The sequence below is a fragment of the Melampsora larici-populina genome (assembly GCF_000204055.1).
Source record: "Melampsora larici-populina 98AG31 unplaced genomic scaffold MELLAscaffold_75, whole genome shotgun sequence".
Lineage (NCBI taxonomy): Eukaryota > Fungi > Basidiomycota > Pucciniomycetes > Pucciniales > Melampsoraceae > Melampsora > Melampsora laricis-populina.
The window spans coordinates 274,118-344,967 of record NW_006768839.1 but is presented as its reverse complement, the minus strand read 5'-3'; the positions used below and the strand labels follow the sequence as shown (position 1 = coordinate 344,967).

Genomic DNA, 70,850 nt, shown 5'->3' with positions numbered 1-70,850 from the left:
GTCTTCCACTCATACGTACACCAGTGGTCATGTCAACTAAGGTACAACCCACGATTGAATGCGGATTGGGGGCTGTCAGATGGTGAAGGTCTCGAAAGAATATGGTCCGCTCTGTCATCCTTGGTTGGCCCTTTGCGGTACTGTCCAAAGCTTCACAGGCTTGTTGCTTTATACCTGCGTGCAACTCATCACAATGAGGCTCGTAGATTTGCATCCGGTTTGTCAAACGTTTTTTGATTCCAAAATACACAGTATATTCTAAATGACAGTAAATGACATTATGTGTAGTTCAATGGTTATTGAAACACTTGTCATCAAGCCGTCAACTATATTATGAAAGCAACCAAAAGTTGAATCACTTGAAGACCAATCCTGCTTACTCTGACCAATATTTTGAGACCCAATGGAACAGACAGCGGGAGTCGCAGTTGCAGGTGATGGTTCACAATAATTTGCAAAGTTTGGAGGAAAAAGTGAATAAGCTGACCAGCCTGAAAGAAAGCCACCACGAGTCCAAGTTGAGCATACTTTTGATATATTTTTTATGTTTGCAAGGATATTTGATAGTAAACCTTGTTTTGGATGATATAGGGAAGAACTCAAGTTTTTGCGGTCTAAGCACAGAAGAGATAGGACTACACTTGAAAATGATAAGATCAGTAACCTGCCGGTAAGATTGAGAATACTACAGGGTGAGATTGATCAATTGGTTGGAAACCTAGGAGGAGACCATTACAGGGATATGCCGTCTTCTAGTAAGTTTCTTTTGCTGATGATTTAAGTATCACTCCAATATGAATCCTAAAATATTGTATAGCCCCAAAAGGCGCCAAACTTATCCGGATCCGAGTGGCAAAGTCAACATTGTATGGTGCCAAAGTGGATTTGTTGGAAATGCAAAAGCTCAGTGATCGCAGAGAAGGTGCGTAGATAGCTTTCACATCATTTCAATTATTTTAGTTACATTGCTGATATTAGAACCATATGAAGGAACCCGTCTTCAACAAAAAACAAAGCGGGATTTGAGAGTCAAGCAAGCAGCTCTGAAAAAGAAACACAATACATTCCACAAACTGGTTACGGAATTTAATGAAGTATTCCTGTCTCCACATCCTATTAATTGCCCTCCTTTTGACGACATCAAAGCACTTCCAGTCTTTGATCCTTTCTGGGATATGGGTGACTTAACCCATCCAACAGAAGCCTGGGCTGTGGATCAAAAGACTAAAGAGGGCATTGTGGCATATTGTGATAAGATCCATGCTTTTGATGAGCTGCGTCGTGTAGGGCGTGAGTGCAGGCAGTCAATAAAGTGGGCATTGGACATGGACACAAAGATCCAGTTGCTTGAGACTAGGATAGGAGGTGAGTGGTTGATAAGTTAATGTTTCAATTGAATGACGAAGCTGATAATTTGTGTGTCAGATGAGGATCCAGATGATGATTTGAGTAAATGGATGGTAGAATTAGTGGGATCTACCAAGGCAAGACCTGCAGATTGAGCGAATGAGAGTAGAAATATCTTATGTGGTATTGTGGGCCATTTGTGTCAGAATTTCTCTTGCCTATGGATGTCGTGGAACTGTGGGATGCCTCAGCTCCTGGGAGGTACTGCTGAATATAGTCAGATGACGGAACAAGAAGAAGCCTTGTTGACAACAAGTTGGGCAGGATTAGTTGAGAGAAGTAGGTTGATGTGGAAAGCAAGTTCCCCTGCGGAGATTGTAGAGGCCACGCCTATGGATGAGGGAGAATTGGCTGAGCAACATCTGGCCAACCTTGATGAATATCTTGATGAAGACAACGGTGGAGGGGATGTTTTGGAAGAGGTTAACAACAGTGAAGATGTTGCCTCAGATGACGGTATTGACCTGGATTAAGGTGTTATTAGTTTATTAATATAAGTCACTTCATGTGAATCTTGATCCATAGCTGAATACTTGCCACTTTGAGAGGTGTTGTATTTCCTGCTGTGAAGCTGCTCTACTGTGTTTTGAGGCTTCCCGCACTGCTGTGAAGCTCCTTCAATCTGATGTGAAGCTGCTCTAAAGTATTTTGAGGCTCCCCGCACTGCTGCGAAGCTGCTCTACAGTATTTTGAGGCTTTGCGCACTGCTGTGAAGCTCCTTCAATCTGATGTGAAGCTGCTCTACAGTATTTTGAGGCTTCCCGCACTGCTGTGAAGCTCCTTCAATCTGATGTGAAGCTGCTCTACAGTATTTTGAGGCTCCCCGCACTGCTGTGAAGCACTTGTAATCTGTGAAGCTGCTCTGCAGTGTTTTGAGGCTTCCCGCACTGCTGTGAAGCACTTGTAATCTGATGTGAAGCTGCTCTACAGTGTTTTGAGGCTTCCCGTACTGCTGTGAGGGCCCTATCAGAGCGCTCTGAGAGTCACACAGAGCGCTCTGACAAAACCTTGTGTGAATAAGGATGGATAAGATGAAAAAGTAAAATCCTTCTTTGATGGGACATGCATTAAAACATTAGAAATGTTATTTACACTTGAAAAAAGTTCAATTTGAGTTGTTTCAATGTCACAAATTATTCAGCTCAGTGCATCTGATGTGCTCTGGGCTGTGCACTCGATTCAGAGTTGATGGTGTGTGCCACTCTTCCTTTGACTTCGTAGTCGCTTGTTACAGGAGGCGCGGGTGCATCTGCTTCAGCTTGCAATACATTGACATCTTTTTCATTATCTTAATGAGTATCAATCATGCAGACATTCTGTTGATGTTGATTTTGTTGATTTTCTCCTTCACTGTCTGAACTTGAATCTCCTGAAAGTTGTCCTCCTTGAAAGTCAAACTCATCATTCATGTTATCACTTTCTTCAGTGTCTTCTTCAATCACATCTATTTTCTTATCTTTGCATCCTCTCCACTGATGTTTTGGATCTTTACTTCCGCAGTTTGGGCATGCTCTAGAAGGTTTCCTTTGTGATGTACTTGGTTGAACTCTTGTACTACAGGGTCCTTGCATTTTATCATCTTTCAAGGTAGCTCTATTGTCAATAAATGGTCTCCTTGGTCTATTCAAGTATCTTTTCTTTGTGATGATGGTCGTATTTTCAAAAATATCTTTGAATACCATCAGAAACATGTCCCACTTGTACAATGTAGAGAGTTGACTTTTGATTGCATTTCTAGCGTCACCATCCACTTTATTCAAGATTTTATTTACTATTCTGTCTTCAGAGGAGTCTGGATCAAAAGCTGAAATTCTCTTCTTTTGCTTCAAAGACCAAGCTGTGGGATCTGTGTGTATATTAGCATCAAATTTGTTGTTCATAAATAAATCTTCCATGTTATTTTTCCAAACATTGTCACCAAATCTCTTATGAATTTCTTCTTTCCACTCATCCCACGTCATGGCGCCCTTAGTTTTACGTTTATCCATGTACCATGGTCCTGCTGTGCCTATAAAAGCTGTAGCTAAATGGCTTACAACAACCAGAGGGTCCATTTTTAGGGTGATGATCAAATCATCGCACCAGTCAATGTAATCATTTGGATTATTATATTCACTGTCTCCGCTAAATTTTTTCCAATCTCTACCTGTTGGCCACAGTTTGGTCAATGCTTTAGTCAAGTTATCTTCTCTAGCAGATTCTGTTACACCTGTTTGAGCAGTATCTTCTCTCATGAATGATCTTTCACAAGGTGGAAGTGTCTCATCTCTTACAACTGTTCTTTCACGAGGTGGGAGTGTCTCATCTCTTACAATTGTTCTTTCACGAGGTGGAAGTGTCTCATCTCTTACAATTGTTCTTTCACGAGTTGTTGGGCTCTGAGAATCTCTATTCCACGGTAAGGGTTCTACATAGCTGACTGCTCTTTCTCGCGGATCTGTTGTGCTTTGTCTAAATCTGGCGTCTCCTCTAAGTGATGGATCAACTCCTTGATTGTCCTCAGGACGTAAATTGAAGGTTCTGTTGACTGCACTCAAATTTTTTTGGTGTGCTGGTATTGGACTACCATTATTGTTATTTATTCTACGCTGAAATTCTTGTATAATTGTCAGCCTTGCAGTATTTGCATTATCATCCATCTCCAATAATTTTCTCTGTATCTCATTGTTCTTGTCTAATAACTTGTTGTTAAAAATCTCCTGGTTTTTAAACGTTTGATCTGTGAAAGTTTTGAATTGCATTTCTTGTTTGAGCAATAATTCTTTCTGTAATTGCTCATAATTATCGTTTATGTTTTCTTGTAGAGCATGGTATGATTTCATCATACCACTTTCAAATTTTTGTTGTTGCTGATTTAAATTTTCACGGATTTTGTTCATGTTTGTGTCTTCTCTCATTTCACCAATTGTAGAGGTCACATGTTGTTCATGCTTCCCAAATTTGTCAAGGAGCTCTTCAATTTTATTATACAGATATTTAATTGGTAATTTCATTTGTTTATCTACTTTAGCATCTAGATTTTTTAGTGCAATTCTCATTTCAGCTAAATCACCTATTATTGCGTCACTTGTCTCCCTGATGCTTACTTTATCTTGATTTCTCTCCTGCAACAATTTATTTATTGTCTCATGAAAATTCTTATCATAACTGTTGAGTTTGGATGTCAATTTCTTTTCATTTTCTGATATACGTGTAGCAATTTGACTAGCTAAATTTGTCATTTGTTTCACCATATTTTGTTCAGAAGGTTTACGTGTTGGTTCATCAATTATTTTGTTCAATGTACCTCTAATCTGTAATACAAGAGCTTGAGTTTTGTTTAGACTATACATTGGTGTAACATTTTCAGTTTGTATTTCTGTTTCTCCTTGTTTAGCGTTGTCACTTGTATTTGATGTTGATGCACTAGTTTCTTTATTGTTACTAGAAGGTGCTTGTTCTTTTCCTTTGCCTTTGTTTTTAGATTGACTCTTTATTTGAATTTTTTCTTTTTCTTTTTCAGACTCAATCAGTTCTTCTTTTATTTCTGATAACTTACTCACAAAATCACTATAGAGTTGTTGATAATAATCTTGTTTGTTGACTTTATCAAGGATCTTTTTGACTTCTATAATTTCTCCTCTCAACTCAGTAAATTTATTCATTGTATCATCATAGGATGACTTATGTATTTGGCAGTTTACTTGGAATTCTCTCAATCTCATTTGCTCACTATGCTCACATTGATTCTTTAATAGGGTCAAGTTGGGTTGTAAACGTTCAACACATTGATAAATTGCATAAGATTTTCTTTGTATCAGTTCATCTAAATCCAAATCATGATGTGAAAGCGCAATAGAGGAAGAAGAAATTTTTGAAGAGGGATTTGAAACTAAATTTGACTGGTTGAACAGTCCTTGATTGTTTACCTGTTCCAGTTCATCTTCTTCTATCTTTAAGGAATCAATAGAAGGAGACAAGTAGTTGGAGGGATCATTATCTAAAGGTGGTCCAGTGAAAGGTGTCTCAGTAAATAATACTGAAGGGTGATGATGAAAAGAAGAACTAGGAGGGGGCAGGATACTTACTGTTCCCTCTCTTTTCCCTTCCCTTTCGAGTCTGGATCGCGGTTGTCCTTCTTCATCTTTTTGACCACCAAAATCATGTCCAGAAGGTTGGAGGCATTCTCTGCCATCTCCTTGATGTCCTCGTCGTGAGCTCGCTTGCGACATTGGCTGGAAGGTCCTGGTCTTGGAGAATTGAACGGTTCCATGGTCCAAGGGTTCAAGTGGTACAGGTTGTAGCCCGCCACTTCCTCCACTCTTGATCGGTGGCGACGACCTCCCAAGAACTCTTTGAGTTCTCTGTGGGCTTCCTTGGCTGCACCCAGAATTTGTCAAAAATTCGAATTGTTGTTCGCTATTCTGGCCTCATCGAAGTTGCGTTTGAGGTTGATGATAGCTTGACGTAATCGGGCTTCTTCCATCTCTCTGGTTTGTTGGTACGATGGTTGAACTGGAGGAGGTGGAGGTAGGTTGGGGTTGTTGCTTGCCCCTGGAGTTGGTTGGTGTTGACGGTGTACCGGGCAAGGGGTGTGGGGGGTACTGAGGTTGGTGGTTGTAGGCTGGAACCGGCGCTGGCGGGTATTGAGCTACTGGGGCTGCCAGATGGGCCGGATACTGGGGTTGGTAATAATACCCTGCCTGTTGCTGCTGGGTCTTCAAGTAACAAATTGATTGTTTCTTTATTAGCTTCTCTTTCTTTGGTCAGATTTTCTATCAGTATTGGGTCAGGCTTACCTGATGCGGGTAGTGGTTCCCATAATTCCACTGTTGACCTCCGTGTTGTCCTGGAGCTCGGTTCGGCGGATCGTTTGGATTTGCCTGTCCCTCGTGTGCTGGTGGAGCTTGCCCTTCTGGGTGGTTGGGAGCTTCTGGCAGACATATTGTGGAGTTTTTTTAGAGAGTAAGGAGAAATAATAATAAGAGAAGAAGAGAGAGAAAAACAATTCAATGAAGATGATAATACCAAAAAAAATTGTTATTCGTCAGTGATGATTATACTAGCTCTTGTTTAATATCACAGTTCTACTTACAATGATTGTTTGTCCCTTGAACTGGTTGATGTGCTTGAGTAACGTCCCCTCAATCAATTGGTTGCTGATTCTCTGGCTCAATTTGCCCTTGGTGTTGACTACTAGGACGATTGTTGTTGTTATCTAACAACGATAATGTGCAATTCCCAGATAGTCAAGAGAAAGATACAATGTTTTATATGTAAGTATTGTGTTAAAAAAATGTATATAGTAGAGTTGAAGAGGAGAAAAGAAAAAAAAAATACCTCTGTACTGGTTGACTAAATTATCTGGTGGGTGCCCTTCGGTTCAAAGTGGTTCTTGTGCTGTATCGTCCGAACAAACCGAGTCGATGTCTATGTTTGCTAGAGGATCTTCTTGGACAGGCGTAGCAACAGTGGAATTGATAACGATTGGCTCCTGAGTGACGTTGCCGTAAGCGTCTTTGAAGTCAAGAATGGACCCGTCTATTGCAGGTGTTGACTGATGAGATCTGTTACCACCTACAGCTTGCTGACCAGACTGGTCGTTTGCTGGGGTTCCGTGGTTGGCAAGATCGAGTGAGTTGAAAATGTGCGGAAAAGACACTAAAAAAATTCAAATATAAGGATGTTGAGTGGAAGCAATCAGGAGAGAAAAGAATAATTTCAAAACAAGGTGTTAGTTCCTTTCTCTAAAGTAAATATGTAGATAGGTGAGTTATGAGTAATACTTTTTATATAAAAAACTGATTTGATAGTTTGAAAGAGGTTTTGAAGATTGATGGAGTAATGTAAGTAAGGATAACAGGTTCTTTCGATGGGAATCAACTTGTCTGAGTTGTTAGAAGTACTTACTAATCAGTTGTGGTCTTGTTCGTCACCCTGTTTGCTAAAAACTGAGATCGTCTGATCTTTCTTTTGCGGTTGTAAGTTGGAGTAGAACAATCTTTTGAATTTGGAAGTAGGATTCTTTGGTTGATATTTCTGTACTGGACTTAATTTTCGGAAGATAGAAAAAAAAATGTAGTAAGACTGATATTACGATGAGAATAATAACAATTGATAAAAGAAAACTAATAAGAGAACTGTGGCTTGTATCGATGAGTACAAGTACTTACTTCTATATATTTGATTTGTTTGGTGTGGCTTATCCGATCGGACAAGAAATCGATTTCCGATTTTGAGTCTAGCTCCCCGTTATTCCTTTACTGTGATCTGATTTCTGAGTGTTTGTCCACTGCGATATCCTGAATTGATTGTTCCTTTTGTTTGTGATGTGTTGTGTTTTGAAAAGAACTTTTGTATTTCCAATGTTGATTTTCAAAACTCGAAATCTCGTATATGTAAATATTTGACCCGTTTGATGTTGTAATATCAGTTTCGGGTTGTTTTGATTTAAAGAATACTCAAAAATGATTTCAGTGTATTACTCAAGGATAAAAAACTAAACAAAACAACAATCACAACTAAAAAGATAAAAAAAAATGAGGTTCCTTCCTTTCTCTCTCTTTTTTTTTGAACAATTTTGTAAATTGGTTGAGAAAGTGTTTGATATGGATTGGTCAAAAGAGAGTGGTGTGATGACCAATCACAATGCTTAATGTATTGATGATTGTTTTTATTTAGTATGTTATGCTTGAGAATTTTGTATTAAGGGTGTGCAATGACTGTTGTTAGTTGAGTGAGATGATTGGTGATCAATCACACTTGATCTTATAGTCTGGTGGTTTTTTATTCTTTGTCTAGATGTATGAAATCTCACACTTTTGGTAAAAGTTGAGGTTGAAATCTGGGTTTCAACACGATGTGGCCCCCAAATGTGAGGGTTGGGTGCTCAGATGAGTACTCAAGGCTCACTAAATTGGGCAATGTAGGGGTTTATAGGTTCCAATTGATTAAATTATATTTCAAATATAATGTAATTACAGCTAGAAATATAGGAAGAGAAGAGGAAAGGGAAAAGGACTGGTCTGTTTGGATAAATCCAGACAGACTACAGTTAAGTGACTCCTGAAAAGGAGGTTTACAATTATAATAAATGAATGTTATAATTAATGAAGGATGGATCCAAAGGTCCTTCCTTTAATCCTTTTAAGTAACAGATTAAAGAGTGATATAAAGGTCACTACACTGGTTGTTCTTAAAGTCACCAACTTATGGTTGTTCTTAAGGTCACCAGCCTGGAAGTAATTGTATGTAGGTCACTAGCCTTGGGTTGTTGGAAGGTCACCAACCTAACACTGCAAATATAATGCATTTTTCTGAGGTGAGAAATGATTACATTTATTTCACAAAATGATTAAAAATGCATTAATTCTGCATTAATTCTGCATTTTTCTGCATCAATTCTGCATTATTAATCATTTTGCGCATTGATGTCAATCATTTGTCACCTTGGAAAAATACATTATTTTCGCAGTGTAAAGGAGTTCCTACTTGGGGGAAGTAGAGGATCCAGAAAGGGTGAAGGTATTACTTACTTTTAATCAAGGAACTGATTAAAGTAATGAAGATATCACTAGTCTTATATTTATAAGACTCTTGATGTTACTTCAGTAGAACTTTAATTGTTCTTTAAAAGTAGTGTGTAATAAAATGCTTGGGTCAGGATCTCTGAAGGCTGAGAGAGGAGGAGTTTATATACTCTCCTCTCCAAACCTAACTGTAGTGATATTTGTTTGTATCACTACAGTGGTTTAGGGTTTAATTACTGTTAGTTATGATTATTATTAATACTACATAATTACATATACGTGTTATGTAATTTATGTAGTATAAGCATTTTAACTCTTGACACTGAGTTATGAGGTGTAATTAGTGTTTTATTACATATTACATATGGTTTTACATGTATATGTATATGTAATTAGGACGTATGTATGATTTATTACAAGTTACATATGTTTTGTAGGGCCTATGTACATGTAATTAGTTGTCTAAAGGTGGTTATCTATGTTACAAGTTAGTCTTTGGGTACATGCATATGTACACAGGGCTGACAGCATAAAGGGGATTCTGTTAAATTTCTTTTGTATACATTTTTGTATAAAGGACTATATTTTGTTCTTAGCTGAAAAGTTGATGCTGCCCCTCCTTTTTCAATATTGCTTAATCCTTTAGCAATTTCCTTTGGATGAGTTGTGAATGGGCTTTTCCCTGGTTTAAAGGTGATGTTTTTGATGCTGAAAATTTTGTTAGTTCTTCTCTTGAGGCTACCTAAACTTGTGGGTATTGTAATCTTGTTATTCGTTTCCGCTGCCGCCTTCTTAGCTAGTTTGTCCACCTTCTCATTCAGTTCTATACCTGTATTTCCTGGGGACCAACACAATCTGATATTTGCATTAGTAGGTCGTCTTTTTAGGTTAGTTTGTACTTTAATGATTAGGTATTGTCCTGAAGATTGTCTAGGGGTGTCGTGAATCAGATGTAATACTCCTTGATTATCACTGAATATAGCAAGATCTGTGAGAGGGGGTCTATGTCTTCTGAAAATTTCATTAGCCAATTTGGTAGCTTGTACTATTCCCATTGATTCAGCTTTGTGATTCAAAAAGTTTTCTTGGAATCTGAGAGATATGGTTTTATGAGTAGATTTTGTTACCACAGCAGCTCCTCCTCCTTCTTTGCTGACTGATCCATTGGTGAATATGATGAGTGTGTTCTTCTTTTCTTCTTCTAAGTTGCTCAACTTCTTATCAACGGCAGAGGTCGCAGCCACCAGGAGAGCCGTGACTGTCAGGCTCTGACACTGACACTGACTGTCAGTACCACCCACAACCCATGAAATCATGGGTCATAACCCGTTACTGAAAGGTCACCCGCCACCTGTTGCATCCCCTGTCTTTACTGTGGTCATCCCTTTAACAGACGAAAGACACTCCTGGTAAAAATCATTCAAACTTTTCACTCATTCCAACCCTCAAATCTTTACTACTCACAGGAATAAAGAAAACAAGCAATCTATATGGTAAACACTCTAAACAGACTCAAACCTCACTAAGAGAATCAGAACAAAGAGCTTCATTAATTCTTGTGTTAGGTCTGAAGTCTCTTCATTCAAATTGACCACTTTGATTGAAGCAAGATAACTAACAAGGACAGAATTTGATTGAACCCTCATGCAATTTTTTTACAGCTCAGAGTCCAGATAAGCAATGAAGTCACCATCTTGTTTACTTGATCTTTTGGTTTTTGCATGTATGCAGAAGATCAATTAACTGTTTATATTACATTACTTGGTTGTAACAAGTGATAGAATTGATAGATTCCACACATTGACAAAGTCATGACAAATTATTCATTTTTTAAACACTCAAGACATTCAGAAGTTCAAGAAGTGTCTCAATCTTTGTGTTCTTTCAAGCTGTTGGTGTTTTTGAAAAGGGAGGTGAATTGGTTGCAACTCGTGAATTCATGCAAGCAAAAAAGAAAGCACCAACCGTTTTGTACATTGTTCTTTTGTTTGTCGTCATCCACTCATGAAGATCTCTCATTTCCCCCATAAGATCTTGATATCATGAAGGTCAAGATGTTTCTTCAGATGTTTCTTTTTGTTCAAGACTAGAAATCTTAGCCTTCACTCGATCCAAACACTGCCAACATATTTACCTCGGATTACAAAATCCAAGGTATCCTCGGATGCAAAACCTCGGACAGAAGCTCCCCAAGGTTTTGATCCAAGGTAATTCTCATGGCAAAAAAATACCTTGGGCGAAAACCTCGGACAAGGTCTGTCCGAGGATTTGCCTTGGATGATGCCTCAGATTTCTCAACCCAAGGCATCTATGCTGGCAGTGAAAGTTTGATAAGCTGGAGTGAATAAACTACCAGGAAATTGTTGTAACCGATCTTGACCAAAATCACAACTTTTTCTGATTTTTGAATCTAATGGAATCTTACTTAATAGATCTAATATCCTTCTCTACATAATCTTTCAGCTCTACCTGTTGTAGGTAAAAAACTCAGGAGTCCCATTAAATCTTCCACAAATGAAACCTGACACGTTTTCAAGATCGGAATAGGTGAAACCCGCCTTGCCGTGTAAGTTGGGAAAGCTTGTCAATGCGGTGAAAGTGAGATCCGAAATAACATGGGTCTTTTGAAGGCATCACAGTTGCAGTCAACTTGGGGTGAGGTGGTGAAACAGAGGTGGTGATTGACGGATTAGACCAGGGGGGAAACTGAGATGAGGATAGAGGACGATAACACGGGGCCTGTCACACCGGTGATTAAAGGTCTCACCAAGCTTTCATCGGGGATGTGAAGTGGTGGAAAGCAAGAGTGAAATAATCATGCTGGCTTTCACGGGTGAGGGACAGGTCACTGAAAGGCCTGACTGCCAGTGGCCTGACAGTACTGTCAGGGTTGTCCCAATTGCCTCTTGTTCTCATCAACGGCACGGACCGGGTCAGCCCAATCTTCTTTGAAGCCCCGCCGAGACTATGCCGACCTGGTTCTGGGACCGAGACGAGCCTGGCTCCCCGTGCTGGGTCGGGGCTTCCGTACTACTGACATGGCTAATGAGCTGTGATAGGCTGTGTTGAGCTTTCGACCGGCCGCTGTTATAATCTTTCAATTCGATTCCAAATCAAGAAAATCAAAAAACTACCATCTCATTCTCAAGTTCATCATCAACAACATCCCTCATGACTATTTTCAATCGAAAGTCTTCACAAAAGCTAGATCCCAATAACAATACTACGGCTGAAGATAAACAGAAATGGTCCCGCCGACCTGCCAGTTCGTATCATCATTCATCTCAACTTTTTCTTCATGGATCTGATCTCAACTTGCTTGTTTATTTCATTCTGAATTCAAGATACCGCATTCAAGCAACAGCGTCTCAAAGCTTGGCAACCGATCCTTACTCCCAAGACGGTTCTTCCCATTTTCTTTCTCATCGGAGTCATCTTCGCGCCAATCGGTGGTATTTTGCTTTGGGGAAGTAACAAAGTATGTACAGTTTAAACCTCAACATTATATCCTTCAGTCTCACGAATCTTCGTTCGTTGATATCCCGTCATGCTGGACTGCATAGGTCACAGAATTTACCATCGATTACACTGATTGTGACACGGCTGCACCTCGAGTTCAAGCTGGTGGGGACACGAACAATGGCTTTCAAGCGCTACCGGCTAGTAAATACACCTATCATATCAGCTCATCTAATGGCACTGCTCCTGCTCCGCCCGCTTGGCTGTTTGTGAATAACCAGTTAGTTTTTTGAAGATTGTTTAACTCCTTCCGCTAATTGAACTAATTTCCCACGTTTGACCAACTTCAGGGCTGATGCGAACATCTCCCGTCAATCACTATGTCGCCTTCAGTTTCAACTTCCAGTTCCACTTGACCCACCCGTTTTCATGTATTATAAACTCACCAATTACTATCAAAATCACAGACGATACGTTAAATCACTCTCCACAGGTCAATTCAAAGGCAAGATTGTCTCAATCGACACCCTTGACCGAGATGATCAATGTAAACCTGTGGCTCGCTCACCTTCGAACCCTAACATGCCAATATACCCATGTGGACTAATAGCGAACAGTCTTTTCAATGATACCTTTCTTTCACCTGTACTATTAAATCCACCCAACTCAAACTCAAATGGATTAGTCTATCAAATGTCAGAAAAGGGTATAGCATGGGGTGGTGAAGCTTCAAAGTATAAGAAAACTCAATATACAAATTCACAAGTCGCTCCTCCTCCATTCTGGATTAATCGGTACCCTAATGGTTATACCGATGAGAATCCAATTCCTGATTTAAGTCAGGACGAACATTTTCAAGTTTGGATGCGTACAGCTGGCTTACCCACTTTTCGAAAGCTTTATTTCAGGTTTGTTGACTCTACAGAATCCTTTTGTTTATAGTCTTTGTCGTATCCCTTCATATACGATATGTGGATGCTATCGAATGCTGGTTGACTTAACACATCTGGGATTTGCTTTTCATCAGACAAGACACCGATCGAATGCTGGCAGGAACATATGTCATTGATATCTACATGAGTGCGCCCTTTTCCTTCTTCCGCCTCTGCACTTCGTTTCCATGTCTAACTTTACATTTCATGATTAGATTACCCTGTCAGTCAATTTGGAGGCACCAAATCGATTGTCTTTTCAACTGTAAGCTTCATCGGAGGCCGTAACCCGTTTTTAGGAATTGCATACATTGTAGTAGGAGCCTTATGTTTCTTGATCGGAGCTCTATTGACCATTCGACACTTGATCAAACCAAGAAGACTCGGAGATATGAAGCATCTTTCGTACGTTGTTTCACTCTTACTGATCATCAAGTCACCTTGCTTACCTTCAATGCTTTTTTTCCCTAGATGGAATACTCCTAAGCAAAAGTAAAAATGCGGGATCTCATGCATCATGCTAGTTTCTACATTCATCTGAACATCTTCTTCTAGTTGTGAATGGATTGGTCTACCTTTAACTTGTGTTTATTTGTTTTTGTTTACTGTACGTGAATGTATGGTGTGATTATGTTCAGTGATTGATGTTTTCAGATGGTGACAGTATTATGAATGTGATCATATGGTGTCTTTGTTTCTGTATAATATAACGACCTTTCAAGTATTCTCTTTTTCTTTCAGAACGTTTTTTTCATTTGTCTTCTTCGTCATTTTTTGTTTTACATTTTCGTACACTCTCACATTTACTAGTGCATTTTGCTATCTCATTAACCTTTACTATCCTGACATCCTGAACAAAGTGTTGCTCTCGCGACTGTTCTTCAAAAACACGGCCCATCTGATTTCCCCTGATATTTGCTTGATCATAGGGTGTGGGTGAGTAGCAGACAAGTTTATTACGCAGGCTCTCTCATTGAAGTTGGATCCATCAGCATACTGTATGCAAGTCTTGGGCCAGTAAGTTCTGCTCTACTGGGAAGACCATGTGGGTATGGATGGGAGGGAAAGCCAGTGAGGAATCATCACCTCATATACAATCTACAATCCCCCAATGCCGCCTAGAATAAAGGGCGCACACGGAAACATTTATGATGATTGCGCTTATTAATCTTTGTTATCCGCCTGGTTCTGTAGTTGTTCTCGCCTAACGAAATTGATTGAAACTTCTGTCTATGATTCTGAATCAAAACAAACACACTTCACAAGAGAAGACATGGCATATTTGATGATGGACCAAACCTCCCCCTGTGAATTACTACCATTTGGCATCCCAAAGACCGCATCGACAGAATTGTCTTTGTCTCTGTCGCCACCATTTTCTCGTTTGCAAGAGCCTTGAGACTCTTGAGGGGATCGATTAACGATCCCCTCAAGCTCCATCGGTGTGATCATTCTATCCGTCTGACTGCAAGCCTTTGTGTTTGTCGAGGTCACAGAGAATTTGAAAGAGTTCTGCACAGCAGGATGTCTCGTATGGCACAATCTTTCATATGGTCAAGTTCATGATTTGGCTATAAACCAGATAATTTAACGATTCGATCATTCTTTTTTGTTCTGAACATCCGCTTCCACAGACATCTTCACGCGAGTGGTCTCACATATGTTGTTGCAAGGTGGTTTGTCGGATCACAACGCTGAGATGCTTTCTGGTCTTTCGACCGGTATCTCGAGGAGATGATATAGGGTACATGTGCACAATTTACTTCGGAGCCGAAGGAGAGTGTTCATTATGACTCAGTATGGCCATTCTGTGTGAATAACTCTTGTTAGAGTTGCAAAGTTGACTACGGCAAGAAGCGAGAGCGAGAGTGCAGACGCTCACCCTGCGAAATTCGCCTGGTATACATCGGCACTATGAGATCTGATCTTGAGCTGTATGTTCTACACCTTACTTGCATCACATTCTGAACGAGTCTGTCTAGATGTTGGCCGCTATTAATCGCTTTTGTTGTGGACTTCTCTTAAAAAGGTCAAAACAGACGCATGTTGTTGGAAAAGCTACCAAGTAGAATATCGCTCAATCTGGCGACTGCCTTTAATGGTCTTTGAGCTGGACCAGCGTCATGATGGAAGAGATGGATAGCAACGAAGCGAACTGACCCCTTGGTTAGATGGAGGTCTATGCACAGCGGCTGTGGATGATAACCATTCAACCCCTCTGCCCCTTCATGTCCAATCCTCACAGGGCAAACTTGGACTCAGCAATAATTATCGACTCTAAGAATTTTTTATAACTTCAAACCAATGGCTCGTTTTCGCGATCTGTTCAATCTTCGAGCTCGACGTCGCCTTTCGAACCAATCAAGCGAAACATCAAGCTCTAGTAGTCGTAGTGATGATGAATCATACACTCCCGATCCGTATACTTCGGATCAATTTTGCAATTCATTCTGGGGTAAAACAGGATATCAACAAATTCTAAAAAGAAGTAAAATGTCAGAAAAGATGTTACAAGATTTAGAAAATTTTTATAAAGAAAGAGCATCGATTGAATCCGACTATGCTAAACGCTTAACTCGATTAAGTAAATCTAATTTATTTGAAGCGATTGGATACGAAGGTGATGGACTTAATCTTGGATTAGAGCATTTACGGAATAGTACTATAAGTTCAGCTCAAGCTAGGGCCGATTTATCTAAAACCATCAAGAAGGAACTACAACAGAAAGTCGCCGAATTCATCGCTAGACGTGAGGGAGCTCGAAAAAATGTAAGAATAATCCTCAAGCCTTCTTACTCGGACTCAATCAACTTCACTTGACCTATGTCAAAGATCTATGCTGATTCAAGTTAACCCGATGTTTGCTTTGTCAGCCCCAAGCAACTATCGAAAAACTTCACAAGAAATTGATAGAATTGCAGTCACTTCAAGAAAAAGTAAGCTGTCTTCTTCCACGCATTTCTGCCGCGCTATCAATGCCTTGCTTCCGGGAAATGTCCAGAAACCACAGAGAGTATGGCTCACATATAGGACTCTCGCTGTTACAGGCTCGCAAGCGGTTTGAAGTCGATGCCATTGCCGTAACTGCCTACGGAGCTCAGATGCATCTTGTTCAAGGCCGAGAGATGGATCGCGTGTCAGCCAAGCTAGATAAAGCAAAAAGCAGCATTGGCCTAGCAGGTGTGTGCCTTCTTCATGAGATCTTAAAGCTTGTTGGAGATCTTTCTCAAGAAATTTCCTCACTTTCTTGTTGATTTGTTCCAACTGGGCGATCTAGAAAAAAAGTATCAGGTCTTGACAAAGGCCTTGCAGGATACCGTCCAGGAATGGACCCTTCAATGGAAATTGTTTTGTGACGTAAATACTCGTGAATCCTCCTCTTGAAAAGACAAAATTAACTAATATGCGGAAGACCAACGTGGTCGTGCAATAAGTTTAGCTAATCCAAGACCTCGAAGAAGATCGACTCGAATTTATCAAATCTTCAGCATACGAGTACACATCGAAAATCTCATTCATCGGCAATTGCGAGGACGAAGTTGCGTGTATTCAAAGAATTTACTGATATATCTCTACTGACTCCTCTTTATATTATATTCTGGTGTATAGCAATTTGAGGTCGTTCGACAAATCTTGGAAAGATGCGATGCGGAAAGGGACATCAATCAATTCATAGCTCGCTGTGGTACTGGTGCTGAATTGTATTGTAAATCGAGCACATCCCTGATTTTTATGTTGCTAGATGGCTGACTGCGCCCTTGCTACCTACATGGGTATGATAGGTGCGCCAGCATATATAGATTACTTAAACGGTCAGCACGACGAAACGCCTGCCTACAAAAAGTCGCAGAAAGCTATAGCAAATTTCTCAAGAAACTCGTGTCGTACCATGGCCAAATCACCTAAGAAACCTGCTCGAGTGGTTCAAGAATTTCGTCCAAATCAAACCTATTATCAAGATCAAACAAGAATACCAGAAGGAATAAGTCCAGTGGATTGTAACGTAAAAAGACAAGATGAAGTTGAGTACCGTGGTACTATTGCACATATGATTGCACTGAATAGTATGGAGCCTGGTATGGGTCATATCGTTGAACGAGAAGTCAAATTGAATCCACAAGTTCCATACGAGAATCAAATTGAATATATCCACGATCCTCATCATCATGAAATCTTTGACAAACCAGGAATTTTGGTTAATCACAACAGGACTGAATCTTGATATTAAAATAATTTACTCGACTCATTCAACATCACTTTATTCTTTTTTGGCACATGTAACTGAAGCTTGCTGGTACTGTACATTATCACAGCATCTTTATTTATTCATCAACTGTTGTATATCAGATGAGCACCTGTTTGGAGAAGAATTTCTTGCTATCACGACTTTAATTCTTTAATTTGTACCACTCTAATTTATAACTGATTTTCCATTTCTTCTTGAATCTTGATCTGCTTAATTACTTCTTGTTCATTCACTCCTTGAAAACTCAATCATCTGAAGCTCTATGTAAATAAAACTGAACTTTCTGGTTACATTAGAAATTGAATTCTGTCAACTTTGGGACCAATCAGCATCTTCCTCAATGAGAAGATAATCTCAAATATTTATATATAATCCTTTCATTAAATGAGTTTCAACAAGTAGAGTGAACAAAGTAATCCTGTATTGTCTCAGTTTGCTCAGTTCTTGCTTGTCTCAGTTGCCTTTCACATCTGTGTGACCAGAAACTGGTGTGGCACAGTAGTACTAGCATATTATTGTTGTTGTCCCCTAATATGACTTGCATCAAAACATATCTATCACCACAGTAAAAAGAAGAAACCAGATGGAAACAAGGACTAGCCTGATTACAACCTTATGACCCTCAAACTTATCTTATCAGTAGTTTTTGAAGCCAAAAGATGACAACTTATAACTTGAAAGAACATGTAGCAGCAGAAGAATTGATCAAGATCAAGTAATTTGTCACTTGATATATAAAAGATCCTGTAAATTAATGACTACAACCTGAATGTTTAAAGATTGGCTGCGCATAGATAATTGATCATCAAATTAATTCAAGTCACCTTACTATTTGATTTGATTCAATTGATGGAGCACAAGAAGTCATTTGAAAAGATTCTGGAGCAAATGTGCACAGGAAGCCTTTCAAGAGTTCAAGAAAAAATGACATCTTTGGCAAAACCAAGGTTTCTCACAAGATAAGTTAAATCATACAAGAAATATATAAATGAATCCCAAATCACATACACCAGACCAAAAAGGCGTCCAATAATTAGGTGGAAGAACAAGGTCATTTCTTGCTATTTACAGATATCATCACACTCCAAAACAAATATCAAGTGTATGTATTGTAATTATGGCATAGATAAGGATGACTTCCCCATGGACTGGTCTTATGTTTTGTACCTCTCACAGGAGGCGACCTCCTTGTCTATATAACAAGCAAAGCTCATTCCACCATGTAGGCAACTTAATACTGTATTTGTGCAGTCAAGCCACAAAAGACTCAAAAGACTGGCAGGAGTTTGACAAGACAACAAATTTCATGATATACTCAACATTACTCAGGTAATAATTGACAATCATAGATGAACCAGCTGCAAAAAGCATTGCACACAATCAAAGTTCTATTCCTTTGTGGGTGCCTTGTGTAAATGGTATGATCAATTCAATAAGTAAAGGTATGGTAACATGATTAGACCAATTGGGTTAGCCAAAAATTTGGTCTCCAAGTCCCCCAGTCAATGTGTGTGTTACTATGGAAACAGCCAGGATAGCCTTGTGTGAGAGTAGCATCTTTGTAATGTAGTTAACTGCAAATAAGTATGGTAACACATTTTAGCAGATAGTGTTGTGTCATTGTCATGCCAAAACAAATGTGGAAAGATAGTGAGAATATTTCTAACACAGAAGGTATGCTCAACTAGTTTTTGAAGTCAGTCTTTTGCAGCCAGATATGTGCACCACATATCAACACACAGAGGAAACTTGAAAAAGTGGGGTCAGATGAGAGGCACAGTGAACGTGCAAGAGGGGCTTAGTCCAGCTTAGGTTTGACTTAAGGAGGGGTACTCACCTTGAAAATTTGTTCAACAGATGTGTGAGATATCAAATCAGAAATTAGGTGATCAAAATCAGAAGCGCAAGATGAAGCAAGTTATATGTGACTGAAAAAATGCTACACCTTACAATTTGGATACTTCAGTAATTGAAGGACACAAATCAAACTTGCTGATCAGGTAAGAGAGACACAAGGACAAGATCTGAAAATCCTGTGGCTCTTATATCAGATGCCTAGACCTGTTTTTGCGGCTGATACAGTTTGATTTTTGATATGGAAATCTGGGGTATAAATTTTCATCATGGTATAAGGCTTAGTCTTAGACTTATGAGAGGTTGTGCATTGAAAGAAATCAAACATCAAGGATTTGAAGATAAACTTGATTTATTTATCATGATGAGATCTCAATCGGAAGGGCTATTGTGATGGCATAAAATGCTACCTATGTGTGACACAAGTATTCTTCTCACAGAAAACCATCTATCCAAGCCAAACTTGAGGAAAATGAAAAAACTCACGGACATGGATCAAAGACAACATTCAATAGATCATCCATTTCTGACAATCAAACTACAGACCTGAAATTATCTGGGTGGCAAGATTGCAAGGAGCTCTCAGATCAAAACCCAGAGGGAAAGAAACCCCAAAGAATGCCTCCAGGACATTTTTTGTTCTAGTCAAATGCCACAGATCATCTCCATGAATACAGTTTTGCTCAAGGCCCAACTCCAAGCACTCCTGAGATTCTGTATTCTGAACCAGATATGCTTACACTGGAATATCATCCACTTCAAAGACAACCATAAGTTCAAAGTGATTCAATAAGATATTTTCATGACTTGTGCCAATTGGATCAAAAGATTAGCTGTTGTCTTGTGATAACAACTCAAATTGAGTCCTTTGGAACCACAGCTTACTGAACTAACTCTTGAAAAAGAACTAGTTAATGTCAAAATGATTGTGATGTGACTAAATTCAAACCCACCAGAGATCCACCATTGGTACTGGTAGAAGTGTAGTAATGTGTTAGGTTTGTAGCTACTAGATAACATCTTCTATGGATGGTATCTTGGTTGTTACCTATATGACAGATCATGAAGTCACAACTATGTGCAGTTAGTTGACTGCTTGAATATCTACAAGGACAGCTTTCAATACTCACAGTGACTTTCTTCTCCATATTTACCTCAAATCAAAAGTCATTGTTAGCACTTCTCAATCTTCAAGGAGGCTTCTACTCTGATGTTAAGAAGGAGGAAGCTGGATTCTATCCTGATTCTAAAAGTCTAGTGATTAATTACAGAATAAAAGGCCAGAACCACTTACTTGGTCTTCTGAACCCAGTCAAATAACAAAACATAGTGACTTAATTACAATCCTAATTCAATTGAAAGTCATATCCAATGGTTGTCTTTCCCAACAACTCCTTCTGGACCCATATCTACTGAAATTCTTTATCATGAAACCCTCCATACATGAACCAAGCATTTTAGTCCTTCATATAAACTTGAATCTTGAGCTCAGAGTCAATCTACATGACTGATTTTGTATGTATTATCACATTATTCCTCTTTGGCACACCAAAACTGTGACTTACTTCCACTGTACTATACAAAAGAATAAAATTTTCATACATTTATCAAGCCTTGTGTGATAGATGAGCTCTTGTTCTGAAAAGGGTCTGTTACTATTTAGGACTTGAGTTCTTCAATTCAAAATTATACCATCATAATAACTGATTTGATCATTCTTTGTTAAATCCTCATTGACTTATATATTGCAATCGTGATACTCACTCCCACAGGTTCTATGAACCACACCTCAATGCATGCAAAACTGATAAAATTCACCACCTCTACACCCAGAATATATTCATGAAAAAACCAACCAGATGACGATGTTTCAACACCCATATGTATTCAAAGCAATCAAACTCCAAATCCTAGATGACCCATCAAATGAACTCTTAAGCAACCAGACTGTTCTCTATTTGATTTTCCTCCTATTCACTATGCAGTTTTCAACTGGATTTAACACAGCAAGCACTGTATATTTTGAGTTTTCAGTGACAAGCTTTAAACTTTCATCTCCTCCAAGACAGTAAAAAAACTTTTGTTCTCCCAATTACCAACACATAATGGAATGATAGATAAACAAATCTCATCATTTATCAAACCAATTTGATTTCTTTTCTTTGATTCTTTCAGTAAACGAAAATATCTCCATTTCCACACCTCCACAAAAAGAAACCAATACATTGTTTTTCTGCTAAATGATCCTCATTTTTTAATCCCTTTTTTCATAAAAGCTAAATGATCAAAACCGAACTCAGATTTTTTCTTTTCTTTTGAAGACGACACCACATCATTTGAAACACCGTAAAGAAAAAGGATGTTTCTTTTATACTACTTCTCCAATGTTCACCGGCATCTCATCAATCTATTTCAAACAAAGACCCAACGATCAACAAACACGTAATCCGATCAAAATCTATAACTGAAATCAGAATAACTTACTTGAGTACTATAATATTGTTCAATATCTCTCAAGATTCTAACATCTTCATTAGTCACAAACTAATCGATTCCATTAATCACAAAGGTGATTCAATCCAAAAAAGTCAATGTTTGTAATTCCTTTATTCCAAACTGTTTTTTGGGATAAATTTACTTACGTTGATAGCCACACCTTTACGACCAAATCGACCAGATCGACCAATTCGATGAATATAATTCTCACGATTAGAAGGTAAATCATCTACAAATCCCTCATGATGATGAATAAAAAGACCATCCTTCCTTTCAAAACAAAATGAACCTTCCAAAAGCAAAAAGACTTACAATTGATCACCAATGAAACTTGTTGAACATCAATACCTCTGGCCCAAACATCAGTAGTAATCAAAACTCTAGAAGTTCCATTCCTAAATTCTCCCATAATCGTATCTCTTTCTTTTTGTGGCATATCACCGTGCCTATAAATCGATTCAAAAAAAAATCAGATACATCAATTTTTTCTGATGAACAGTATAAGAGATCAGATATTGAGAGTGCTTACATTGAAGAGACTGTAAAGTTTGCTTCTCTCATTTTTTCAGTTAACCAATCGACCTATGATGAATAAACAGAGAAACCATTAGAATACAGCACTGATCATCAAAGAATAGAATACCCTAGTTTTTTGGATGAGACGAACTTTTCTACGAGTGTTACAAAAGATAACAGCCTGAGTAATAGTAAGGGTATCATACAAATCACAAAGTGTATCAAACTTCCATTCTTCCTTTTCAACTGCCACAAAGAACTGTTTAATGCCTTCAAGTGTCAATTCATCACGTTTGACCAAAATTCTAATCGGGTCGGTCATAAACTTGGTCGTCATCTCCAATACATCATAAGGTAATGTAGCCGAAAGTACTACCACTTGAGTTTGAGGTGGTAAGTAACGATAAACATCATAGATTTGATCTTTGAAACCTAAGTTCAATAATTCATCCGCTTCATCCAACACTAACATCTTAATATTCCTTGTTCTCAAATTTCTTCGTCTGATCATATCATACACTCTTCCTGGTGTACCTGATACTACGTGTTGACCATGATCAAGTTTTCTTATATCTTCTCCAATCGAAGTTCCACCAATACAAGCATGACATTGAACTATGATCAAAGAAAGAAACTTAAAGTTCAGATTTGCTTTCCTCAATCAAGTAATAATATAAGGGAAAGTCAAGAAAAAGAAGACTAAACTATTCATATAATCACCCAAAGCCAAAATCACACTCTGAATCTGAGTGGCCAATTCTCGAGTAGGACTCAAAACTAAAGCTTGAGTTTCTCTAATTTGAGTATCAATCGATTGAAGAATCGAAATCGAAAACGTCGCTGTTTTTCCTGTACCAGATTGAGCTTGTGCAATCACATCACGTCCTTTGGTGATGGGCAAGATTGCTCTTTGTTGAATTGCTGATGGTTTTTCAAAGTTATAGGCATAGATCTGGTAGATATTAAAAACCCAAAATTTGATTAGTTTCGGTTAAGTAAAGAGAATAAACAGGTTGATTACTTACACCTCGTAGAAGATCGTCCTTTAGACCGAGTGAATCCTAATGAATTGATTAAGAGAGAACCATTAAATAATTTTTCGAAACCAAAAGAAAAGACGCGTCAAAAGTCAATAATCGATCGATTTGATTTGATTGAAAAGAAAAAACTTTAACTTACAAAAGTAGGAGCTGCCGGAGGGTCAAATTATAAAATCTTAGACACCTCCAGCCTTGGAATGAATAAATCAGAATAAAAAGTGATAATCTTACCGACTCCTACTTCTTCTGAAGTTTCAAACAGGAGCTATTTGACCGGAATCATCCTAATCAGTTGATGGATTTGAATGGATGAACGAATGAAAGAAGAGATCATTAACCTTGTCTTGGTTTGGATTTAGCTAGAAGAGATTGAGATAGGAATGAGTTAGTAGTTGATTGAATGGTCGATTGAAACATATCGAAGTGACTTACTGCCATTATTATCTGTGATATCGATCGATTGAAAAGTTGATGAAGAGAGTCAGAGAGAGAGAGAGACAAGACAAACAAACCAATCCAAATCATGGGATATGGTATTCATGGGTTTAAAACTGGAACATATCACTCAAACTTTATGAACTGTGAAATCTATCATTACAACATCATCGATCGAATTCAAATCAACTTGAACCAACCCATCATCACTCACAGTCACCACCATCCAACTATCAACCAATCCAACTCAACCTCAATACACATCTTCATCATGGTAAGTAAACCCAATCTAATCTCTAAAACCCCAAAATAACTAACTTCCAATACCCTCTTTTGAAAGGCGGGAGGAATGGATCGAGCCAAATCAGAAACGGCCAAAATATCAGAAGAAGAAAGAGAATCGAAATTCGGATCAGTTTATTCAGTATCAGGACCGGTAGTAGTAGCAGAAAAGATGGAAGGAGCAGCCATGTATGAATTAGTTAGAGTAGGTCATGATGAATTGGTAGGAGAGATCATTAGGATTGATGGGGATCGAGCTACAATTCAAGTTTATGAAGAAACTAGTGGGATGACCATTGGAGATCCGGTGCTTAGAACTGGAAAACCTTTGTCGGTTGAACTTGGGCCTGGTTTGATGTCGGTATGTTGACCATGGATTGATCTCTTATTCATTTAAATCATCATCTTCATCTGACTTATCTCATCTTCTTTAATTGGTTTAGAATATCTATGATGGAATCCAACGTCCATTAAAATCAATAGCAGAACTTTCCAATTCGATTTACATTCCAAGAGGTATCAACACCCAAGCCTTAGATCGAGTTCGTGAATGGGATTTCACTCCTACTTCATACAAAATAGGTGATCATCTTAGTGGTGGTGATATCTATGGTACAGTTTATGAAAACTCTTTAGTTTCAGAACATAAGATCATGTTACCTCCTAGAGCAATGGGTACCATCACTTATCTTGCTGAAAAAGGTTCTTATACGGTTGATGTTCGTCTTCTTTCTTTCTTTCTCTTTCTAATTCTTTGATCATCCTCATTTCTCTTCTTTCTCTTTCAACAGGATGTCGTACTTGAAACTGAGTTTGAAGGGAAAAAGACCTCTCATAAGTTGTACCAACTTTGGCCCGTTCGAGCACCTAGACCCGTAGCCGAGAAACTCACACCCGATTTCCCTCTCTTAACCGGTCAACGTGTCCTTGACTCTTTATTTCCGTTCGTCCTCTTCTTCTCTATCCCTTGTCCGTAGATTCTGATCACTTTGGTTTGTGGATTAGATGTGTGCAAGGTGGTACAACTGCTATTCCTGGTGCTTTTGGGTGTGGTAAAACGGTGATCTCTCAGGCCGTTTCTAAATTCTCTAATTCAGATATAATTATCTATGTAGGATGTGGTGAACGGTAAGTCGGTCAAAGTCGAATCATCTTGTATTGACTTCAGATCCTTAATTGTCCTCTCTATTTTCTAGGGGAAATGAAATGGCTGAAGTCTTGATGGAGTTTCCTGAGTTGAGTATGGAATTCAATGGTAAAGAAGAACGTAAGTCACCATTTCCTTTCCAGAGTCTCATGTTTTCCGGATCCCAGATGACTAACGTCCAATCCGAATTTTACCTAGCCATCATGAAACGAACCACCTTGGTAGCAAACACATCCAACATGCCAGTAGCAGCTCGAGAAGCTTCAATCTATACCGGTATCACCTTATCAGAGTATTACAGAGATATGGGGATGAATATTGCCATGATGGCCGATTCCACTTCTAGATGGGCAGAAGCTTTGAGAGAGATTTCAGGACGATTGGCTGAGATGCCAGCTGATTCAGGGTACCCGGCTTATCTGGGTACTAAACTGGCTTCGTTTTATGAACGAGCTGGGAAAACTAAATGTTTAGGTAACCCTGAGAGATTGGGTACGGTTTCGATTATTGGAGCGTGAGTGTTTTTGATTGGTTCAATTTTTTTTGAAAATGTTGAAAGTTGACTTTTTGGGGAGGGTTTTCTTTCTCGTTAGTGTTTCGCCACCTGGTGGAGATTTTTCAGATCCAGTTACTTCTCAAACTTTGAATATCGTACAAGTTTTTTGGGGATTAGACAAGAAATTGGCTCAAAGAAAACATTTCCCATCAGTCAATTGGAATGCATCATACTCAAAGTAAGTCACAAGCACTTCTCTTGGAACAAAAGAACCCCACCAAGTGTTCAGTTTCCTGATGATTTTGAATTTGATTGTGAATAGGTATATGTCAGTATTACAACCATGGTATTCTAAAACCGAACCTGATTTTATAAACTATAGAAGTAAAGCTAAAGAGATCTTACAAAAAGAAGATGAATTATCTGAGATTGTTCAATTGGTTGGAAAAAGTGCATTAGGTGAAGGTGATAAGGTGACATTAGATGTAGCTAGATTGATTAAAGATGATTATTTACAACAGAATGGGATGAGTAGTTATGATAGGTATTGTCCATTTGTAAGTTTGACTTTCTATTTTTTTTTGGCTTGAGCGATTGAATGACTGACTGGTTTGTGAGGGCTTTGTAGTATAAAACGAATGCGATGTTAAAGAACTTGATGACTTATTACACCCAAGCACAAAAAGCAGTGGAATCTAATTCTACTAATAGTAAGACTTTAACTTGGAATAAAGTTAGGGAACTTACAAGTGAGGAATGGTATAGGTTAAGTCAAATGAAATTTGAAGATCCTAAGGATGGTGAAGAAACTTTGTTGAAAACTTTTAATGGTTTACATGATGATATTATTAAAAAGTTTCAAAGGTTGGTTTAGTTTGTTTTTTTTCAGGGGATTTGAGATTGAACTGACTTTTTGGGATTTGTTATTTTTCTAGTTTGAGTGAGTAGGTTCCTTTTGGTAGGGGTTTTGATGGTATGAGGGTTTTCATTGGGGAAAGTCAGAAAGGTTCTAAATCTTTTTTTGAAACGAAAACATCATGTCATCATTTTGTTTTTAAATTTCCTTGTTTTGATTTTCTTCCAAAAAACCAAACCAAATCAAATTCCAATGAAAATCCTCTCTACGAATATACTTTTCATCTTTTTTGTTATGCAAGTTTAAAGAATCTTCTTTACTACTACAACGTCCTTTTACTAATCTCTCTCTCTCTATCTATCTCTATCACTTTAGAAAATTGTTATTGTTCTTCTTTGTCTGCTTTGAATGTTTCTTTAAATTGTAATTTTTTTTTCCAATAAAAACATTTTTTTGATTTTTTCTTATTGATCAATTGAAGCTTGAACATTGGTATCATTGTAAGGTTTGAATACCTCACTAGACACGAGAGGCGGGACGCTGTGGGACACAGCAAGGTTTCTAGAACCCAAGAGACCTGATCTGTAAATTTCAATACCAACGAGAACACAGATAGACTGGTTCCGAAGGATAGCGGGTGGGAGATCAGTCCCGGTATCTCTCAGCTGTACAACATAGTAGATGAAATCAAATAGAAATGAGAATAGTGACATTACCTGGTTCCGAAGGATAGCGGGTGGGAGATCAGTCCCGGTATCTCTAAGGAACCAGAATCGAGAAAGGAATTGAGAACAAGATATATATGTCTTAAGTGTCTTAAGTTATAAGTAGTAATTATTAGAAGTAAGGCTTATGTGGTTGTGTAATGACCGTAGGTCTTACAGTCTCCCCTCCTACAAAGGAATAGAGCCAGCCTTTGAAGTTGATAGATAATTTGAAAAATTGAAAAAAAGGAAAGAAAATGGTAACGAAATTTAAATTGAACTAAGTAAAAATAAGGTTGAAAGTAGTTTGATTTTTTTTTTTTTTGAAAAGATAACATAAAAATAAAAGGAACAGAAAAAAAAGAGAAAGAAAGAAAAAGAAATAAGAAAAAATTGAAGTTGAGTTGATTAAGTAAGGGCGTTGGGTCGTTGTTGCGTTGAAGTCCATGCAGTTCGTCGTTACTTGTTGTTGGCACCTAGGGGAGAAAGGTCGGAGAAGACGTGCTCACAAGGTGGCCTAGGTGTTGTTTTTTGACAATTTTCGTAGTATACGACGGCGGTGCATACAAAGGAGAGGAACTTACTTCCTGATCCCTTCAACTAGCGTGTTGACCCCTCCATCCTCCCTTTCCACATACCGTTTGACTTTCGAAACGTGGAAGACGTTGTGTCTCCTGTCGCCAGTCGGTAGTTCCAATTCGACATTTTGCCCGTGATTAGATGTCTTGATGATTCGGTACGGTCCCTCAAATCGCTCCCGTAGTTTGTGGACGCCTCCTTGATGCTTGCCACGCCAGTCAGATGCGTCTAAGAGCGCCCAAGAGCCTTGTTGAAGCGGTTCGGCCACGCGACAGTGCTTGTTGTGCTGCAGTGCTTGCTGTACGCGACTTGTCCACAAGGCATCGCGGGCTGACAGCCAGGAGTCGTGTCGAGAGTCGATCCATTTCGTCAGAGTTGGAGGATCTGTTGATTCGCCTTCTTGCACCGTGAGTAGTCTCTGTTCTCTCCCGAAGATGAGTTCGAACGGAGATTTGCCCGTGGCTATGTTGACTGCGCCATTGATAGCGTATTCAACTGCTGCTAAGGATTCAAGCCATTTTCCTTGTCTTCTGGCTGTGAAGGTTCGTAAAATCTGACCTACAGTGCGGTTGGTGCGCTCGCTCCTACCGTCGGCTTGAGGATGAAATGCCGTGGACATGTGAAAATCTGTACCACAACGTTTCATTAGGCTTTTCCAGAAACCAGACGTCCAGGTTTTGTCTCGATCGCTAATGATTGTCCTTGGCGCCCCAAACGTGCCAATCCAGCTCGAGAAGAATCGTGTGGCAGTCTTCTCAGCAGTGTCTGTTTGACCGCATGGTATCAACTTCGTGAATCCCGTCAGACGACATGTGCACGTGAGCAACATATCATAGTTGTTAACTTTCGGTAATGGTCCCACGAAGTCAATAGCTAAGCACTCGAGTGGCAACGTTGGGATAGATGGCGTCAGCATTTTGCCTACCGGCGCTTGAGTTGGGCTTTTTGTCTTCTGGCATACGTCGCAAGACTGTACAAATTCCTTGACATCTTTTGCCATCCGCGGCCAGAAGAAGTCTCTCCGCAGATCGTGGATCGTCTTCAAGTACCCTAAATGTCCTAGTCGGGTGTGAGCTTCATCAACCAGTTCTTGGCGTAGGTTGTCTGTGTACGGGATGTACAATCTGTTTTCGATGAACAGCAAGTCGTCTATGATCACACAGTCGTCCCGTAACGGAAGAACAGAGGCGACTGTGCTGTAAAAGGAGTCTGTGCCGTATCCTTCCCTAATCCGCTTCTTCACCGCCGGCGCTAATGTAGGACCTGCTTCTACCAATGCCGCAATACAATCTACTCCGTCTTGTTCTACTTCATCATCTTCTCCATGATCCTTCCTTGACAAGGCATCTGCTACACCATTATCTTCTCCTTTAACATACTTGAAATCTACGTCAAAATCAGCCAAAGTCTCAATCCACCGGGCTTGTCTTCTGCTGAGTGTTCGCTGCTTGAGGAGGTATGTTAATGAGTGGTGGTCGCTCATTACATTGATTTTCATACCCAAAAGTAACATACGCCATTTGTGCAAAGCGTGTATCACCGCTAGTAGTTCTTGCTCGTGAACCGGATAGTTCCTTTCGGCTTGGGTCATTTGGCGGGATTCGTAAGCGATTGGGTTTGCGAGTTTCCATTCTTTCCCTTGAAATAATGCTGCACCCAAGCCCGTCCCGCTTGCATCAGTGAATAGCCACAGAGGATCGTCAGAGTCAAAGTCGATATTTCGTAGATGTGGTAAAGACGTCATCAGCTGCTTGATTTTGTTGAATGCTTCATCTTCCTCTGCGCCCCATTTGAATTTTGAGGGGTCCAACTTGACACTAGTGAGCGGTGTTAGCTTATGAACATACTTCTCAAGTCCCCAGATGAACTTCTTCATCCATTGCACGGTGCCAAGAAACTTTTTGACGCCTTTTGCTGATCGTGGTGTCTTCCAATTGAGTACTTGCTCTACCTTCTCGTCATCTGCCCTAATACCATTCTCTGAAATCCAGTGACCTAAGAATTTAATTTCTTTCTGGAACAGTTTTGTTTTCTTCTTGCTACAGTAAAGGTTGGCTTCTCGTAATTTTTGAAGAACTTTGCGGGTATGAATGGCGTGTTCTTCTGCTGAGTTTGAGAATACGACGATGTCGTCCAAGTACACTACACAAATTGTATTCAATAAGTCTCCTAAAGCCTCTTCCAGCCGTCCTTGGTGGGTGCTAGGTGCGTTCGTAAGTCCCATCGGCATGACGCACCACTCGTAGAGGCCCCAAGGTGTATGAACAGCCGTCAATGGGATGTCAGCTTCTCTCATCCTTGTTTGAAAAAAGGCATTTGTGAGATCGATAATTGAAAAAACTTTCCCTGTTCCAACCAACCTGACCAACCGGTCCACATTAGGTAATGGCGCGCGGTCCCTCACGGTCAGGCTATTCAAGACGCGGTAGTCACATACCCATCTTGGAAGTGCAGCAGGGTCCTTCTTCGGAATAATAAGACTTGGCGAACAGTATTGACTAGTTGAGCGTCTGATTCTTCCGGCTTCAAGATGTTGATCAACTAATTTCTTCCACGCGTTCATGTGTTTCGGTGGATAATTGTATTGCTTCTCTTTTATTTCTGCGTTTTGATCTTTCAGTATGATTTTATGTCGTACCTTTGAGCTCTCATTTTGTAGACGTTCCGGAAAGGACCCGTCCACGAAGAGTCCTTCTTCTTCAGCCTCGTCTGATACCGCAGGTATATCCACCGGAAACAAATCATTGAATTCTTCAAATAACTCTCGCTCACTCTGTTCAAACTCACTCATTGAAGGTGCCTTCTCTTTCATGCTAACACTCTTCTCCCATGCTGATTGAAACTCCTTGGCAGGTTCAGTTATGCGCGGGATAGATAACTTGGCTATTTTTTCATTCCATTCTTTCAAGACACGGTAATCATAAATTTTTAATCCAGTACGTTCACACACAATGGCACGTTGGCTGACAGAAACAGATAGTTGAAAAAGATTTAGAAAGGGTGTCCCAAGGATCATGTCAAATTCTCCTCCTACATCCCCAATCTTGCAGTAAGTCCGGTTGAATTGTCTGCCAATCGTCGGTTCCAACAAGTCTATTGTAGTGAACTCTGTGAGCAAAGGTGGCGGAGAATCTGTGGTTACTGCAAGGCTAAGCTGGGTCGGTCGGACGAGTTTCCTTCGCTTGAGTTTAAGTCGCTCGACCGCCTGACCTGTCAATAGATTGACCTCGGCCCCAGGATCAGCTAATGCTCGTAAGGTTTGTCCATGATAAGTGAATTCAACGATCACGCGAGGAGGTTTGGGAGGTGTCACGCACCCTTCAGCTTCAGCCAGGTCAAGTTCGTCATCTAGAGCTTGAAGAGCAGCCACCGAGGCTTCATCGAGTTCTGGGTACTCTGCCGCCGCCGCTGCTTTCGCGTACGAGGTGGGGTGACGGCCTGCTGGAGGTTGAGTCGCTCTGCCGGCTTGGTGAAAGTTCGCAGGAGGTGAAGATCTAGCTTTCGGGGGAATGTAGTTGGCAGGTTTGGGGGGAGCGACATATCCTGGCGGAAAAACGGTCTTCTCCCTGACATAGGGTCCTTTACAACCTCTGTACTCACTACCACACCATTTCTTGCAGAAGTGGCACTTGCCGATTGAATCTAAGTATGAATGAATTTTCCACTGGAACTCCTCATCTGTCAAACGTGGAGTCGCGTTGGTCGTCAAGGTAGGTCGAGCTTGTGCATGAGATGAACTGACGAAGTTGCTTGATCTGATTCTCTTCGTAATTATGTGAGAAGCTACTAATGATTCGTATAACGTCTCGCACTGATTTTCGAACGAATGGTAAGTGAATTCTTTAGAGTGTTTCGAAAATCCCCAGAGTTTCACGTGAGTCTTCAATTCTTCTATCATACCGTACTCTACAAATTTCGCTAACTGATGATCATCTAATGTGACAGTGTGAAAATTAATCAGAATTTGAATTCCTCTAGCCCGGGTACTATAAGTTTTGAAATCTTCGAACGGTGACATTTTAAGATGCTGAGCCTTCTCGTACAATCGGTCTTTCCAGTCAGGAGGAAGGCAGGAGGCGAAAAGGCGATTGAGAAAGTCTTTCCAAGTACCCTTGGTGAATGAGTCGAACCCTCCCTCGTAGAACGCGTGAGCATTTGGTTCTTCGAGGTAGCTACCGACCAGGATGATGCGATCTCTGTCTTCCACAACCCCTTTGGTTCGGAAGAAGGTCTTCAGAGCTGTGTACCATCGGAGGAATGGTTCGGTTTCGTGGTAAGGTCCTTTATAGACCGGTCCATCCGAGGTGCGAAATCTAGTAAGATCGATTCCACTAGGCGGTTTAGTTTCTTCAGGCGGCGCGGCTGGTGCTGGCGACTCCTTGGATATCATCACCTTCATCATGAACTCCTCCAACTTCTCCATTCGCTGATTGGTGGATAGTTGAGAATCTACTATCGCTCGCATCAGAGCTGAGTTCGAATTATCCGGTGGCGTCTGAGTCGAGTTTTCTGCCATTGTGGGAAAAGGCTTGGGCGTCAGTGGGGGAGTTGTGGTATCTCGAAGTTTGGTAATTGATCTAGGCGATGATGGTAATGAGGATAATGGCGATGAATCGGATTCAGGCAAAGGTGGTAAGTTCGACGTAGTTGGTCGAATGCGAGACGGCGTAGGCGGCGGTATGGCGTCTGTACGATTCCGTGACGGGGTCGTTGGCAGTGGAGCTGGCGGTGGCTGGGCTGCGGCTTGTCTGGCGATTTGAATATTTGGTCTAGACAGTCGTTGTTCACGTCGTCCGGCTCGAAGGATGGCTTCAGGGTCTGGCAAAGGTACTGGCGGTAGTTTTTGGGTTGATGGTTGTCGACGTGCAGGCATGCACGTGACGGGGTGTGGGGTAAGAACGAGGATGTGGGGTAAGAGTTGTTTTGAACTATCGATTTGATTCGGATTCAATAGATTCGAAGTGGCGCATTCGATAAAGTTTAAGGAGTTCGAACGCGCTCGGTGTCTAATCGGTGAATTCTCTTTGTGGGTTTAAGAAAAAAAAAGTGTAAGGTTTGAATACCTCACTAGACACGAGAGGCGGGACGCTGTGGGACACAGCAAGGTTTCTAGAACCCAAGAGACCTGATCTGTAAATTTCAATACCAACGAGAACACAGATAGACTGGTTCCGAAGGATAGCGGGTGGGAGATCAGTCCCGGTATCTCTCAGCTGTACAACATAGTAGATGAAATCAAATAGAAATGAGAATAGTGACATTACCTGGTTCCGAAGGATAGCGGGTGGGAGATCAGTCCCGGTATCTCTAAGGAACCAGAATCGAGAAAGGAATTGAGAACAAGATATATATGTCTTAAGTGTCTTAAGTTATAAGTAGTAATTATTAGAAGTAAGGCTTATGTGGTTGTGTAATGACCGTAGGTCTTACAATCATTCTATGAAATGAACAGCATTGATTTGAATTTGTGTGGTGAGATTGAATGAAAACTTGGTGAAAGGAATTGTCAGATGAGTCTTAGAGGGGTTTTGTAGGTTTACACTTGATACACTTGAGCTTTACTTGAATTGTTTTCGCAGGGTGTTAAGAAATATTTGTCAATCAGATAATATACCTCAATAGATGTTCAGATATATTCTTGTTCAAACTATGTATGTACAATGCATGTAGCCTCTTTCCCTTCTTTACCAAGACAGATAGCAATTTTCATGAGGTAGATTCCAACTCGTGTTCAAGTTTGTACAATGATCTTCAATTGCGAAAAGGTTTAAAGATCAATAATTAGGATTTCCTTACGATTAACCACTTGATTCCGAATCTTAGTGTAAAGTGAATAAATGAAACTGACGTCATAACTTGATAGTAAGATCAAGCATAAGTCTTTATTTTACGGTACAAAGAAAAAGTGATCATATTCCAGATTCAAGAAAATGAACCAACTCTCTTGGTCTGGTTCAAACTTACAACATGAGCACACGGAGTGAGCCACGGAGTGAATCCAAGGCTATGAATGAAGAATCCTCAAAATCGCTTTCAACCGTATATCACAATGTACAAACTCCAAACAAGTGTCACAAAGTTTTCAAAACACTATTGAGGAATATAATTTCTGATAAAGATAATAATAATAATAATAATAATAATAAGATTTTTAACCAAGAGGATCCCGAATATTCCCTTCGACCGTAGCAGCCACTAGAACAAAGGACGTTGAATTGTTATCCTAAAGTCCTGAAGATAATATTGAGGTATATATTTTCTGATAAAGATAATAATGATAAAAATGATAAAAATTTTAACCAAGAGGTTCCAAATTTAATCTTCGACCGTAGCAACCACTAGAACAGAGGACGTTGAATTGTTAGATTCAATAAAATGAAATAGCTAACAGTTATCCAAGCTGTGATATGATTCAAACACACGAAATGAACACTACTAAAAAAACTAAAGTTATGAAAAGAAGTCCGGGCGAGCAAAACCAATCTAACCGTGTATCAAGAATCCTAAACTAAAACTAATGGTAAAATCTAAAGTAATAATAATAAGATTAATAACCATACACGTCCTGGAATACTCCTTCAACGATATCGGTGACTAGAAGAAGGGTAGTTGGAGGGAGGAGGGCGTCTTTGAGAAAAGGAAGCTTGATGATTTGTAGCATGATTTCCTAGCATATTTTCTTCTTCATCAGAATCTACATAAGCATTATAATCAATCGCACCCCTTCCATATCTTTGATTTCCAGAAGCCTCTTCCCGATATCTTGATTGAAGTGATGATTGAAGATTTCGAGTGGTGGTCTGAGGCTGTCTTCTTGAAGGAGTTTGATCAACGTGATGGTGATGAGTAGGACGATAACCATTCTCAAATAGAACCGCATCACGACGTCGAGGAGGAGGAGGGTGACCAGTTTCCAACAAGACTCCATCACGTCTTCGGGATCGTCGACAGAAGGATTGATCAGACTCCATGGAAGTGGATTGAGAAGTGACAGGTACAGTATAATAAGCAATATTCTGATGAGCAGTAGCGGAAGGAGAAGCATAGTAATCATCATAGAAAGCATTCTGACGAGGACGGTTAGCTTGAGATGGTTGTAATGGAGAACGAGATACCTCTAAATCTTCTTCGTTGTATGCAAGACCACGGCAGGCGAAGGACTCCGCCGAGTTAGAAGAGCGAGGTTGATGAGAGCGCCATTGAGAAGGAGGGTGTTCGTAGAGACCGCGACAAGCGAAAGAAGAATCAGAGTCTCTAGAAGGGGAAGGACGATCACGACGGAAGAAATTGAAACGGTTGTGACTACTCATAGTGGTATAGACAGAGAATCAAGTGAAAATGGATATGGAAAGGGGATGTGTGGAAATGGGTTGGTCGAGTGTGATGGAAGACGTGGTTGAGGTTGGAAAGAGGTCACTCTTGGTTTCAAGGTCGAACCAAATTTTGTACAGAGAAGACCAGATCAGCACTTCCTCTGTACAGAGAAGCTGATCAAGGTTACATTTCGATTGTACGTCTTAAAATGCGTATAGGCGTATACATCTGCTTTAAAGGAGACGCGTATAACAATCTTTAATGCTCAACATTATTCAGTAACATGCCGCGGGAAGTTTTGTATTATTGACTTTGTACTGATTTTTCATAGTCTATTTGATCGAATACGCGACAAAAAGTAAACAAATGCCTCTGAGCTTTATGCTCTAGCTGATGGTTACATCTCGTCGATAGAGAGAAATCTTCAGTAGAGAAATGCTCAGATGTTCTCAAGACATTATTTTGATTGTTTACAGACTTCCTTGTTGGATCACCCTCATCCGCTCCCCCAGGAATCTTTGCGGACACTGCTTCGCTGGGATACATCAACAAATTTCAGCCGATATTAGTCAAGATCTCAGTGCTCAGTCATCTATGTGACACGTTTTCAAGAACACGCGTTTTTCTGCAGATATCTAGTGGAGTCTGAAAACTTTATTCTTCATTTCATCTTTTCGATAATCGTGAAGAAGTTCTTCTTCCAATGTTATTTACTCGCTTGTCACTCTTATTTTACCTCTATGATCATTTCTTGCCCAAGGAAGCCATACTCTTGGGATATATACAAGTGTCATGGGATTTTACAGTTCAGCGAGATGATCTTCTTCTCCAAAAAAAGGGTTCTTCCGGGGGATACAATCTGATAGCATTATCCAAAATGCATGGCCAAATGCAATACACCAAAAGGAAAGTTTAAATTCCTTCTGTTTGGTGTTTGTTTTGGTAAGATGCCACGGACACTTTACTTTGTCTCTTCGTATTGCATTTTTTATCCTGGTTTGATCAATACACGGCAAAAAGTAGACAGACACTTTTAATCCTTCCAAAATTTATTTCTCTACTGTTCGCCGGGTTGCGCTAGAAAACAATATCTGCAGCATAATGTTCGGATCTCGTTGAATTTGGTTTTTCGCCACGGATTTGTTTGATCACCTTCATCAGTCTGTTGAATTTTTGAGGAGACGAGACGACACGCCGACGTTGTAAACTCGCGCGGTAATCCAACCTTTATCTTTATGTGGTACCCAAAAATACGCATTTTGTTATGATCTGTGTTGAGGCCTAAACATTTTCGTCTTTCATCTCAACTTTCTCCGGAGGATCATTATATTTTTCAAAAATATTCATGTGATGACGATTTGGCACGGTATTGTTCGCCTTCATGACGATTTTCTCCAGATATCTTTATGAGGCGTCAAATGCATCAAGTTTATCTCGTTTCGGGCTACTTCAAAGTAGCCTTGTTGAAGATTCATATATCCCTCTCTGAATCCTCGGAAAGATGCGAAGACAGGTACCTCGTGTCTTTTTGAGGCTTTCACGCGGTTTCTATCCGATCACCTGTTACAAAAACAGTATTTCTACGAGGTAACCTAGTGCTGTGATCTTTATCTCTTTTGTCTGTGTGGAAGCAGACAGCTGAATCGATTTTCAGATCTATTGAACGACTTCGGTATGCCATATGGATCTTCAGTTTATCGCGCGCAATAGAAGGGAAGCAAACAAATCTCTAATTCATCTTGGACCTGTATCAACCATCTGATCATTCAAGTCAAGCGTGTTCCAGACAAGCACCTGCACCTGCTAGCCTTGGCCTTGATGGTTTCATGGCGATGAGAGGAACACCTCTGAGTGACATTGCTTGCTATATTCAAAGATCGGACTTGATTCGACAATCCACCTCACAGACCCCAGCATCCACCATCTGTATATCATCACAATATCACTTCGGCAGAAAGCACACCCAGCTGCTGGCACGAGGTGAAGGTCGTGTCACCAGCCTGTGTTTGCGACTGTTCGTTTTTCCTCTCAAGTAGGCAGATCTATAATTCATGAGATCCGCATTCTTCATCAGAAGATTCTCGCTCTCAGACGGCGTCTCAATAAAACTCGATTTCAGTCACCTCTGCTCTGCGATCACTCGACGCATACGAAGAATCGAGAGGTCGCAAAACGACGCAGATCTATGACCCATGTTCTTTGTTGAGCATCAAGGCCTTCTCACCTACAACCTTGAGCTTATGGCCTGTTTGATTCTTATCGACACTCGGCATTGTTACGATCTTGGTCTTTTACTTTACGGATCTGAATCTTGTTTGTCCCTGGCGAGTTCTGAATCAAGCTAGAAGCAAATCATATTTGGACCAAGATACGCGCTGATCTCAGAGCTCAGAAAGTGAATGTTGATCAGTTTGACCTCCTGACCCAACAAATCACTTCTTTTCATGTCGATCAAATGTCCAACATTCATGTTCAGCGCGATGCCTTGCAAATGTATTGAAGACTATGTCTTTGGTAAACCGAGGGTCCGACTTGGTCGTTCCCCAAAGAGGACGTTTCGAATCCGATCCTATGTGGTTCAACTTCAACCGTTCATTGGAATTTTCGCAATTCGTCTTAAAGTACGTAAACGACCTTTGTTTTCTGATGCCACATCTATCTAAACAGCTGCGACACATCGTGCATTTCTGATTCGTGTTCCTTTGCATCTGATAGGATACAAGCAATACTTGTGTCTACAGATTGATCGGTTGCACATCTTTGATCTTTAATCATATGGCAACGCATCGGATACTGTTACTACGTAGTGGGTCGTTGTTATAGATGATATGAATGGTGCACCAAGCTTAGAAAGGAGGCAGAGTAGAACTTGAAAGGAAACGATTCGACTTCTTCGGCTTCCAGAATCAGATAATTATGAAGCCCCGGGTTGATTTTTTATTTTCGAACCAGAAGTACCGATCAGACCGACCCGATGATATCGACAGTTAGGTGAGTGTTTGCCAATAAAATCCTCATTTCTCATATTTTCAATGCTTTACATCACGATATAAAAAGTCTCAAAGGATAGTTGAGTTTTTGTTTGTTTTGAGGGGATTTGGGCTTGAACTGATTTTTTGGGATTGGCAATTTATAGTTTTAGTGAATAGGTTCTTTTTAGTTGGTTTTTTTTAAAGTGCATTGGGCATTTAATGCATAAAACCTCGTGAAAATGCTTCGTGGGATCGAGCACAACTACAAGGACATATGTACCTCAAGGACAAAACTAAGATGGAATATATGCAAAGATGTGAACATGAGGGGGTAAAACAAATTGTGGTACATATCATAGCAGATAAGCGTCTATTCAAGATGTTTTTACCATCAAACAAACGGAGATCCCAATCCTTAAATTTTCGATTCAGCTCATGTGTTTCATTACCGCTCATTATAATTTATTAGACTATTAGTTTGTGTTTCGCAATATTTTGAAGTCCTAGGAAAGTCTAGTGTCACGGTCAAGTTTAGAATTCTCGAGTCGCCTGACGGGTTGATCGACTTTTTTGTTCTGCCAGTTTTGACGAATCAGACCGCTTGACCACAACACTTCGGAACAAGGACAATGACGCGCAGTTATCTTTCATTTTACCTGATTTTATTGCTACTTCCTTTACTTTACTCCTGTCGCCTTAATCTTCCTCTATTACATGGTTACAAGAAACTTGATCCAACAGAGGAAGAAGATCCCAGGACCCTCCTTTTAGCAGATCACTTGACAGATTTCCAAGCGGGAAAACACAATTCAAATCGCGAAAATGCCAAGTCTCTCTTTCAGACCACAAAAGTAGCACTTACACACTTGTTCGTGACCAAAACTCAAACTCCTGATGGCCAATCTATGATCAGCTGGAAATTGTGGTATGATAACTCTCATAAAGTTTCTGAATCATCGGCGTCTGCTGGGGTACAGGAAATGGCCGAGGCTGTCCTGAAATTCGGCCCTCAATTCGATCGACATCAACACAATCCCGAACGCGAGATGGAGTATATAATGTCTACAATCGATCTTTTCTCTCGTTCTCTTGAGGATGATAAACTGAGTGCTGCTGAGAGGATTTGGTCTGTTGGGGTACTCTCATACCTAAGAGCTCGACTTCCGGAGGAAAAAAAATCCGTGATTCCTAGTCTCTGGACAGCTGAAGACTTGCGTAGGCCTCGAGAACAGTTCTTATTGTTTTTTCTGGGTGGTCAGTGATTCAAACTTTGGTTATGACGACGTCTCAAAAACTTAGGCCTAGAAATGTTGTGCATTTGTATGACCTTGATCAGATAAAGATTTGAGGCCAGTGGCTCGGCAGATGTGGTCAGAATTTCCTACGGAAGTGGAGTCATCGGAACGTGGTGAGTAAGATGTATCTTGGTTTTATGTGGTTTCTGATCACCTTTTATCACCCTCAGTCATTCAGGAGGCAATTCAAAGGGGGTCAATAGTACATCTTGTCAAAAAACAGACAGACATGATCCACAATGAACCACCACCGGATTTCCAAGAACTCTTTCTCGCGTTCATCAACTTGAAAACTCCGATAAAATCACAAAAAGCCTTGTCGTTAATTGACTTGATCAAAAAACAATTGAATGAACCTCAAACAAAAAACTGGAATCGGCTTGATGAAGAGTCAAACACAGTTCGATTGTTTTTACATCTTGAGGAATATCATTATGAAATTGAGAGCTGTCTAGGATTGGAAAAACTGATCAGAATACCAAATATTCGGGAACAAATACTGAAAAACGCGATAAGCTTGCAACTTGCGACTGAGAAACTGCATCCAGTCTTCAGGAATCTTTTGATAGGATTTGAAAAGACAAAATTGGTCGATAGTCATCGTGTCACCAAGGTCTTGGAACTCTTAAAACAAGAACAAATCCCGATCACTCAACTAGGAAGATTATTTAGAGTAATCAACTTGGTCCTCCATGGTAATAAAAAGATATATAAGTCTTTCATTCTTCAACTGGATGAACACTCTGAAATGATTCCAAAACTCTTCGAGATATTATTTAAGTATCGCTATGTTCGAATGAACCCACAGATGTTACCATGGCAAGATCGGTACGATTTTATCTTTACGACACGTAAGTCAATGTAGATAATGACTTTCTGATTACCAGTCACTCATCACCATTTGTTTTGCAATTGATTAAAGGGGAAGAGCAAACAGCAGAGAAGTATAGAAACGATCTCGGAAAACTCTTAATAACTAAAGGTGTCTTTACAAGTCATGAGATTATCAGAGATATTGAATATTTAAATGAACCGTCGAAAAAAACTATGGTGACTGCTACTTTATATGGGATTTTTAAGAAGATATCAAGATCCAGACGAATTACCAGAAAGGAGCACACAAACACAGATTGGTTGACAGCAGAATACATCCTTCACCTGATCTCGTTCAAGAATAATGATAAGATTCTATATCGCCATCTTCGCCACGATCAACACGTCCCAGAGAAGGTTCCGGAGGCTTACACTCTGTTCTTCAAAGAAATCGGTGATGAAATATTCCGATTCATCGATAATGCATTTGGGGACGATGATGGGAATTTCGATACGTTTGCAAAGGCTCTGAAAGAACTTGAAAATTCTTTCTTCTTTATGATATGGAAGACTGATCGTAGCCGTTATGAGAATGGTGTGCTGAAAATCTGAATATATCTTATCTCTCGTGATCATCTCATTTCTAAGCTTTGTGAGGTTTCCTACACTAGACCTAATATATAAAACCCTCAGCGTCGAAAATGATATCGTGCTTGCTTGGTTAGTAGGCCTGAGCTTTTACATGCAGTGACAAGAATAGGAGAAGAGAGAGGAAGAGAGCTGTTGTGACTTAGCTTAACAAAGCCGCAGAGAGGGCTTTGTTAAGCTAAGTTGTGACCTCGCCACGACGAACGATGAGAAAGCCATCGTTGGCGATGCTTACCCCGCATGAATGTGTTCTTTACCATTCTGTTGACCATCCTTATCCTGAGAGGACGTCATTTCCCTCCTCTACCATCACCATTATCTATAAACTTCTGTTCCCTCAAACCTCTGTTCCCTCAAACCTCTTCCTTTTTATCACTCTAGATTCAAGATGTGAAAATCGAAGCGCTTCGGCGATTCTGACAATGTTTTAGACATATTAAGCTTCCTACTCCGATTCTGTGCGTCTTGTCGCCCTCAAACAAAATTTAGGTTGAAAATACGATGAAACACCAAAAGACAACGTGAGAAAGGGTGAGTACATAGATCAATCCATTGTTCAGTCAAACATGCTACAATCACCGGTGGCTACAATATAGCTAAACATACATCCGTGTCAGAAGACATGGAGCTGAGTAGCGTTACAAGTCAGCGAAACTGCTTCGTTGAATCGATATCCATAGCTGTTAGCTACACAAGAGTAAAGCCGAGGTGACGAAGATAAATGCAAGTCAGTGAAATATGTTAATACGATGTGAGGATGATGAAGTAGATAGCAGAGCAGATCAACATCTATCCGAGTCGATTCTACACGGCCATTCAACTTGGAAGTGTTCTTACAATCAGATCCATCTTCTCATCTGTCCGGAAGGCAGAAGATCTCTTCCGCCTGTTTTCCCTTTATAGCGGCGTCCATACTCTTATCCATGAGAGCAAGGGTAGATTATGGGGGAGGACTTTGAGTTATTCTTTAATAAACCTTTATGTGGTTTATATTCTACTTTACGAAATCTATTCCCAAGCATGTCCTACCATTTTGCCTTCCAGCCTTTCCTGAGACTGGACAGCATCGTGGTGTGGGGGTAGTCCCGGGGTAGGGGGCATATAGTATGGGGAATAGACCCCTACTTAGTAGCTCCTACCCCAGGACGAGAACAGGCCTGAGAAGAGGACTTCTCAACCCCCCGGGTGGTGGGTGGGTTTTTAAGAATTTTAAGAATAGCCAAAGATTGATCTTGCGAGAATGACAGGTATAGGCAGCGGGGGGGATATTCAGGAAGTGATAGAGAGAAGAAATTTTTCCTTTTCTCTAAACTTCCAAATTCGTGTGTGGTGACCATGACACCTGGTACCACCCATGACATCCCCGCTTCACCTGTCACTTCCCTCATTCCTGAGTATGGAAATCATGGTACCGTCGCAGGCTAGGAACAATACCCATTTCATATCGCTCATGATTCGTTTGTGTTTCGTAAAACATGTTGAAGTCTGAGAAAGGGTTAGTGCTGCCGTGTAGTCTATTTTTTGTCCAATCCGTGGTAAGTATATATACTATACTTACTAATCAGACCACCTAACCACAACATCTCAGATCAAGGACAAAATGTCATACCAATGTTTCCTTTCATTCTACGTCATTTTATTGATAATTCCTTCATTTTACACCTCACTATTGAAGGTTCCTCTGTTGCACGGTTATGAGAGAATCGAAAAAGTCAAACCGGGAGATTCCGATACATTCCTGTTAACAGATGCCTCGACAGGTCTCCAAGCGGGAACAGAGAAGTCGAATCGCGGTATCTTCAAGTCTATATTTCAGGCCGGCAAAGGAGGACTCAAGCCCTTTTTCGTGACCCAACCTAGAACTCCCGATGGCGAATTTCTAATCAGCTGGGAAGTCTGCTATGAAATCTCTCATAAAGCTTTTGCATCGTCTCCGCCTTCTAGGACACAAGAAATGGCCGAGGCTGTCCTGAAATTCGGCCCTCAATTCGATCGACATCAAGACGATCCCGAAGTCGAAATGGAGCATATCATGTCTACAATCGATCTTTTCTCTCGTTCTCTTGAGGAAGATAAACTAAGTGCAGCTGAGAGGATCTGGGCTGTTGGGGTACTTTCATACCTAAGATCTCGAATTTCGGAGGAAAACAAAACCGTGATCCCTAGTCTGTGGACAGCAGATGACTTGCGTAGACCTCGGGCAGGCAGAGTTGCTATTGTTTCTCCTGCAAGGTCAAACCTACAAAATCTGGATATGTACAATGATCTCTTGATTAAGAACTGAAGCCTTTGTCATTCTTGAATGTGTATCTCATTGATCAGAAAAACAAAACATGGGATACGCGGCCCGGCAGATGTGGTCAGACTTCCCTAAGGAAGTAGAAACATCCGATCGTGGTGAGCAGAGTAGCAGTATCTTGTATATGTGTAGTTTCTAATCATTTTTGCCAACCTCAGTCATTCAGGAGATAATTCAAAGGGAATCGGTAGTACATCTTATCAGCAATTTGGGAGACTTGGGCCATGATGACCCATCAATACATTTTCAAAAGGTTTATCTCGCTTTCATCAACTTGAAAACTCCCATAAATCGGAAGACAGCCTCATCATTGATGGGATTGATGAGATTGATCGGAGAACAACTGAAGTCCTCCAAAACACCAACTAAGAAAGAGTCAAATACAATTCGAATGTTATTACATCTTGTGGAATACCATTATGAGAGCTCTAGTGAATTTACAAAGTTAACCCGAATACCAGACATTAGAGGCAGAATACTTGAAAATGCGATACGATTCCAACTTGAAGATAAACAACTAGATCCATTCGTCCGGGATCTTTTGCTAGACTTTCAAAACAAAAAATTCGTTGATAGCGATCGTACCAGCGAGATCTTGCATCTCATAAAAGAAGACCGAATTTCAATTCCTCAACTAGGAAGATTATGGAGAGTGATTACCTTGGTCCACAGGAGTGATAGGGAAATGTATCCGGATCATGCTATTTTTTTCAGCCAACACTCTGAAATGATTCCCAAACTTCACGAGATGGTGTGGAAGTTTCGTTATGGTCGAATGAACCCCGAGAAGTTTTGGGATTATGAGATAGAGCCATTTGTCTTTGGTAAATGTAAGTCAATGTCAACGATCACTTTCTGATTATCAATCACTCATCACCATTTGTTTTGAAATTGATTGAAGGGGACAAGAGAGCAGCACAAAAGTATAGAACTCGTCTCGCCAAAAGGTTGATCTCCAAAGGTCTTCTTACAGGTCGTGAGACTATCAGAGATACCGAATGTTTAACTGAAGGGATCAAGAAAAGGGTGTTGACTACTACGTTATATGGGATTGTCAAGAAGGTATCAGATGACAAAGCAGTGACCCGAACGAAGAACAAGTACACAGATTACTTGATAGCAGAATATATCCTTCATCTTATTTCATTCAAAAATGATGATAAGATACTATATAACCATCTTTTCTTCGATCAGCACGTCCTAGGGAAAACTTCAAAGGATTACACTCCGTTCTTCAAAAAACTTAGTCAGAAAGTGTTTGAATTTATCGATTCTCCTGTTTGGCACGATGATGGCCAACCCGAGACGTTTGCAAAGGCTCTTAAACAACTTGAAACTTCTATCCCCAGTGTGACATTCGCCGCTGAGCGTGGCAAATATCAGGATGCTAGTCTACCAATCTGAATGCGAGATGTCTTTTGTAACCATCTCTTTTCTATGCTACAATGTTAGGGTTTACTGGATGACCTAACAGGTTTGCTTGATTCATATATGTACATAGAATACTTTCTTTTATTTTATTGTTTAAAAGCTACCAACTCAAAGAACCAATGTTACCCCCTTATTGCATATAACTTTGATTCTCCATCCTGGATATTTGGCCATCAAAGTGCCTGTCATAAAACTCAAAAAGCCTTCCCATGCATTATTCTGCGATTCCGCTTTGAAGAGTCAATATTTCAACCTTGGTGGTCCGATACACTCAAAAATGGTAAATCAATGGCAATGAATCTGACACGAGTGTGTAAAAACCAAAACAGAATACAATCCAATTCATCTTCAGTTGCATCAAGCTAGGCTCTGATCACCATGACTAATGGTCAAGCTGACACAAGTTCCTGAGCCAAGAAAATTTTACTGGACAGCTCCAAGGTTTGAGTAAAGAACTTGAGCTATTGTTTTTGCCGTTGCAGGTAGAATTTTTGGCCAAAAGCAACATAAACATTGTCTGGACCCATCAATACCAATTCATCCTGTGCCAACAGGGAATTTTTTTTCCATGCAGCCCTTGGGATATATCTGCCTTCCTGAGCTGTCTACTTGGAGTTTTCATCTTACCCTGGAAGGCATAGCCATCCCAACTCAACAACAAGAAGTCAATTGGTGAGTTCTGACCTCTCCACCTTTGATACACAGCTGTATACCTGACCTCAAATACAACAAGAAATACTGAGTCAACCAAGATTTGTATTGTTCTCATGAACAATCAGATCATAGTATGCTAGGTCCCTTGAATTGAAGTATGATGAATACATTACTATTCGGGGTTATCTAATCTAGGATGTATTCCTTCTCTTATATCTTACTCATCTGATATCTATGATATTGTAGTCTTACTAATCTTATGGTATCATTGCTGCGTGTGCTGTGCTTTGCTGTGACCGCTCTAGTGTTCTCATTGGTATAAATTGGTGTTGTCTTTGGCCTACTTGTTTTCCTTTCTCTTCACCAATTTCTACCTTCACTTCAAGCAGGTATTGTCTTACTGCTCTCATTGGTCACAGAGATTTTAATCTCTTTAGCTGCTAAAACTAGCATCCTTATCAGGTGATTATCTTCTACATTTTTTGTGTTACTTGTGTGCTCTAATATATATTCTTACCATTTTCTACCTTCAATTGGAGCAGGTATTGTCTTACTGCTCTCATTGGTCACAGAGATTGTAATCTCTTCAGCTGCTAACACTAGCATTCTTATCAGTTTCATAGCCAACTCACAATTCCTTAGAACAGCTTGAATCCCGCTGATCCTATCTGAATATCTCAAGTTGGAAGGAGAGTCATGTTGAGACATATGCTTTTTTGAACAGGCCCGCCAAGGCGCAAAAAACCTTCATTGGAGGCGCGCGGACTGCACATTGGGGAGTCAGGCGCGCCATTTGCGCACAAAAAGTAAAGAAACATCAAAAAAATCTTCTATAGCAACAGAGGCCAGTAATAGAGTGCCATTGGATGGGTGGTTGCCATTACAAAATTCTGAAGGCCGTGGACTATAACTTTTTACACATGGAAAGCTTACAGCAACCAGCTTACGTATACTGGACAAGACTTTGTCCAGTGAAAACAGCTTGGAACAAGGAAGAATGTTGGAACAATATCTCAATATTCATTGTTTGATGATGAATTACGCTCCTCAAATTCCTGTCCAGTCATCTACATATATTGTAGAAAAAAATCTAAAAAAGGTTGATCAGTATGAACTAGATGAAAAGGCATTGACCAATGGAAAACATTGAGGTCAAAAAACACACCATGATGTTGCAATCATGAAGCTTTGCCACTAGCATGAAATAACTCAAAACCTGAATTCCAATATGTTGATGGGAATAAAGATTGAAAAATATAAGGTCTGAGGATACCTCCTTTTCATGTGTTGGTTCATTGAATTCGTGATGAGGATGGTCACCATTTTCAAATAATATAAGATTGTGTCCTTGAGTGCTTGAGAAGGAGTGATCGGTTTTGGCCAGTCAAAACTGACAAAATGGGCATTTTTCCTCAAATCCTCTCCATGCCAAAATGCCATATGATTAGAGAAGTTCTTACCTTCCTACTTATCATCACAAAGAGACATGATCCTTATAACAGATGAAATATATTTGTGGAGAGGCAGAGGTGAAGTTATCTCAAATTAGGTGAACTATATCTCCTTGTGGGCTTATCCATGCTAGGTTTGTGTGGCGGTGATCATAAAGCTTTAGTATGAAGTAAATTGGGCTGTTCGATAGCTTAATTCAAGCATAGATTAGAAAGTAAGAAGTTTGAGGATTTCGTATCTTGGTGTGGAAAAACTTTGCAAATGAAACCACAACACTTCGCCCCAATTGAGATTGGTAATCTCAGCGCGTTCTTTTATCATGCGCATATGGTTTCTTTGATCACATCATGTTCTGGTTATGTAAGATTGTTAGTGACGTCATAATATTAAAGTTCTATAAGAGTCATTCAGAGATCACTATTGTAATTCTTTTTCTCTTATCAAACTTATATTATTTTTCTTTTAACAATCTTCTCTTACGTTCAGATTGTTCCTTCTCTCGATCAGTGTGCAGCTTGTTTACAAAGCTGACACCTTGAACAATCTCAGCATTAGCTCATCGTTCAATTGGTTATGAGCCCAGCTCTCTAGCTGTATTCAAAAACCTTCATCATCACATCTCGCTAAACACTACGAAGCTTAAATTTTTTTTTTGCTATTCCACATCAAATTCTGATCGATTTGAGATTTCACCACACACACTCACACGCACACTTCTTCACCTAATTCATTCATCTATAATGTCTTCTGAAGCTCGCTTACGGATCGTCAAACTTGACGACAACAATTACCCCGAATGGAAGGGTGATATCACTGGAGCTCTAATGTCGGCCTCACTTGATGAGTTCATTGACTCGGATGCAGAAGTTATTCCTGCACCAGAAGGACCGATTTCACAAGAGCGAAAAGTTCCTTATGACGTTTATGTCATGCGACAACGCAAAGCCGCAGGTACTATGTTCAGTCATATGACTCAACAATTCTGTATCATCGTGGAATCAGAAGGCTTTATCTATCAGCCATTGAAAATCTGGTTACTCATGAAAGAAGAGTTTCAAGCCACAACCTCTAGTAGTAAGGGTAGAGCTTATTCAGCCTTCACTCGTATTATTTTCACTTCTCTTGATCAATATATCAAGGACACTCGATCAGCTTTGGCAACTATGAGAGCTTGCGGTGTAAACTTCTCTGATGATCTCCAAGAGTTAATAGGCGAAACTATCGTTGGAAAACTCCCAAACTCCATGGAGACAACCTTATCTCTCTTTGATTCTAAACAACCTTTAAAAACGAAAGTCGTATTAGATGTCTTAGATGCTTACCTCGTCGACTATACTGAACGTCATCGACAGGACAATTCTATCGCGTTAGCCACCATTGCTAATCGACCACCTCGACCAGCACATCGTTTTCCTTATCCTACCTGCTCAAACGGACGTCATAATCCAGCTGTCAAAGGTCATAAATATGAACAGTGTTATCAAGTTTTTTCCAGATTTGCTACCGGCTAATCCTGGCCCTTCAAGGAGTCAAGCCACAACAGCTGTCTTGCAGGCTGCGTACTTGGACGACGTCATTGAGACCACAGCTCTATCTTGTCGAGCACCTTCGGCTGACGGTATCATTCTATTGGACAGCGCGTGTTCCGACCACATGGTTTCAAACATCAACTTATTCACTAATTATGTTGAAGTGAAGTCTGACGTTTCCCTTGCTGACGGAAGTGTCATTCATACAGTAGACTCTGAGAAAACCGATAACGGAAAAATTTGGACTAAATCTATTGGTTTTGAAAGAGTATCGGTTTTTTCAATTCTCTGAGAAAACCGATATGAATCAAATTGCAGCAAAAATATTGGTTATGACAGAGAAATATGTGAATCGTATTGTATTATACACAGTTTTTAAGAATTTTTAGAAAAGAAATTTGTGAGGGTTTGCTGCTTGGCAGCTTTGACATGAACTAGGCGGTAATGTCTTACTGAGGCCCTGATGGCGCGTTCAAACCCTTTCACTTCATCATTTCCTTCATAGGCCATATATCCCAACATAATCTCCGAGGCTTTGATGAACTCGTGATGAGTTGGTCGAGGTGGTGGTGGTGTTTCTTCAACTGCAGCCTTCTCTTGCATATCTTCTTGAACACTTTCAAAAATTTCTTCGGGTGTCCATTCTTCTAACCCACTTGAATGCTCGCCAATTGGATTCATGAGCTCGGATAGTGACATTCGATGTAGTTTATGGACAAGATTTAAACTTTCAAGACTGTCCAAGTCAGATCTTAAAGTGTCTCTGGCTTCATCATCGATCATCGGATCCAATTCGAGATCTTGGAGATGGGTATGATTGTCCTCAATCTTGACCGATCCGTCTGGATTTCGAGCAGAAAGAATGCCAGACTTTCTCCAGCAGTTTGAAATTGTGGTGTTGGAGACCCTAAACCAGGCCTCAGAAGCGAGTTTCATAGCATCCAGCTGATGAATCTTGTAAATCTCACCAATTGGGATTTGGAGCTCATAACGATCAATTGCATAGTTGATAAATTCGGATCGATAATAACACTTGAAATTGGCAATGATGCCCGCATCAAGTGGTTGAACGTGAGAGGTAAGGTTTGGGGTGAAGAATTCGAGGCGGATGTTTGTTAAAGGTCTGTCTGGGTTGACAGAGTGACCGGAAAAGTTGTCAACAAGAAGTAAGACATTGCGACCCTTCAACCGAAGCTCTTGATCCCAGGATTCAATCCACTCGCAAAAGATTTCGGTCTGCATCCAAGCTTTCGTGTTGTTCCGATAGTAAAAGCCGAGTTGCTCGCCTGTCTTCCCATTAAAGCATACAGGCCTATGAGCTTTTCCTATGATTAAAGGACGGCGCTTATCGGATCCATAGGCATTGATTGCAAAAGCATATGTCAGACAACGCTTGTCTGACTTGATCCCAGACCTCGCATTAAAAGCTAAGCCCTTATCCGGTGGCATTCTACAGAAGGGTAAACCACATAAACAGATTGAAAAATATTCAAATTATTGTAACACAGACGTACCCATAGAACAGGCCAGTCTCGTCCATGTTATAGATATCGGTGAGATCATAGAGATCCGTTATAGCACGCACACGGGACCTTTCTGCAGCCACAGTATCAGGTGAAGCTGAACCAGCTTCGCCATGACGTTTAACGGAACGTAGACCCGTTCGACTTTTGAAACTTGTCAACCAACCCTCAGAGAGACGAAGTCGGTCTTTGTCTGGTACCTTGAAGAGGTCCGCAAAGCGATTCCACATCGCACGCATCACTGAGCCAGTCAAGATAAGACCTAGGTGTTCAGCCTGTGTCACCCAAGTCTCAAGTGCTTGGGTCACTTGAGGATGCTCAGTGCTAGTTATTCTCTTCGAGTGAAGACCAATCCCAGAATTGTAATTGCTTCGAAACTTGTTCTCATTCTCTTCTTTCAACCATTCCGAAAGTCGAGGCTGTCCAAATCGCAGCTCAGGATACAATTCTTGAAATCTTCGAGCAGTCTTAATTTGCTTGCCCCCATTAGCATGATGCCAATTTATAATCTTGATTCGCTGAGAGAGCGTCGGGTTGACCTTCTTCACGACTTTGGCCTTTTTCTTTTCAACCTTTTTTTTGGTTGATGAGTTTGGCTGTGAAGTCTCCGTATGTTTACGCTTGTCTGAAAACCAAGTCCAAAGGCATTGTTCATTTGAGAAAGCCATCTTCAATTGGTAACGATGAAAATTTTATAGACTCACTGTTCAGTGCTTTTGACATCATTGGACGTGTCTGATCAGCCTTTAGAATTAGCACCTCTAATGCAGCCTTCTCCTCCTTGTTGAGGTCAATGGCAGCACGAGCAACATCCCCAACTTCTCTGATGCGCTCTACCAACTTCCATTCATCAACAAGGTTGGCCAATTGATCCATGAACCGTTCTTCAGCTTCGGTAAGTTTCTTTCCTGAGATCATCAACTCTTTCAAAGGTTTTAAGCGAGTGTCATTCTCGGATTTCAAGGTTTCGAATCCCTTCTCAATGTGAGAGATACTGTATTTAGAAAGGTCCTTGGGAAGCATGATATGTATCAACTTGTGATTATTGTTGAGTGCCGATGGTGGATCAAGGCACGTTAGCTAATAGGATCCCAAGTCGTAGAGTGACAATTGCATAAGTACCTGTTGAGTGCCGATGGTGGATCAAGGCACGTTAGCTAATAGGATCCCAAGTCGTAGAGTGACGAGGGATCTAGCTACTCCGCCATCGGCACTGAGCTAAACACTAACTACTACATGTCACATAGGTGTATCCTAGTGAAAGCCACACACAAGTTCGCACACACATAAGTAGAAAATACATAGACACAACATCAACAATTATGAATGAGAGGTGGAGATTCTGCGATGAAGAAGGTTATGTGTATGTAGTTCAAAGTTTGGACTAAAAAACATACAAGAAAACTAAAACCACAAGTCGTACAACCCCCTGAAATTATCGGTTTCAAACCTGGGATACCAAAAAAAAAGTATCACTTATTGGGTTTGACAAGTTTATCGGTTTTGCAATCAAATTTACTGCAAATAAAAAATATTTGACCCAAAAAGTATCAGGTTTTTGAGAGTATCGCTTTTGACACATATCGCTTTTCTCAGAGTCTACTGTATTGCCGGAAAAGGCGACATCATCTGCAGCTCTTTCGGAGGAAACGTCAAGTTACACGCTTATCATGTGCCCAATTTAGGATCTCCATTAATCAGCATGGGATGTCTTTTGAATGACGGTTATCAATTATTTCATGACAAAGGAATCGTTATTTTAACTAAAGAAGGCTATGCTGGTTTTCGTGGTCAAATTAGAAATTGTGTGATAGAATTAGACATCATTTTAGGCGCGTCATTTGATTCTTTCACTTGTAACATAACAACATTAGCTGATTACAATATGCTACACAGAGGATCAGGACACACCAACACACAACGACTCCAATTAATGTATGGAATCAAACCTCCTGAAGAATGGTTCTGTGAAGATTGTGTTTTGTCTAACCCTTATCCCAGTTCTTTTCCTAAAGCCACTTTTCCACTTCCAGTTGTGCATAGCGATCTTAGTGGAAAGATCTCAACTGTTTCTGAAGGAGGAGGTTTATATTATTTCAAATTGACTGATGCCTTCATGAATTACAAGCATGTTTATATTTTAAAAGCAAAGTCCGAAACTTTCTCTTCTTTCATGAAATTTAAAGCTGAAGTTGAAACCTTTCATAACCAGAAACATGTGAGCTTGGTTAATGATCAAGGAGGAGAGTATATGTCAAAGGAGTTTCGTGAGATGCTGCAAGAAAATGGTGCTACATCTTATTTAAGTGCGCCTTACACCCCACAACAAAACCCTGTCTCTGAGCGTGGAAACAGAACGACCACTGAAAAGGCTTGTGCTCTTCTACGACATTGAAACCTGCCAAATTCCTTCTGGGCTGAAGCGGTCACGACTTCAGTATTCTTGGAGAATGTGACACCAATGGTCAAAATCGATAATCAAACACCGTATGAGCTATGGCACGGTAGGAAGTTTGATCTATCACGTTTGAAACCTTTTGGTTGTCAATCTTATGTCTTAATTTCCAAGAAGTTCAGAAAGAAGTTTGATGCGACGTCTGCGAAAGGAATTCTACTAGGATATCAACTTGGAATGAAAAACTACAGAGTAAGGCTTGAGTCTGGTGAAACTGTGTACTCTCACGATGTCGTATTCAATGTAAACTCTTTCCCTGGTGTCCGGGATTTAACTAATGTTGATGAGGACTTTACCGAATTGATAAGTGAAATATCGACATCTACTTCTACAACAACACCTTGTGTTTCGACAACACCAACTGTCTCACCACCTGACTCACCAGTACCGCAAGATTCTCCGCAAGTTCCTTCATCGCCCGTTCTTTCTTCACCTGATTTGGAGAATCAAGTGGTAAGGTTGGATGAAGTGAACACAGATACTCAAATTGCACCATTTGTCACTCCAATGCAGATAGAACCTGTTCCAGAGATACCGGATCCTCCGATTCCATTGCCAATTGTTCCGGCTAAACATTCCTGGGATTGGCAACCTGCAGATGTTTTGGCTATTCATGATATCACCAGTGCCATCAACGAATCCAATATCTTACCATCAGATTCAAAACGACACCGATCTCACTCTACCAAACGTCGTGTTTCTCGTCAAACTCAGAGAAAATGGGCGAAACTGGCACAACAAACATCGATGGAGGCTGCGAACGTCAACAAACGACTAGACAACATTTCTGAACTATTTGCTCAACAAGACAAACCGTCAAAGATCACAGCAAGAGTGGCGAAGGTAGATATGGATCCTAGGACGTACCATCAAGCATTGAAGTCTGATAATCAATTCGACTGGAAGAGAGCTATAGACAATGAATTGGCAAACATGGAAAGACGTCAAGTGTGGGAAGTTTGTGAGTTACCTGTTGGCAAGAATGCAATTGGCACGACATGGGTGTTTAAGAAGAAAATGGGAGGTGATGGTGAATTGATCAAGTTTAAAGCAAGGCTATGTGCGCAAGGTTTCTCTCAAGAATATGGAGAGGATTATAACAACACTTTTGCTCCGACAGGACGACTTGCTACTCTAAGAGCTTTAAATGCAATGGCTGCGGTGGATGATCTTGATGTATATCAGATGGATGCTGTAGCTGCGTTTTTGAATGGGTCACCTGAGGAAACTATTTACATGAATATTCCAAAAGGTCTAGTTATTGAAGGTGCGACATCAACATCAGTTTTGAAACTCAAACAGGCTCTGTATGGATTGAAGCAAGCGCCGAAAGTATGGTATGACTGCTTAAAATTATTTTTCAAATCAATTCCATTATTACCATCCACTTCCGATCCCAGTCTTTTCATCTCTCAAGATCCATCTTGGAAGTGTATTGTGCATGTTCATGTTGATGACATGACAATTGCTACTAATGATTTCGAGAAATTTCGTCACTTAATCACTGAAAGATTTCAAATGGATGAAGATGTCGACTATAAATACATTTTAAGAATGAAGGTGACTAGAGATTGTGTAAACAAAACAATCATTTTAACTCAAACTCAGTACATTCATAATTTGTTGGAGGAGTATGGTATGATGGAAAGCAAACCTGTGGGATGTACGATGGACGAGAGAGGAGGGTGGAGGACAAACCTCAAACCCCAAACCTCAAACCCGGTACAGCCTGTACAGACTGTCCATATACAGGCTGGCTGTACTTACAACTCTTCAATACACAACTTACCCTTGCCCACCCTCACCATAAAACCGATTTTGAGAACAGATCACTGAACCTTTGATTATTTGGACACAGCTCAAGTATTGGCTGGTCTATGGCATTCAAATGATTTGTTTCCATATTCATTTCAGAGGGGTCTTGTTCAGCCATAAGAATAATTTAGTGTGATCCATGCCCACACACGCTGGTAATTACATCCCTGATCACTGACCACCTCTTACAAGATTACCTTTGCTCCCTCTTTGACCACCAATGTTGCAAACTAAATTTCGGACTCGTTACCTATTCTAGAAACAAACTTTGTACTCGCAAACATAACCTTTTCATCATGAGATAGTTGGGAACACCAATTGATCAAACATGAAGAAAAAGATGCAAAATCTTGTGTGTAATGCTTGTGGTTGAATGGTATGTATTACGCTGATCAACTCGAAGTAGTAAGATAAGTCGTGGTTTTATAATTACAAATTCATCGATAACAAAAAGTGATTTGATAACAAAGATTAATCAATGACATACAGAAATAGAGCGACCATCAAACTATAGTATCTCATTCAAAACCAGCTGAAAAATGTCCTATGCGTACTGATTGAATGAAAACGACCCAGATTAAAGCCCCTGATTTTATTGGCTGAGACAGGCATCGCCATCGCGATATCTCAAAGTTTTCTTCTTCTGTTTTATTATGAAGTTAATGAAGAGTGACATGATCTATGTATTCAAGTTTTCTTTAGCCGATCCTGACAGATCCCGATCCTGATTCCTGAGCCCTAGCACAAAACCAAGTGAAAAAGTACTTTGAGCCCGAAAATCAGCAGTTAAGAAAGTCCAAAGCCTACCTTTAATTGATCGTTACCGTCCGGCGTTTCCGATGTTCTATAAATCGATTGCATTTGAGTGAAATGTGATTCCAAATGAACATCTTCTATATAGCGAGGTTGGGATTGTGAGCTGAGTTGAGTAAGAGAAGGTACATACGAGTGAAGTTGATCTATTGATGGATCTTGGGCTCTGTATTGAAAAAGCTGTACAGTCTGTACCGGGTTTGAGGTTTGGGGTTTGAGGTTTGTCCTCCACCCTCCTCTCTCGTCCATCGTAGGGATGTCCTATGGTGCCGAACACGTATTTGGTTCCTGGAACTGAGAAAGAGGTTAACGAGTTCAATGATTTAGATGAAAATTATCAACATGCGGTGGGTATGCTGATGTACTTAAACAACGCAACAAGACCTGATCTTTCTTTTGTCGTGTCACAATTATCTCAACATTTGAACAATCCCTCTATTCATCATTGGCAGGCTTTTAAGCGGGTATTAAGGTATTTAAGTGGAACGAGGAATTTAGGAATTATGTTAGGAGGTAAAACTTTAGGATTGAAGGCGTATGCGGATGCGGATTTTGCTGCGTGTCCATATACGAGGAGATCAACAGGTGGTTATGTTACGATGTTGGGGGATAGTACAGTAAACTGGAAAAGTAAGAAACAAGAAAATGTGGCAACGTCGACAACTGAAGCAGAGTATAGGGCGGCTTATGAAGGAGGACAGGATATTGTCTGGTTCAATCATTTATTAAACAACTTAGAAGTTATTCAAGAAGATACACCTATTTTAAATCTGGATAATCAAGGAGCTATTGCGCTTTCAAAGAATGAAAAATTTAAGTCAAGGACGAAGCACGTGGATGTCAAATATCATTGGCTAAGGGAAGTTGTAGCTGATAAACAGATGAAAGTAACTTATGTTCCGACAGATGATATGATTGCGGACATTTTTACGAAAGCTTTAGCGCCAATGAAGCATAGGAAGTTCTGTGATTTGATGGGTTTAACTGATGTATCAAAGATGGGGGGGAATTGAGATTGGTAATCTCAGCGCGTTCTTTTATCATGCGCATATGGTTTCTTTGATCACATCATGTTCTGGTTATGTAAGATTGTTAGTGACGTCATAATATTAAAGTTCTATAAGAGTCATTCAGAGATCACTATTGTAATTCTTTTTCTCTTATCGAACTTATATTATTTTTCTTTTAACAATCTTCTCTTACGGTCAGATTGTTCCTTCTCTCGATCAGTGTGCAGCTTGTTTACAAAGCTGACACCTTGAACAATCTCAAGTGTAAGTTGTTATGATGATTAGATTGTAAACTGGAAATCGAAATTAGATTATTTTTCTTTTAACAATCTTCTCTTACGTTCAGATTGTTCCTTCTCTCGATCAGTGTGCAGCTTGTTTACAAAGCTGACACCTTGAACAATCTCAGCATTAGTTCATCGTTCAATTGCCCCCCCTTGCGGTAGCAATGGAATCTTATGGGAAAATGCCTCCATTGCTAAACATCATCAGTACGTATCAGATTGAACAAACCTCATCAACAGGAGATCTTCCCAGGCGACACTTTGGAGGCCATCCGTTGGGAGCTTTTGGCGAATCAGACTTAAAGACGGGGCGCGATGGGACGAAGAGGTGATGACCAAATCTTAGGAGATTATGAGCTGGCAAGAGAGCTGAACAGGTGATTTGTAGAGTTGATAGTTTGTAATTTCAAGGAGTTTGTGCTGCAAGGTAGCAAGTTGTTGACGCAGATCATCAACTTTTCTGCGCGTAAACATGAAGTTTTGTCTGACTGAGATTCTGAGGGAGACACAAAAAGGCCATAGATGACAAATTGACCTCGCAAAGAATTTCGATGTCATCCACCTGGTGGTCGCGCCAGTCATCTCCTACTGACTCTACCCACTGCAGTATACAAAACTCGCCCACTGGATATTAAGATGAAGATGTTGAGATACTCATATCGGGCAGGCAGTCATCGGAATCATGTACGTACGGAGTCCATTGTAGGGAAATGACAAGACTGAGTAATGAATCCTCATGGCATATCCTCAGATTCATCTTTCTTACCAAGGGATGATGATATGTACTTACCTTTTCCAGAACTTACAATGGACAAGTAGCGGAAAATTCAACAAATTCCACATTGAAGAAGATGAACTAACTCTCTTGGTATGTTTCAAACTCGCAGCATGAGCAGACGGAACGGATCCAAGGTGATAAATGAAAATACCGCAAAATAAATTTCGACCGTATATCACAAAGCACAAATTCCAAACAAGTATCAAAAAGTTTTCAAAACACTATTGAGGAATATAATTTCTGATAAAGATAATAATGATAAGATTTTTAACCAAGAGGATCCCGGATTTCATCTTCAACCGCAGCAACCACTAGAACAGAGGACGTTGAATTGTTAAATTTAATAAGATGAAAAAGGTAAGAGTTATCCCAGCCGTGATATGATTCAAACACATGAAATGGACACTACCAAAAAACTAAAGGTATGAAAAGAAGTCCGTACGAGCAAAATCAATCCGACCGTGTATCAAGAATCCTAAACTAAAACTAATGGTAAAATCTAAAGTAATAATAATAAGATTAATAACCATACACATCCTGAAATACCCCTTCAACGATATCGGTGACTAGAAGAAGGGTAGTTGGAGGGAGGAGGGCGTCTTTGAGAAAAGGAAGCTTGATGATTTGTAGCATGATTTCCTAGCATATTTTCTTCTTCATCAGAATCTACATAAGCATTATAATCAATCGCACCCCTTCCATATCTTTGATTTCCAGAAGCCTCTTCCCGATATCTTGATTGAAGTGATGATTGAAGATTTCGAGTGGTGGTCTGAGGTTGTCTCCTGGAAGGAGTTTGATCAACGTGATGGTGATGAGTAGGACGGTAACCATTCTCAAATAAAACCGCATCGCGACGTCGAGGAGGAGGAGGAGGACCAGTTTCCAACAAGACTCCATCGCGTCTTCGGGATCGTCGACAGAAGGATTGATCAGACTCCATGGAAGTGGATTGAGAAGTGACAGGGACAGTGTAATAAGCGATATTCTGATGAGCAGTAGCGGAAGGAGAAGCATAGTAATCATCATAGAAAGCATTCTGACGAGGACGGTTAGCTTGAGATGGTTGTAATGGAGAACGAGATACCTCTAAATCTTCTTCGTTGTAAGCAAGACCACGGCAGGCGAAGGACTCCGCCGAGTTGGAAGAGCGAGGTTGATGCGAGCGCCATTGAGAAGGAGGGTGTTCGTAGAGACCGCGACAAGCGAAAGAAGAATCAGAGTCTCTAGAAGGGGAAGGACGATCACGACGGAAGAAATTGAAACGGAGGTGACTACTCATGGTGGTATAGACAGAAGGTTCAAGTGAAAAGGGATATGGAAAGGGGATAGGAAAGGGGATATGTGGAGATGGGATGGTCGAGTGTGATGGAAGAGTTGGTTGAAGTTGGAAAGAGGTGACTCTTGGGTTCAACGTTGAACCAAATTTCGTACAGAGACGACCAGATCAGCACTTCCTCAGTACAAAGAAGCTGATCAAGGGTACATTTTGATCGTATGTCTTAAAATGCGTATAAGCGTATACAAATGCTTCAAAAGAGACGTGTATAACAATCTTTAATGCCCAACATTATTCAGTAACATGCCGCGGGTAGTTTTTGTATTATTTAATTTGTACTGATTTCTCATAGTCCATTTGATAGAATACGCGACAAAAAGTAGACAAATGCCTCTGAGCTTTATGCTTTAGCTGATGGTTATATCTTGTCGATAGAGAAACATCTTCAGTAGAAAAATGCTCAGATGTTCTTAAAACATTATTCTGATTGTTTACAGACTTCTTTGTTGGATCACGCTCATCCGCTTCCCCAGGATTCTTCGTGAACACTGCTTCGCTAGGATACATCAAGAACTTTCATCCTCTTTCATCTCTCAGGAATTCATGTGACACCTTTTCAAGAAGACGTGTTTTTCTGTCCATATATCGCGGGGTTTGGAGACTATATGCTTCATCTCATCTTTTCGATGATGAAGTTCTTTCCCAGATATTATTCATTTGCTTGTCACTCTTATTTCCCCTCTATTATCATTTCTTGCCCGAGGAAGCCATGTTCTTGGGATACATACGAGTGGCGTGGGCTTTTTCTTCACACCACGTCACGTTAGTCCGTCACAATATGTTGTGATTACAGCACAAGTTGGTCAATGACATATGTGCAATATGTATCCCCGGTTCACAAACTATGGGATTCGTGAAGCGGATGGCGATTCACATTCGAATTGCGCTGGCGTGTGGTCTCTATACGAGCATTTACTCTCAAAGTCGGCATATCTCAATACGACTATCCCATTTTCGCGAGATATCCGAGCACTAAATTTGATCATCTCAATCTGTGTCAAAGTAGCCAGCTCAGTTCATTTCTTTCATAAGGGAGTACTTCCATAGACTGTCTGCAATAGCAATGCCAAATTCAACACCCTCAATGGTCGTGAAGCATATAAATCCCGAATGGGGGTCTTTGTCCGCCTTGCAATCATTCAAATTCCTTGTGTCTCAAGAAAGATTTCCCCAAATAGATGTGATTGCTGGAATGCGCGCGAGATCACTGATTTACACCTTCAATATATTAAAGGAGTGTATCATAGATTACAGTATTGATATTTTCACGATCTCAGGCTCACGACACTCAAGTCTTTCAAACAACATATCTCGACCTGGCACATTGTGATGATGCGCATCAATATGTTAGTTGAGTCTGTGACTTTGTCTTTTGTTATTTAACTCGAACATCTCTAATTTTACCCTCAGATACCTCTCATCAGATTGATATCATTTTCAACGGGGTTTCGCACAAAGTAGCCTCACGACAAACCTTTTCCACATGTACCAGGATTTTTGAACCTCGATGTGAATGTTGATGACTATTATTGCCTGAAAAATTCGTGCATATCTCGCAAACCAACGTACAATCTGATCTGTATTGATCTCAAGCCTTATGGCGTGTCATAGGCCACAATTGATGCACATCAAAAGGTCGTGAATCCGTAAATTTGGTTGTTTAGTGAGGATGAAGTTCGTATTGTCAACAACTTCGGGTTCATGATATTTCAGTTGATCATCTGATTCAACGCTTTGAGGATTTCTCTCTTTCGAATGTTTTATCGCAATGAAAATTAAATGCCCATTGACGGGTTCCTGATAAAAATTGATACAGATATATTCGTTTCTCGATCACCATCTGGAGCTCGAAACTGAGCATTGATCACTTTGACTGCTTGTAGAATTGATGCATATCTCGCAAAACGAGATACATTCCTATATTTGTTTGACTCTCCCGAACGTTTCGCATGCGATAGGATACAAGAGATACTATGTATGTATCTCTAAGTTTTTGGTCGTACATATTTGATCTTTGATCAATGTGAAGCCAAAGTAGTCGCTGTTGTTCAGTGGCGCATTGCGATATAGTGTACGGCAGCTTGTTTGGAATAAAAAAATGGAAGAAGCCAAAGCAACTGCAGTCATTCGAGATGGATTTGAAAAACATATGCAGGTGAAGGTCACGAGTTGAATTTGGAATTTTTTGAGGTTAAAGCCCCGATCAGACCGTGTCCGATGAGAAAAGTCCACCAAGGTTTTCAAAAATTTCAGAAAAGATCAACAACGGTCAACAACGGTCAACGAATCGACGGGGACAAAGAACGGACAAAGCTCAAGGAGTCAAGAAGTCAAGAAGCCAACAGACCGAAGCTTAGAGCTAGAAAGATATCTACGCTGAGGAATATCAAGGAAACGTACTCGAAGGCTTTAACTTCAGGGTCAGGACTCAAGAAGAAAAAGAAGACCAAGCATGAGTAGAGCAGCATCGATACCCAGGTTTTTATCAGCTCTGAACTCAAGAATCTTCGAAGCTCAACCAGATCAATATGAGAATCAAAGTCAAGTTCAAAGTCTGATCAGACCAATCTATGAACTGATTCAACAAAATCAACTTAAAGCAAGCTTGGATCAAATCAATCGATCGATCAAGAAACATCCAAAGTGTTACTTGCTGTATGCTATCAAAGCATTCGTATTGTTTTCTTTAAATCGTCACGATCAAGCTATTGCAATCTTCAATACATTTAATCAAAATCAACCTAATCCAAACTCGTCATCAAACGTACCAGTACCACACCCAGCCAAGTTGAGTTCACCCGAAAACCCACCATCCTGTGAATCAACCAATCAAGCATAGTCACTTGATATCCAACCTTTTGATCTGACCTTCATCGACCATTGAATACAGTTTCGATCCAACTTACGTTGAGTTCATCTCTTATACATTGCTGGGATTGGGATTTCATGATGAACTAGTTCAACTCTACGAAAAAGCTACCCAATCATTTGGGGTACAAACTCAATCAGTTGAGTATTTTCTTTATGTTTTTGAGACTGTCAACTGTTGATCACTTACCTGTTCTTTTCTACTATAGGTCTCAGTTGACGCTTATCTTACCTTGGCTCAAATCAATAGGCCAAAAGATCAACAACAGGTAAAAAAGTCACCAATTCCAGCCCCAAAACCGCCTTGAAAGAAGTAGCATTGATCGATATTATTTTTGTCTTTTGAAAGATTGCACTCAAACTACACAAAGCCTTCCCCAACGAGCCAAGGTTCATAGAATGGATCTTGATTCCATTGATCGTGCAACTTACCAACCCAATCTTGACAACGTCCAACAAAAGTCCCAACAACTCAATTTTAATCTCACTAGCTCATAGATTCATTCAAACTTATCTATCTACGTTTCAAAGCGCTTCAACTCAAATTGATGATCCTAGTCAATTATGGATCATCATCAAATTGTTATCCATAATCGGCAATGATTTGACTTCTAAACCAATTGGACTGAAACCTTTAGTCTTACCTCCAGCATTAGCAGCGGATACTTACTTGAAGCCTAACTTGCGGGATATCCCAGATCACATTCGATTTGTTAGAGAAGACTTCTTGAAGATCTTGGACTCTGAAGTTGGCAGCTCGCTAAGATCCAATCATTTGGGAATTGAGCTTTTTTGGAGGAATGAAGTTGTAAATTGGACGGATGATGAAGGGCTGGGCGAATTGATGTCTAGGATGAAAGAATGCTTGTCAAAAGGGTACGTATCTATTTCATCACATTTACAGACAGTCCAATCTGAAGATGTATGAAAATAATTCGAGTTGAAGGGTGAAAAGTTAATCTTTGCAGGGATACGAACTGGGATACCATGATGACCATCAATAAAGCCATTGCTGAACTTTGTAGAAGGTCTCAAGATTTACCCAAGGAAGAACTGATCAAACTCGAGGAGTTTTACAAAACGTTTACAATCCAGGACAACATTGATCGAGGATTCGTTTTAGCCAGAGTGGATCTACGAAAAAGAATCGAAGATCAACGGCCAAATTCATCCAACATTTTTACAGGTATACTCCATTTGTAACAGTTGCACAGAAGCTTTCTTTGTTGATGCCTATATTTCTACAGAAACCTCCACAAAAACAATCGTGGAATACGCCAATCGATTTGGCTCAAAGGCGTGCTGTTTTGATGATCTGAGGACATATATAGACTCATGTTCAGATGCAGATATCTTGGTTCAACTTCGTGAAACAATCGATACTAAACCAGCAAGTTACATCTCAGTTGCATCCACATGTCGATCTCAATTCACGAGACTTTTGTTCTGCACAGGCTGAGGAGACATTACTTCGAGAAATTAACTTCGAGAAGACCCGTCAGTTGATCAAGCCTAAAGACCTTGACTCTGATAGAACGGCAGTTAAGAAATTATTAAGCCAATATCACCAATATCTTAAAGATGGTAAGTCAGCAGTTAACTTTGTGCGGTGTACTTTCTATCCAAACTATGTCTTTTTTTAACTTATGACTTCTGATCGTGATAACAACAGAAAAAGACCTCCCGGAAAACTCAGTGCAAGCAGCTGATGAATTTATGGTCTCATCAATACTCATTTTGCTAGAGAACCGTTAGTTGTTTTTCCTTTTCTTATCTCAAAATTCACTAAATCTGATACCTATATAAATTTTTGAGTTCAGGTGACTTAGAGGCAATATATTTATCCGTTTACCTTCTTGAAATCGTTTTGAAAAATAGTCGACATCGATACCAAGCCCGCACCTTAATCATCCGTCTCTACAGACTCTTAGGTATGTGCATCTTTTCCATATCTCCTGAATGGATTATCTGATTGACTGACTGTATTTATAATAGGGTTAGGAAGCAGATCAATGAATCATTACGGATCATTGGGTCTGAAACATATCCAACTAGACACATGTGGATACCTAGCATTTGATCGAATCTCAATCCTCAATCACGACCGACAAAAAGCTCAAGAACTATTGGAATCCACTTCAACGTTTTACATCCGATCTAGAGACGAGGTATGGTTTTCTACCCATTCTCATTTGTGAAACCGACCACTTTTCTGAGATTTTTTTTTGGATTTGAAAGACAAGAAGATGGATAAAAGAGTCTTATATCGAAGCAAACTATTCAAAGATACATGAATTTGATCAATTTGTTCATAAACTTGAATATTCCCTACAATCGATGATAAACGAAATCGAATATCTTCGTCTTCGACTCATCAGCAAATCTCATCCTACCACTACACCTTCAATAGTGATGGAAGATGTAAGAAAGAAGTTGAAAGAATTATCAAAGCGTTGGAAGAGTGCTGTAGGTATGGATCCTCTCACTCTCGCTGTTTTTTGAATGATTATTAGGTGACTCATAACTTGCTTTGTATTGTTCTTTGGTTTGTGATTTTTGGGGAAAGTGTAGATAATCGAGATTTGTGTGTTCTTGGAGGAATTAATCATGAAAAAGTGGATAGACAGACTAGTTTAGGACCTCCACTTAACGTACTTGAAATTTCTTTCTTTCTTCCAATACCATTGATTGATTTATTGACACATCGATTACTTCTTCTTTCAGGTTGGTTGGGTTAGAGTGATGTGTTTGATTTATGGGATGGTGTTGATACCTGATTATAAAGAAGACATTGTGGAAGGAAAAGAATTAGAAGATCTATTGAAGGATGTGCGCAAGTTTTTGAAACTAACAGACCCCAGGCAGAAGGCTTATGTTGCTCTCTCTAAATCTTAGGTTTCTGATGCAGAAAGGAGACTTTGTCAATTTGCAACGATCATGTCTGCTTTAATCAGTTCTTCGAATAGTGGTGGTGGTGGTGCTCAGAAAGGCATGAGTTCAGATGACTTGATGAAAAAGTTGTCTATGTTCTTTAAAGGTAAGTCTTTTGTGATTTGAAGCATAGTTTGATTGATTTGTTAACATTCGGATTCATTATATAGAAAGCGTTGATAGTATCATCGAGGAAGACGCAAAGAATGTCAAGCTTCCAGGTGAATGGTTGGAAAGTGTGAAAGTCCTACATGAGGTGAGAAAGAATATGTATCGCTTATTCTGATTTGATGAAACAAAAGCTTTGTCTGATGTAGATCCGGTGCGTGTTTTTTTACACAATAGGCTTATTGTCTATTCCAACTCACGATGAAAGAAAATGCTAAACTAGTGAGTATCCAATAAAATTTATCTTCTCTTTTCTCCTCAATATTTTCGTAAAGGCTGATAATTGACGGGGGTTTTTCTTGATATGTTAGTCTAAATCTTTAAAGAACGTTCGAAATGAAATTATAGAAAGTTTCAAAAAATTAGAAACTTGGGTAAAGTTATACTCAATGGAAGATCGAATCAATGAACGTAAAATAAAAAATAAAAAGAGAACATTGAAATTGTTTGAAGAATACGGTGATATAAGTACAAGTACTGTGAGTAGTCTTCTCCTTTGATTTTTCTTGAGGAATGCTGACTTGAGTGAGTTTTTTTTTGTAACAGTTTGGTGATTGTAAAAAGTGGGAAGAGTTTATGGAAGAGATTGGAATGGAATGGGAAAGTGTTATGGGTGAAGTTTTGGTGTTAGTTAAAGGTATTGTTGAAGATTGATAAGCTTCGAAAACCCTTTTGAGGGGATTGTTCATGATGGTACGAAGAATGACTTAAGAAGGTGGAAAAAATATGAAAAATTCAAAACTAAACCAAGGGGTATCTTGAAATGAAACAATTAAAGCTATTATTGACCATTGCAATCCTTTATGAAATGAAGCAGGTTTCAAAACTATTATTGACCAGTGTTATGCTCTTTGAGATAAGTGAGAGATGTTTCAGTTTTTGGGGAAGTATGCTGTAAGGTAACCGTAAGTTATTCAACTATATGAGAACAGAAATTGGTCAGAAACAGGAAGGGAAAATTCCCTGAATTGATTTCAAAATCTAATAGATCCAAAATGAAGCACCAAATATCAATTGCTCTCTTTCGAATTGCAATATAATTATTATTCGAATCCACTCATGTGATTTGTCTCCATGATTACTGACAAAGCATCAATTAGATCTTTTCACTGAACAATCTTTTGCTGTTGGCCAGGCTTTGAAGAAGTATTGCCGGCGTTTCTTGTTTGATTGGCTATATTTCCTATACATACAAGTTACCAACAGCTACGTGTAACTGAGAAAAGAACATGACTCGGTTCTCCCTCTTCCACACCCTCAGTCTTGTGTACATATGCCATGTGATGCATAGTTATTTCCAGTCAGGCGATTTCCCTTTCTTGAATAGTTTGGGTGCTTGAGGCGATATAGGCTGGGAATCATGAGCGTCAGTCGCGATAATCCTTTACTCAGGGAACCATCAAATGCAATGAAGCTTTGCTCCGAGGTGTTCGTTCCTATGCTGAAGACTGACGTCGAGTGTCGGGGTCGAGAGCCTAACACTGGGTCAGCTGCGCTCCGCCGCGCTACAAGCTAGTCAACCGCGGGTGTAGCTGATTCTCATGAGGTCTTGTTGCGTCCCTACGTTCACGCAGCGGTTCAAGAACACGGAGAAAAACCAAACCTTCGTAGCTTTGCTCCAAAGAGCAACGCTACACGCGTCAACAGCTGCGTTTGCCGGGTATGGGAGGCACGTGTTACAGCTACAGCGCCAATCATTGTAGCATAAGTCCGACCAAAACATATAATTGAAAAGAATTAAAGATAATGTTGAAGGAGAGTGAAGAATGTGTAGATAGAACCATATTTAAAGAGAGTAAACAAACAAAAAGTATAAGAGTTGAAATGACATAAAAATAAAAAGAGACACAAGCAACTGTTATGAAAACCAAGGGAAACAAATTGACAAAGGATAGAAATCCATTTCATGGGAATTTGCATCACCTTGAATACCTGTGCAAGGTCTTTAAAACCTATACCAAGATCTATGCCTTCTCTTAACCACAACATGCTTGACACAAGCATCTCAATGGTCCAAGCTATCAAGCTACCTTGACTAGAGGCACAAATGTCTGAAGCGCAAGAAAAAATGTGTTCAGCAGTGCATGAAGAACCTGTCAACACTAGATAATCCTTGGCCATGCTCTCCAGTACCCAATAACCTTTTTTGTGTACTTAAGAAACAGATTAATGAGCAGCAATCAATCTATGACATCACCATTTCCAAAGTAAAATGATGAAGAAAGAACACACTTGCCACCATTCCAGACTTGATTTGGGATCTGGAACATTAGCGGTACACAAACAGCTTGACCTGACCTGAAAACCCATGCCAAGATCCCATGACAACACCCGCCCAAACCCCCAAAACAATTGGGTAGTTATGGGTTTTTCAGGTTGGGTCAAGATGTTTGTGTACCGCTATTGTAATCATCTACCTTCATTTTGTCACTTCCATGTAGGTAATCATTCAAATCCAAATCTTTGGACTCTCCAATCTGAAGTTCTTCTTCAGAGTTTCTGTCAAAGATATCTGGCTTAGGGGAAGAAGTTGCTGGAGTCTTTGAGGCCTTCATTTGTTGGGAAGACATTGCTTTGTCTTTAACACGTGCTGTAAGTTCATACTCCTGGCTTAGGCTTAATTTGTCACATTGTGTCAGAAGTTAGAGGTATGTCAGAGTTGGATCCAAACCACTTTGAAAAGAAATTGAGGCGGAAAAAGGGTGGAGAACCATGTGTTGGATTTATTTTTTGCTTCAAATGTCTTATTTTATTTTAATGTATTTTTTAGAACTGTATTTTGATCTTGTCCATTTTTGTCTTTCTTAATTGACTACATTACATCATATAGATCATGTAATGAAGAATGTTACATCATTGATCAAAACCAAGTTGCCATGAGACACTCTGCATGCTATGGGTCCCTGTGGTGCCAGGCGCTTGTGGGTGCTGTATCACCACTTACCACTGTGGAATCACGCTATAGACTGTGGATTCCTGAACTCCTATTTTAGCAGGGGGGAGGACTATAGCTATACATGGTGGCAAAAGTCACCTCTCAGCTACACTTTACAGCACATTTCCAAAATATGTCCAAATGTTCTGGGTTTTTATGCCAAAATGTGCCTGTTTTCACCAATTTTCACCAGTTTTGGTGCTATCTTATGGTATATACAGGTGCATGTACTTAACATCCCACATTTGGAATTTGATAGATTGACCAACAAAAAAATCCTAAAAGATTTAAACTGCCAATTGGATTAAACCACCAAGCCATCTTCTGATTGAGCTCCTCAAGATAGTCACAAAAATGGCTTCTTAACAAATTTCACCAAGGTATGAAACTCTAGTTAGAGTTTGAAGTTTGAATTTTTGTTTTCCTCACAGCCTCCAGTCAAGAAGTGACTTTTGCCAATATAGCAGACTTGCAACGCACAAACCGAACCGCCGGGAAATACGGGCGACGGTACGGTCTAGACACCGTAGGCTACGGTGCGATAGACTACGGTCCGACCGTACCGTAGTGTGGAAAACCCCGAGGAGTATGGGGGGGGGGTACCGTACCGCAGTCACAGTTTTCGAAGTGTACACCACCGTAGTTCGGAGTGGGACTACGTTCACTCCGGTATTACTCAGCCTCACCTTTATCAATTCCAAGATGGTAAGAAGCTGACACTTCTGTCAACATTCTTCCCAATCGAGATGGTATCATTTCGAACACGCAAGGGATGAAATTAAAGCAAGGGGTAGGATACCGCTGGTTTGTAATCATATCTTTTCTTTCTTCCATTTTTTCTCTCTTCCCATATTCTTTCATCGTTTCTATTTCTTCCTCTATCACATATTTTATCGACCTTTCCATTCTTTAATTGGCTGATTTGATGTCTTCCAATTTATCTGTCCCTAAGAGCTCTCAGACTCAACCCCCTCAATCTTCCCAGTCTCGTTCTCGCCGATCAACTCGTGCTAGCCCTCTTCGTCGCGATACCGGTTATGTTCCCACTTTGTCTGACTCGCGTAGGTCATTATATGTACCCAGTGATGCAGATAAAAACAACTCTTCCGGTGGCGACGAGGATCCAGAACTTGAAGAAGACGTAGTTTCAGAACATCATACCCCAACTCGAGCTCCTGCCCCTCAATCGAAGAAACGCCCAGCCCAATTGCATCCCGTCCAACCTTCCCAAGCCAAAAAGGCTCGAAAGACCACAGGCAAAGGTAAAGGTTGGGCCACGGTGACAGTAAGCAATTGCAAACTCATCGTTGTTCACCTCATCAATATGTTGTTTTTCCTTATTGATTAATCATCTGATTTTATCGGCTTCTTCTCAGGACTTTACAGTACCTAAAGGAATCGATGTCGATCAAGTAAGCCCCAAAGCCGCTCCTACGAAGGCCTTCAGAACCCAAAGCAAACGGGTCACGCACCTGTTGTCGTACTATAAACCAGAACCGATCCAACTCGCGGATGATGTAAGGGTTTTTCATACTGATCATTAGTTGGAAATAAAGAACTGACTTATTTTCTCAACAGCCAATAGGCGTGCTACATGGATACGAGTGCAAATACTGTCCCGAGACATTTGCACGTGGTTTAGACGGAAACAGCAACTTATACGGCCATCGAGACGGCAACAAGAACCGGGATCCTTGCAGAGGCCGCATCAATAGCCGCGTTCAAACCTGACCCGGTTTCAAAAAACCCAGTTGACCTGGTGGACTTTTTGGCTGGAAGCTGTCAAGAACTGTCAATGGATACACAAAGTTACCACCAGAAAACCAACTGGGTCACCGGGTTTTTGTGTCAACCGGGTTAGGTTTGAACGCGGCTAATGCAATGCAGGAGAAAGACCATGGTCTTCCTCCTACATACCAAGAACAAAACAAGAAAGCTGAAGAGACTGCAACCGAATCATCATCGGCTGCCTTGATGAAATCATTTGTCAACCGTCCCCCTTTCAACATTGACATTCTCAATGTCTTACTTGTCATATGGCTTTTGAGACATGCCCTTCCTTGGGTTCGATTTCAAGACCCAACCCTCCGGGCAGCCTTCCACCTTACCCATCCCAAGGCTGATATCAGGAGCCCAACGTGGGCAGCTACTACCGCGAAGGAGTTATATACTTCATTATATGATCAGCTGATCGTCAATATCAAGGTATGCTTTGTTTATTAAGTTTTCTATTTCATTCGTCTCCTTGCTAAATAGAACTTTGTTTGTTTCACTTCAGGATAACCAAGGTAAAATCTGTCTTGTCCACGACGGATGGACAACTAAAGGAAACCGACTAGCTTTCATCGGGGTCACTGCAACTTGGATCAATTCAAAGTGGAAGTATCGGTCGAGCCATCTTACTTTGAAATTGGCAACCTGGCACCACTGTGGTGCCCTGCTTGCCAGACCGGTTGGGAAGTTCCTGATTAAACATGGACTTCACAAGAAGGTCTGTTGTATTTCTTTCTTTCTTTCACCTTTTTCTAACTATCTCTGATCTATTATCTTTCTTATTTTCCCTCTCTGCTCTAGGTCTTGGCACAAACCACGGATTCAGGTTCCAACAACAAGACCATGGCCGACGAACTCGAGAAGATGTTCAAGAACGCCGAGGATTCAATTTATTGGGATTCAGCGTCGAACCACGTTTGATGTTACTGCCATAAGCTGGCGCTTGTGGTGAAGCATGGACTCAAGACGATTAATATCTCGGTGGGTCACGTGAAGCCTACCACTCAACCAGGAGCCACCATCCCATTACCCACCATCATCCTCAACACTGGTGACGACGATGTCAACGTACCCTCATCTTCTGATGAGGATGCTGCGGGTTTGGTACCCACAGCTCCTGAATGTGAAGAAGATGATTCAGTAGCTGAGGAACCAGAAGCCACGACCGAACTGGTTAAACGGGCTTTATTAAAGGTCAGTTTCCTACGCAGCCAACTGTCTCAACACTGAAGACTCGATTCAGCTGACTTTTACATCCTACGTTCCAGGTTGATAAGGTTGTATCGTTGATATGTTCAAGCTCATCAAAGCGACAATGGTTCAACACACGTGCAAAAGCACAAGGGCTGAAAAGTATCATTCATGGATGGGGTGTCCAGTGGAATGCAAAGGCCGATAGCTGAAGGCGCGCAGCGGCTGGACATGAGGTTAGTATTTTCCCTCTTCGACTTTTTTCTTCAATATCTCTCTTATGCTTTTCTTCTGCCTTTACAGATCATAAACGGCATGCTGCACACGGATTCAAAAACGAATTGCTTTTTCCGGGGATTGACCATCTCAGAAGAAGAGTGGAATGCAGTCCGCGAGGTAAACAAAGTCCTTGAGGTCGGTTTTTTTTATATCTGCGACAGTGACTGTGTATCATCTTGATTGATCTACACTTCAAATAGGTATTTGAGCGGGCCACCAAACGGATGGAAGGTGACTTTGCCTCAGGATGCAAAGTTCTTTCCGAATATCGCAAGGTTCAGAACGAATTGAAGGAACTCAAGAAGAACAGCACGTACCCCAGCC

At 40.2% G+C, this 70,850-nt stretch overlaps 11 protein-coding genes across 11 annotated transcripts; 8 read left to right on the top strand and 3 right to left on the bottom strand.

Moving 5' to 3' along the window:
• Positions 1-1,571: 1,571 nt before the first annotated feature.
• Positions 1,572-1,880, top strand: MELLADRAFT_68860 (uncharacterized protein; the record flags this gene model as incomplete). Its single annotated transcript, XM_007417563.1, has 1 exon — positions 1,572-1,880. The coding sequence occupies one exon, from the start codon at positions 1,572-1,574 to the stop codon at positions 1,878-1,880; it is 309 nt and encodes a 102-aa protein (XP_007417625.1).
• Positions 1,881-12,006: 10,126 nt separating this feature from the next.
• On the top strand, positions 12,007-14,189 carry MELLADRAFT_50780 (uncharacterized protein; the record flags this gene model as incomplete). Its single annotated transcript, XM_007417554.1, has 7 exons — positions 12,007-12,180; positions 12,260-12,393; positions 12,479-12,654; positions 12,725-13,282; positions 13,402-13,454; positions 13,522-13,711; positions 13,778-14,189. The coding sequence occupies 7 exons, from the start codon at positions 12,087-12,089 to the stop codon at positions 13,800-13,802; spliced, it is 1,230 nt and encodes a 409-aa protein (XP_007417616.1).
• A 1,421-nt stretch (positions 14,190-15,610) lies between these two features.
• On the top strand, positions 15,611-16,690 carry MELLADRAFT_68858 (uncharacterized protein; the record flags this gene model as incomplete). The annotated part of the gene is made up of 4 exons (XM_007417562.1): positions 15,611-16,075; positions 16,180-16,242; positions 16,354-16,486; positions 16,584-16,690. The coding sequence occupies 4 exons, from the start codon at positions 15,611-15,613 to the stop codon at positions 16,688-16,690; spliced, it is 768 nt and encodes a 255-aa protein (XP_007417624.1).
• A 4,888-nt stretch (positions 16,691-21,578) lies between these two features.
• On the bottom strand, positions 21,579-23,913 carry MELLADRAFT_50777 (uncharacterized protein; the record flags this gene model as incomplete). Its single annotated transcript, XM_007417553.1, has 12 exons — positions 21,579-21,813; positions 21,891-21,950; positions 22,049-22,131; positions 22,215-22,348; positions 22,432-22,484; positions 22,570-23,033; positions 23,124-23,370; positions 23,444-23,479; positions 23,598-23,608; positions 23,690-23,723; positions 23,797-23,817; positions 23,891-23,913. 12 exons carry the CDS (start codon positions 23,894-23,896, stop codon positions 21,775-21,777), a joined length of 1,188 nt encoding a protein of 395 aa, XP_007417615.1.
• Positions 23,914-24,100: 187 nt separating this feature from the next.
• MELLADRAFT_45814 (uncharacterized protein) lies at positions 24,101-27,140 on the top strand (the record flags this gene model as incomplete). The annotated part of the gene is made up of 11 exons (XM_007417552.1): positions 24,101-24,167; positions 24,234-24,536; positions 24,619-24,894; positions 24,967-25,118; positions 25,181-25,303; positions 25,372-25,442; positions 25,521-25,836; positions 25,916-26,056; positions 26,141-26,375; positions 26,447-26,682; positions 26,754-27,140. 11 exons carry the CDS (start codon positions 24,165-24,167, stop codon positions 26,764-26,766), a joined length of 1,869 nt encoding a protein of 622 aa, XP_007417614.1.
• A 7,395-nt stretch (positions 27,141-34,535) lies between these two features.
• Positions 34,536-35,267, bottom strand: MELLADRAFT_113016 (uncharacterized protein; the record flags this gene model as incomplete). The annotated part of the gene is made up of 1 exon (XM_007417598.1): positions 34,536-35,267. One exon carries the CDS (start codon positions 35,265-35,267, stop codon positions 34,536-34,538), a length of 732 nt encoding a protein of 243 aa, XP_007417660.1.
• A 3,605-nt stretch (positions 35,268-38,872) lies between these two features.
• Positions 38,873-40,963, top strand: MELLADRAFT_113015 (uncharacterized protein; the record flags this gene model as incomplete). Its single annotated transcript, XM_007417599.1, has 4 exons — positions 38,873-39,497; positions 39,580-39,651; positions 39,709-40,389; positions 40,461-40,963. The coding sequence occupies 4 exons, from the start codon at positions 38,873-38,875 to the stop codon at positions 40,961-40,963; spliced, it is 1,881 nt and encodes a 626-aa protein (XP_007417661.1).
• A 1,511-nt stretch (positions 40,964-42,474) lies between these two features.
• MELLADRAFT_94918 (uncharacterized protein) lies at positions 42,475-44,702 on the top strand (the record flags this gene model as incomplete). The annotated part of the gene is made up of 5 exons (XM_007417577.1): positions 42,475-42,534; positions 42,675-43,255; positions 43,322-43,358; positions 43,465-44,128; positions 44,200-44,702. 5 exons carry the CDS (start codon positions 42,475-42,477, stop codon positions 44,700-44,702), a joined length of 1,845 nt encoding a protein of 614 aa, XP_007417639.1.
• Positions 44,703-47,575: 2,873 nt separating this feature from the next.
• On the top strand, positions 47,576-57,187 carry MELLADRAFT_113013 (uncharacterized protein; the record flags this gene model as incomplete). Its single annotated transcript, XM_007417600.1, is given in 4 exon segments — positions 47,576-48,130; positions 48,188-48,319; positions 57,064-57,132; positions 57,152-57,187. The coding sequence occupies 4 exon segments, from the start codon at positions 47,576-47,578 to the stop codon at positions 57,185-57,187; spliced, it is 792 nt and encodes a 263-aa protein (XP_007417662.1).
• A 405-nt stretch (positions 57,188-57,592) lies between these two features.
• MELLADRAFT_113012 (uncharacterized protein) lies at positions 57,593-58,324 on the bottom strand (the record flags this gene model as incomplete). The annotated part of the gene is made up of 1 exon (XM_007417597.1): positions 57,593-58,324. One exon carries the CDS (start codon positions 58,322-58,324, stop codon positions 57,593-57,595), a length of 732 nt encoding a protein of 243 aa, XP_007417659.1.
• A 2,509-nt stretch (positions 58,325-60,833) lies between these two features.
• Positions 60,834-65,002, top strand: MELLADRAFT_94917 (uncharacterized protein; the record flags this gene model as incomplete). Its single annotated transcript, XM_007417576.1, has 18 exons — positions 60,834-61,168; positions 61,272-61,389; positions 61,459-61,518; positions 61,599-62,125; positions 62,218-62,435; positions 62,497-62,643; positions 62,687-62,833; positions 62,922-62,999; positions 63,070-63,180; positions 63,251-63,417; positions 63,488-63,719; positions 63,821-63,900; positions 63,974-64,078; positions 64,145-64,286; positions 64,351-64,436; positions 64,526-64,570; positions 64,660-64,827; positions 64,895-65,002. The coding sequence occupies 18 exons, from the start codon at positions 60,834-60,836 to the stop codon at positions 65,000-65,002; spliced, it is 2,874 nt and encodes a 957-aa protein (XP_007417638.1).
• Positions 65,003-70,850: the final 5,848 nt, after the last annotated feature.